Below are 72,089 nucleotides of genomic sequence, written 5' to 3'. Positions count from 1 at the left end.
CCCCACGGCATATCCTCCCTTCCTTCTTAATCCTCCTCTCCCCCCCTGGGGAGTGCTCCTCCAGCGCGCCGTGGCTCGCTCCTGCCTCGGGGTCCGGGACTGCTCAGGCTGGTGCGGGGGCAATGGATCAGGAGAGGCTTGCTTCGCCTCTCTGCACTTCCCCCCCGCTCCCCGGGCCTCCCTGGGCTTCCTCATCCCCCCGCGCGCGCTCAGCCCGGCCCTACCCTTAATCTGGCCCCCTTACTCTTCTTTCACACTTTTCCTGATTAATCACACTTCACTCCTCTCCTTTTTATTCTTAGTTAATTAAGCTTTGTTCCGTTTATTGCATATTATGCTTAACTTGTGCTCCAATGACACACCCCCCCCTCGTTCCAGCACCCTGTGGGCGCGTGAGCTTCTATTTAGCCGCGCGTGCACCGAGGGTGTGGGCACTGCAGGGGCATAGCAAGTGTAGCAAACAAAGAAATTTGTATTACCTCCCTCCCCGGAGCACAATGGAAATCGCAATTGTCTGTACTGGTTTTTTTTATTGCATCGTTTGTTGGTTGTGATAACAATAAAAATATATTAAAGAAAAAAAAAAGGAGCTACTGTTCCAAAAAGAAGAGAAAAAAAAAAAAATTAAGAGGAAGGTGTAATTAATAACCTATTACATATAAAAAATAAAGTTTGAATTGCATTAGCTGCTCTAGAGGATTTCCGTATTTTAATCCACACTCTATTCCAGAAAGAAGGTGAAAGTGAAATATCCAGATCCTTCTCCCACTGGGTTTCTATTGCTGACTTAGGTCTATCGTCAGGAAGAGCTGTAATAGTATGATAAAGACAAGAAGCTGATGCAGATAATAATAACAATTTCCTAATTGGAAGAGGACGGGCTGGGGGGGTTTGCTGAACTGGAAAACGTTGATATAAAGTATTTATAACATGTATTAGAGCATCATATTTTTTATGAAATGAGGATGGAAACGAAAAAATAAATTGTGCCTGTACAAAAGAAAGAGGGGAATCATTTTCAAATAATTGATGCATCCATCTTAACCCCTTCAAATGTCACGATTTTCAATAAATGGTTCTATTATTCAACCCAATGAGCTTATAGCACCAAATGGACACATTTAAAAACTGCACCTTATCATCATTGTATGAAGCAAAAACAGGCTGTAAAATTCTATAGAAATTGTTCAAAATCGGGAGAGAGATAGAAGTTGGTTTATTTGACAGAGTCAATACCTCCAGAAATGTAAAAGGAACAACAAAGGACTTTTCAACTTCAACCCATCAGGGTAAAAATGCAGAATCATCATCCTTCAACAAACAAGAAGCTTGCTTAAAAGAAAAAAGAGCCACATGAAAAGGGCAGAGATTCGGAAAATTAACCCCTCCGCTGCATTTAGGTCTCATTAACTTTTGAAGGGACATGCTGGGTTTCCTATTATCCCATAAGAATTTAATTAAAATGGAGTTCAGCTTCTTAAAATAAAAACACGGGATGTTAATTGGAATGTTTGATAAATAAAGAGGATTACAGGGAGTAACATAATTTTGAGAAAATCTAATCCACCCCAGCAGGATAAAAATAAAGTGTTCCATTTAGAAATAAGAGAATCAAGAACAGAAAATAATTGCAAAAAATTACAAGAAATTGCATCTTTAAAAGAGGGTTTAAACCACAGACCTAGATATTTAATTGTATCATTATTCCAATGAAAATTTAAGGATTTAAAAGCATCAGGAAAACATAATTTATCTAGTGGAAGTATTTCACACTTGTCTCTATTTAATTTACACCCTGAAATACAAGCAAAATTCTGTACTTCAGATAGAAAAGAAGGAACTGAAGATTTCGGATTTGATATAAAAAGTAAGATGTCATCAGCATAAGCTGAACATTTTATCTGTCTTTCCCTAGAGTGGAAACCTTACAAATTTGGATTAGCTCTAAGTTTCAATAAAAAATGTTCCAGGGCAAGAACAAACAAAAGCGGTGACAACGGACAACCCTGACAAACTCCTCTATGAAGTAAGAATGAGGGAGAAATAAGACCATTTAGAAAGATAGCGGCTTGAGGAGAGGAATACGATAACAAGATTAAATTTATCAATTTAGCTCCAAAGCCAGACCAGGAAAGTGTTGGAAAAATAAAAGACCAATTAACACGATCAAAAAAATGTTTAGCATCCAGAGCTATTGCAGATAGAGAATCTTTATACGTCACAGACTTACTTACAATATTAAAAAATAGGTGTGTGTTGTCCGATAGTAAGCGTCCCTTAATAATACTTGACTGCTCTTTACCAATTAACTTAGGTAGAATCAATTCCAAACGCATAGCAATAATTTTAGCAAAAGTTTTATAATCCAAATTTACTAGAGATATAGGTCTATAATTCTTACAAAACTTTAGATCTTTGTTATCTTTTGGTATGAGAACTATTAAGGCTTCTTGAAAAGACCCTCCAGAGGATTTTGCTTCAACAAAATGGGTAAAAAGCTTAAATAATCTTGGAACTACTAATATAGAAAATCGTAAATAGAATTCAGTAGTAAAGCCATCAGGGCCTGGGGCTTTACCTTTTTTAATAAGATTTAGTGCAATGAGAATGTCATCAACAGAAATATCATTATCAAGCTCAGAAAAATCAGAACAGTGAAGTACAGGTGGATAAGTATTGATCAATAAGATCATGTGTGGAAACATAATCAGGAGTATACAATTGTGTCAAGAAATGAACAAATTCATCCAAAATGCCTTCTTTCTTCTGTAAAAAAAAATTGGGGGAGTTATAAATAGATTTTATCTTTGTTCTATCTTTTTTGGTTTTAAGATAATTTGCTAGAAGTTTTCCTGATTTATTTTGGCCCCCATAATACTTAGCACTAGACTTAAGAAGATAAGAATCAGCAATATCAATCGAATTTTTATTGAAGGCAAATTTAACTTGAAGTAGGTCATTAAGACAACTTGTAGATTTGGAAAAGTAGTGAAGGTGTTCTAATTGTTTGATGCGATTCATTAAACTAAGTAATTATTTATTAGCTGTTTTCTTTTTGTTGGCAAAATAAAATATAATAAAAAAATCCCTAGAGGCCACTTTGAATATATCCCAGACAATTTGAACAGATATCTGAGGGGTATCATTTTCTACAAAGAACTCTGTGACAAACATCTCAAAAAGCTGAGTAAAATTATTACCGAGACGTAATGTATTATTAAATCTCCATCTATTACTTGGCTGATTATGTGTGATGAGATCAAGGTCCATGCTCTCAGGAGCATGGTCCGAGAATATATGGAACCAATCTCTGAACCTAAAACGTGTTGTACAAGAGGTTGTGAGACAAACAGATAATCAATCCTTGATTGGGAAGAATGTACCGGGGAAAAAAAGGAAAATTCCTGTAATGTGGGGTTACACAATCTCCAAACATCCGTTAATGCTCTTTGTTGAATAATGGAGGTAAACTGTGAAAATATGGTTGATGGAACAAATCTAGAATTGGATTTGCGATCAAAAAAGGGTCCATAACCATATTACAATCTCCTCCAAAATCAATTATTCATCTGAGAGAGTCATTAACTTAGCTAATATTTCATTCCAAAAGGATTAGCAGGTTGGGTGGGAGCATAAACATTAAATATAGTTAAAGGTACTTTATTAATATTCATTGAAACTATAACCCATCTACCCTGCTCATCAGAATCTTGAGAAAAATAAGAAATGTTCAAAGCCTATGACACAATATAGTAACCCCATTTCTTTTCCCCGTACCCGGAGATGCAAAAACATGATGAACCCGTTGTATTTTAAGTTTGGATACCTCATCACATGTTATATGAGTTTCTTGCAACAGAGCAATATCAGCTTTCAATGTTAAAATATGTGTTAAAGCTCTTTGACGCTTTATTGGGGATCCCAAAACCTTAACATTCCATGAAGGAAATCTAATTATCATTTAATATATATGTGTAATATGACTATGAAACTAATGTGCATAAACCATATGTTAATATTAAGAAATTGCACCGAAAAAACACATTTGGTGTACAGAAAAAGAAAAATAGAGCTATGAACATGAGAAAATAAAAAGAAGAAAAGAAAGGAGGGAAAAAAAGCAACAGCAGAAGAGATGATGTTAAAGAAAACAAACAGAACAAAATAGAGAAAAAATATGAAAACTACTGAAAAAACACAGAACAAGGAATAAAAACATACCTATAAGACAAAGGGAAGACGACGCAACCTTCACTCCACGACTGCAGACACGGAAGGGAAGAGGGACCCTGCCACATAGGTTGCCACCACAAAAGACGGGTACGTTAATGCATGAAGATCTAAAAAGAGAGGAACATAGGAAACATTGAAAACCATAGATAATTGAACACATTTAAGATTACATAAACCAATAATGGGCATATCCATTAGATAAGAGCAAAAGAGGAAAACCAAAAAAATACAATAGTCAAATTTATGATATTTTGGAAGTGTCCATTGTTTCACCTCTACAAGACTCAATAAATCACTGAAGTAATACTGGATCTTCATATGTTGTACATTAATTTTGTTTGTCCGCCGTTGACAGCATAATTCTGAGCAAAAAAGAGATTGGAACCTAACCACGTGATCTGACCTTTAGCTTTTTCTGCTCTGAGAACCTTTAGCAAGTCTACATACTCCAAAAAATAAAGCATTATTCCTCTTAGTTTCTTTGACCTCGAAGCCAAATGTGAGGGTTGACCAAATCTGTGCGCTCTTTGTATATTCCAAGCAGGAGAAGTAGGCAGGTCCAGAATCTTGGGCAGAAATGCTTGAAAGAAAGATAAAGAATCCGAAGGGGAAGGGCTGGAGCCTACCCCCACCACTGCCTGCACCGCCACCAGCACCACTGCCAGCAGCAGCAGCCCCAGGAGGCAGCCGCCCAAGGCTGCAGGGGAAGGGCTGGAGCCTCTCCGCACCACTGCCAGCACTGCCACCAGCACCACTGCCAGCAGCAGCAGCCCCAGTGGTCAGCCATTTGAGTCTGCAGGGGAAGGGCTGGAGCCCCCCCCCCCACAACTGCTAGCACTGCCACCAGCACCAGCAGTGCCACCACTGAGCAGCCGTCACTGCCGACAGACAGTGTGTATTCCTGCGTCCATGGGCTGTTGTGCTGCCTGGCCCCAGCAAATCCTGTGGGTCTGACACCCAGGTGAGAGACTGTGACCTTGCACTCCCCAAGATCTGCATCACAGGGCATGTTGCCCCCTCCAGAACCAGTGGAGAAGCCATCCACTCACCCCTTCCTCCCCAGGATGAAGCTCACTGGGCACAATGCCCCCTCCAGAACCAGTGGACAAGCCATCCAGTCACCCCATCCTTCCCAGGATCAAGATCACTGGGCACAATGCCCCCTCCAGAACCAGTATAAGAAGCCATCCACTCACCTCATCCTCCACAGGATGAAGCTCACTGGGCACAATGCCCCCTCCAGAACCAGTGGAAGTAGTCACCCACTTGAGTGACTGTGGCTGTTACGACTCGGTCGTCCCATCTCTAGGGGGTGCTGTACGGGGACTGTCAGAAGCCTGGGAATCACCTTGAACAGTTATCTAGAGTCCCTTGCTGACTCCGGTTTGTTTCTATTTTGGCCATGGTATACTTGTGTAGTACTACATTTGCTTCCTGGACTGCAAATCCCATAATGCACAGCCTGGTAGTCAGGAAAGCCTGGATTACGTTTGCCATTGTTTTCTATGGGAGAGGTCCAGTTGCTCCTTTTCACCAGATCCTCTCCTCCAGGACTTGCAAGTGTCTGAAACTACACACACCTGAGACCTCTCCTGTGCAGCCCAGCTTGGAACTGATTATAAGCAGCCATTTCCTCAAGATCCCCGTCGTGCATTGGAGTTCGATTCCTTTGTGTTACAGACTCCTTGGCAGATGGTGTTCAAGTTTTGTTCCTGTGCTGTTCCAGCTCGATCCTGTTTCCTGTTTCTCTGCCCTGCGCCAGATTGTTCCAGCCAGAGTCTGCCCCCTATCTCTTAGCCTTGTACCTGTTTGTTTCTTCCAGAGCCTGCTCCCTGTTTCTCTGCCCTGCTCCTGCCTTGTTTGAGCCTGAACCTGCTCTCTGTTTCCCAGTCCTGTTTTCTACTCATTCCTACTCACTGTATTCTAGCCCTGTCCTTGCCTGGTCCAGGCAGAGCCTGCTCTCAGTTTCCCAGTCCTATCTCTGTTTGTTCCAGCCAGAGGTTTGCACCCTGTTTTCAAGTCCCAGTCCTGCATTTGCTTCAGCCTGAGCCTGTTCCCAGTTCTTGCCTCTGCCTCTTAGTGTGTTCCCTTCTGTTTCCGTTTCTTCTTGGTTATTTGTGTCTGGTAAGTGTTCAATCAGTCTTCACCAGTGTATAAGTGTCCTCCTTTGTACTGGGGTTGGCTCCTGGTTTCCAGGAGGCAATTCCAGCCCCCATCCTTGTCTAGTGTTATACGTTGTCTTTCATCCCTAACAGTGACAGTGTGCTATTGCTGTTTTCTCAGGAATCGCCACTGTGTTTCCAGCTGGACCTCAAAAGAGCATGTCTTGTGTATGTATGTACTATCCTTGTTTGTGCCAAGAGACAGAATCACTTCTGCTGCCTCCTTATTATGGAGCTGGCAGGGTGACTATCTTTAAGAGCAAACTGCACAGAGGCATTGACATTCCCTGTCACTGTGGGAGGTTCTGTGCCCTACTCTGTGTACAACCCCAGTGTGTTTGTCCATTAATAATCCAATTCCTGTTTGTTCACTTTGTTCAGTGACCTCAAGGGGTGTTCCAACCAGAGTCCTGATCAGACCCACCTGAGCCCGTGACAGTGGCCTTGCACTCCCCAGGACAGAGTGATGGGCACGTTGCCCCCTCCAGGACCAGTGGCATTGTACCATCTTCCGGCTGAGGTGCTTCTCCTTTCATTCTCCCCCTGAGGTGCCTGTCTATTTTTGACCTGATGCCCCTGCAGTGTTCTCTCTGTGTTGTTGCAGGAGTGAGGATGGGCCTTGGACTTTGTGATGTGGTCCTGTGGCCCAAGGACATTGAGGACTGGGCAGTGTCCCTTGCATTGTACATATGTATATACTTTTTTATTTGGATGCACAGATTTCACCTATATTTATCTGGATACAGCCTTTTTACACTATAGTAGTTGTCCTAGCATTATTCCTGAGGAGTACAGGGTGTACATGTTATATTACTGCATCTGGTTGTGTGTGTAGTGATGGGGGTTGGGGTGTTTGTGTTGCGTGTGTGTGTGTGTGTGTCACTCTATTTTTTCTGTCCGCCCCTCCCCTGTGTGCTAGACGGCTGTACTCACCGTGGTCGTCTTCGCTGGCGTTGGTGTTCGTGATGGAGCAGAAGGTAGAAGAGCATGGGGAAGACATGCAACTCGTTCTCCATGGCGGCGTGGTCCTTCGTTGAGTCTCCAGAGGTGAGTTGTTTCCCTTCTGTGCAGTGTTTCCACCAGGCTTTTGATGTCGTTGGTACAACCCTGGAAAAGGTGACAGATAGGTGTGTCATATTACTGTAGGAAGTACATTGTCTTCCGCCTGGATGTTGGCGGTTACCGCCATGGTGGCTGTAGGTTTTGCCATGACGGTTGGTGTGTTAAAGTGGCTCTCTGAGCAGTTTCCACTGTGGTCTTAATTTCATATTTAACCGGCGGTCTATTGGCGGTATTACCCCCGCTTTATCACCAAGCGGCAGAGTTGTAATGAGGGCCTATATCTTTCAGGATTTTGGTTGTGGATTCCTCGTAGCTAGTGCTTGCCTCTCTTATATCCTGCAAAACCTCCCTTCCATCTATTTCTTTCACACTTGGGGGGTGGTGTGTTCTCTTACAATTATTACAATATCATGCTTTGTAGTGCCCCTTTCATAACATACATTAGAATAATATTTGGTACATTTCCAAAACACATTTTCTGTCAATGCATTTTTTAAGTTGTAGGTGTAACCCATGTGACTTAGGGCCTGATTACTACTATGGGATTGTGGGACCACCGTACGTGCCATGGCAGTCTGACTGTCACTTCCTTATTGGTCCAACCTTCAGATGACGCAGCTGGTGGTTGTACCACCACAAGACCGCCCCTTCTGCCAGGATGGTGGATCTTGCGGAAGCAGCAGTCGGGGAAGGTGTGAAAAAACACCATCCATGCTGATCACAACCTGCCTTTCCATTGACCTTTTCATGGCAGGTACACCGCCATAAAAAGGTCAGCAGAAAGACAGAGAAGAGGCCATGGGGGCTCCTGTACCACCCATGCCCATGCTGTGGGCAGTGCTGAGTCCCCCCTATGCAGACTGTCTGCCATGGCAACAGTGCGCATTACGACTGTGCTGGTGGCACAGTCAAGGCAGCTGACATTAGCATTGGCCAAAGCCAATGCTGCTGTACTGACTGCACCACCTGCCCAACAGAAACATCATATAATGATGGTCAGGAGGCCACTGGCTTGGCAGCATCATCCCGACCACGGTATTTGCTGTCCAACGATTGGACCGCCAAAGTCGTAATCACCACCGTAGTAATTATTTTCCATCATGGGAGGTTATGTAATTGGCTCTTTCGGTCACTGTATCTGAATGTAGTGTAATAGTATAAATAAATACAATTTTTTAAAGTTTATAGAATTTTTATTTGCTTATAAAATTACAACTATTTCTATTTCTTATACATACTTGTATGTTATTTTTAGATGTTTCACTCTATTGCAGCTTTTCGGTTGGGGGTGCTCTTTTATGGAAGAGGTGATTTCTTTTTTGTTTTAAATACAAAAAACTGTCAGGTTTATGTTAAATGTTTATTGGTGGGTCGTTTATAGAGACTGTGATTGTTAGTTTTATTTCTACTCACTGCTGGGGCGAGTTTATCATTTTTTAACAATTTATGTGTTATCATCTTACTGGTTTGTGATGGGTGTTTTTTCTGTTAGCTTATCACTTTTTAAATCGTAGTGATTTCTTTTAGGACGTACATGTAAGTTGAGTGATGTTTTGTTAATAATTTGCTATTTTCCTTTTTTATGTTTGTTTGAAATTAAGGCGCCCCATTCCGACTTTGGCAGACGGTCTGAGTACTCTGTAAGCCATCGGCCACCCTGTCGGCCATATTAGGAGATTCCTGCTGGGCTGGCGGTTTGGCAGTGATGGACTCATGACAATGGTATGTGTTGCCGCTCAGAAGGACCTGGAATCAGCGGTCCCAGTGCAGTTGAAAAGGTATGGGAACTGTGATGCTCCATGCTATGGATCGGTGAATGCAAGGCCGGTGTCAATGGTGTGGAACAAGAAACACAATATATTCCATATGTTTTTTTGGTCTCTCACCGTCAGGTAGCTATATTTAAAAAATTGCACAGCTGGCATGTTAAATAAATACTAAAAAGTAAGTAGTTAGTATTACAGTACTTCCTTCCCTCCAACTCGTGCATACTGGTGCCCCTGCCAGGAAAATGCTGGCAGTAAGGCAGATCATAATGACCCCAGTGGGAAACTTGGCACGAGCCCTTCCATGTGCCACCTGTTTTTTCAGCTGCGGCCTTGTGGCAGTGTCACCGCACTGCTCATAATAGGGCATTGGGACCACTGAGGAGGCGGCGGTCAGGCCGCAGAAAACTCAATGATGGGACACTTCCCCCCATCATCATCATCATAATCAGGCCCTACGTTTTAGTGAAATATATGCTTTATTTAGTTTGTTAGTTTTCGATAATTTCTTCTTCAAGTGTTATGTTAGAACGGTCAGCCTTATGGTGGCCTTCCTGTAAACTTTGTGTCTTCCTCCTCCATTTTTTGCTGATCTCATTTTTGCTGGACTTAGGACTTTGTGCAGTTTACTACTGCTGACCAGTGTTAAAGTGCATGTACTCACTCCTTCAAACATGGTAACATTAGCTTATTCATGTCAAATGATAGAAAATCAAGCTTACAAATCCTGAAAGGTAACTTGAAAGAAGACAAGCCTGCTGCAACAACTTTCTTAGGCAATCGGACTAGCTCAATTATAGAATATACTTTAATTAGCAATAAATCATTTCTCCCTGGTCAGGTCATTTCAAGTCAATCATCGCTCTGAAAGTGGTCTGAAAGTGGTCACCTCAGCCCAAATCCTTAAAATAGAATTTGCCCCCATCAACTGATGGCAACAGTTTGATTATTCTGTCTCCCCACTTTCAAAATCCAAAAAGACTCAAATGGCGTGACTCAGACACAAGTCAAATCATGGCCCAGGTATACATCTTAGCAGACACCATCAAGAGTAAAAACAACATGACTGAAGTAGAACATCATATATGGGAGGAGCTGATTAGGAATTTACTCATAGCACTCCCCATCCATTCAAAGGAGTTCTCAAATCAGCAAGAAAAATACACTCCTTCAATCCTCCAAAATCAGACATGGTATACAAACCATCTGTGTGAAATAAAAAAAACATATTAATGGAGAGGTAAGAAGGTACACTCAGATGGCAAAAATTGGCATGCATTCCGTAAATCATCACTCCGGCAGCTAAGAAAGACATACAAAAAAGAAAGATGGCAAGCAAAAACCTACCAGTAAGGAATATGGATCAAGCTCCTACAGTACAGTAAACAACCCAATAGTAAACAGTTCTGGGGTGGGATAAACAAGCTGGTCACAGGACAACATTTGCATCACAATGCAGGGATCTTTAAGTATGTATGTGCTGAAAGCTTGAACATAATTATTCTAGGGACACCAAATTCAGACACTAGTGAGGGAAAGTCCTAACACCACTTGAATCTAGCAGATACTTTCAAACATCAACAGTAAAAAGAGGGTGTTAATTTAAAGGTGGCAATATTATTGTTTCTGATATTTGTGTTTTCAATATCAGTAAAAAATAATATTTTAACAAGTGTTGGGAAGTGGATTATTGGTAAGGGCAGGTAAGTACCTACGATTAACAATAGGCCACAAACCCTCACTAGATCCAGTCAAGGTCTCAATAAATTAATCCTGACTTAACCCTCTGTAGTTTGGCAACAAGCAGTTAGGATTAATTTAGGAGACAGGTGTGCAAAGCATTTACTATCAACAAAACAGTAAATAACCCAAAATGCTATAAAAATCCTACTCCAATTCAGATAAATAAATGACATTTTTATATTTGAAATGACACCAAAATTAAACAAAATCCAATGTAGGGAACCAGAGATATGAATTTTAAAGATTGAGGCCCTCATTATGACAATGGTGGTAAAAACCGCCTACCAGCCATCTGCCGTATTATGATGACAGCCGGATTTCTGCAGAAAGAATGGCAGAAATCCGGCTGTGGCCATGCCGGCAGATGGCGGTAAGGTGGTGCTGCTGCCAATGGCAGAGCCATGCCTGTAGACTGCCGCCAGCCGTATTATGACCCATAATACAGCCTGGCGGTGTTCTGCTGGCGGGCGCTGCTGGTGGCAGAAGCGTCCGTACCGTCCCCTGACGGAGGACCCCCTGCACACAGGTAAGTCGGGTCTCCGACAGGGGAGGGGAGTGGAGGGTGTTGTGTGTGTTTGTGTGTGGGGGGGTGTGAATGTTTGTGTGTGCATGGATGCGGGTGTGTGTTGCGTGTTGAATGCATGTGTACATGTTTGGAGGCGTGAGTGCGTGTATGTTGTGTTATGTGAATGCGTGTCTGCATGTATATATGAAAGTGTGTGCGGATGTGTGTGTGAATGGATGTATGCATGCGTGGATGCATGCGGGAATGGATGTGTACATGTGCCTGTGTGTGTGTGAAGGTGGTGCGTGAATGTATGGGGGATGGGGGCTTTGGAGAGGTGGGGGGCAGGAGGGCTAACTGGAGGGGGAGACACCTATCAGTGACAGGGAAGGAATTCCCTGTCAACGATAGTGCCTACCCCCATGGTTTTCATGGCGTTAAGATAGCCACAAAAACCATGGCGGTAGGCGGGGTCATAATCCCGCAGGTGGAACAGTGACGGCCGCCGACCTAGAGATGGATATCTCCAGCCCAGCGGCTGTTACCGCCATGGCAGTCGGAGTGGTATATTGGCAGGTTAGCTTCAGCCAACCCGCCAATGTCATAATATCGCAGTAAGTATTGCCAGCCTGTTGACCGTACTTACCGCCATATTATCGCGGACTGCCGGGGTCATAATGACCCCTAAATGTTTTCTAGCACTTAGAAATCAAAAGAGCCACTCTGGACAGCTGGTCGCACTCAACTGGGGCAAAGTCAAGGGGTTGAGGCTGACTGCGATGGAGCCCTGCTCATCTACACTGAGCACGAGGCCTCAATTAAAGTTTCACCTTCATACTTAGTTGTTTTCTTGAAGGTTTTTCCTCCACAAGGACAAAGTCACAAGTTGAGCCTGACATCTCTGGTGCCCTCTTCTGATACACTGCATGGGAGACCTCGGTCAAGTTATCTCTGTTTGAACTTAGAAACTTTTTGGGGGTGGAAATCTTCGGCCGGACCAAGTCAAAAGTTGAAGTCGACCTCGCTGGAGCCCTCCTTGGACACATTGCACAAGAGGCCTCGTCAAACGTTTGCCTTCAGACTTAGGAACTTTTCTGGAGCTTTTCTTTCCCGATGTTGGACGACCCTCCTCTGCAAGTCACTTTGGGTGCAATGTCATTGGATTGCCTTTCCACCAGCACCCGGTCAAATCATGAATGTCTGAAGCACTGGAGCTTTTCAGAAGGAAGAACATGCAAGTCTGGCCGGGTCACAGTCGACGTTGGCTAGCTTGACTCATAATGTTGGTTCAGTTCACATATGGAGCTTTTTTTTAAAGTTGCTTCAAACTTCTCCATTCTTCTAGATCTTCATCCAGAAGTTTGAGGTCCTTTACTTATCCAAAACTCAACCCAAGTTTCCAGAAGCTCCGAGTTGCTCCCCAAATACATCTAGTTCAAATCCTTAAATGACCACTGGTCAACAGGTCAATTTTTGCAGGCCTTGATGCAAGGGACTCTCTAGTCAGCTCTTTTCTACCTGTAGCTTACAAGGAGTCCCTTCTTGGAGTAGTATAAGCTAGGCAAAGTCATTTTCATAGTGAAGCCCAAAGTGTGCAGTCCTTCTGAATGTAGTGTCGAGGTGCAGGCCAAGGGTCCAGCAGGGCAATCCTTCTTCTTTCTGTCATGTTCCAGTAGGGATTTGAAGTGTGGCGCAGCTCTGCAATTTTTATCCTTGCTCCTAGGTTGGAAAGCAGGGAAGGGGGGTGCTCCTGTCCAATCACGTGCAGGCCACCACCCTCTTGAGTGACCACTTCTGGGGAAATGTGTCAAAAATCAATCCCAGGGCCAACATTCCTCCAAAATCAAAGATGGCAAAAATTCAGTCTTAGAGTTTAGATCTAGCTGAATCCACCCACTGGTGAGTTTACATTTTCCTTACAAACCCATTTCCAGCCCTCTCTTAATCTAATCATGGGACACCTGGTTGTCTGGGGCTGTGGGAGGTCCAGCTGCTGTCCAAACATTCTTCCCTCCTTTGAAGTCCAGTGGCAGGTTGTTGGGTTTATTATAATGTTTAATTTGATACTAAACTTGCTATATTTAGCTCCTTCCTACAGAAAATAAGACTTCATTATTTTAAAATAAAGACTCTCCATGTTAGCCTACGGAACCCATTAACTACAATGGGGAGAAACACATTTGGCTATTTTTCCCTCACCAGGGATAGTAAAACATATTTTATAAAGGCCCTGCTTATAGATTACACTGCACCTAACACTGGGGACACTAAGGGCATACCTTAGTGGTAACTTATATGTAAAAAAAAGGTAGCTTAGGACTTTGGAAGTACTTTTAATTCCAAAGTTGAATTTGGGGTTAACTTTAACTTAAAAGCAGACAGTAAGGCAGGCCTGCTTTTAAGATGACCCTGGGCATCACAGCAGTGCACATATGGGTCTATGCTGGGGTCTCTAAACCTACTTGCCCTACCATAAACTAGGGGCTGGTACAGCCAACTATATTAAGCCTAATTTCCATATCCATTTTAATCAGAGCACAGGCCCTGGGACTGTTAAGCAGTGCCCAGGGCACCATGAGAGTCTGAAAAAAAGAGTATGATTGAAAAATGGGGGCAAAAAGTGAGGAGGCTTCTGCAGTCAGCCCAGTTTTCCCACTAACGGTATTTGTGTTCTAGATATTTGTGGTTTTACTAGTTAATTGTAGGGCAGCACTATTTTTAACAATATTTATTTTCCAATATTTTTTTGTTTCAATATGGTATGAATTAATATTATATCAGGGATCCCTATAAAACATATCAACATGTGTGTCAACTAACCCTATGAGTATGCATAAGCACTAGAGGAACCGTCAGATGAATGATCCAATCTAGGGAAACCCCAGAGGCTCTACATCACAAACCATCCACTAAAACCAGGAAAAAGACTTCAGACATTGGTAATTCTTTAGTAAAGGAATTTTGCCACTTCTTCAACGCTACATTTGATTGCAAAATGTGAAGCGTTCTGTTGTCAATTTGCCCAATTCAGCACTTACCATATCTTTAATACATAATTAGATAGTACTAACACTATATAGTGTTGCCATTCTATAACAGTGTATAAGGATCGTTGCAATTTATTGTATCTTTGCTCTATTCCTTTCAGAGTAGTGGACCCTAAAAAAAATCAGTGTAAATAGAATTAGAGTCCACTACAAGTTCAGAGATGTGCTTGGTTAGAAAAACAATACTATTTTTCTGAAACATAAAAAAGTCAGTGTCCTATACTGCACAAAAACTGTGACTCTAAAAAAGTTCAACTGCTAGCCAAATTCTTATACCCAAAATTGAAATGCCAATGTACACTACACACGTTCACCAACCACTCCCAGTCAATCTCCCACAACCTTCTTTGTCTCAGTAGTTCCAAGTGGGCCCCTTCTGTACATAAACACATACAGTAAATCTACACTGTATTCTCAAATCCAAAAGTACCAACGTGTGTTCCAGAGAAATGGGGAAAAGATGCAGGAATCTGGGTTTCCACATACAGTTCCATATATTATTCCTTTTTTCCAGGTGTTTTTTTTGAACTGACACAATGTATGTGTTTTGATCCTGTAATTATTGATAGGGATTGTATGTAATGTTACTGCCCACATCAAGAATTGTGGGTCACTCTAATAGGGCCCTAAAGCCAATACAAAAGGTATCAGGATCATATGGAAACCTGTGAATTCCAGTCTTTTCTGAATTTAATATGAAATCTCTCACATAACTCCACTCATCAGCACTACCAGCAACAACAAAATGTTATCCTATGCTGATGACACCCAGCTTATACTTTTCATCTCAAATGAGGAGCCAAACACCCAGACCAATTTCTCTGACAAATACAGGCAAGGAGGAAGTAGTGATCTTCTGCCCACACCCTCCCATCAACCCACCTAAAGAACCTTAGAATAATAATCAACAGCAAGCTCACCATGACCGGCCAAGTCCAGCTTCCATATACTCAAGAAGATTTTTAATTCGCTCCCCACCAACATTACCAGAGTCGTCCCCAAGTGCTTATCACCAGCAAGCTGGGCTATGGCAACACACCCTATGCTCCAATCAATGCTAACTCACTAGAAGACTCCATACAGAACTCACCATCCAGAGTCACCCTCATCGTCCCACCCCACACTCACATCACACCTCACAACGCTCCACTGGTTCCCAATTCACAAACAAGCACTCTTCAAACTTCTCACACACACATATGAAGCCTTAAACATTGGCCCCATGTACCTCAACGACATAAACTTCCACAACCCTACCAGATACGCTACCTCAGCCAGACTCCTACTTGCACACCTCCCCCCCACATATACAAAAGATATGCAGCAGTTGTAGCTTCTCTCACCTCGCATCTAAAGCCTGAGATGACCTTCCCTGCACATCAGAGCCTCCTCTTCAGTTCTTTATTTCTGCAGGAAACAGAGGACCTGGATCTTCACCTAACCGTGAATCTCCCCATACAGCTCCTGCCTCAGTGCCAGGATACTCTCTGGGGTGAGTTGTGTGCTATACAAATTCACATAACATAACAGATTTAGCCTTACAATGCTAAATATAGTCTCTACTCCTGCTAGTTTATTAAGTTTGTTTAATCTATCAATATGTACATTAAGGTTACCCAATCCTTTCTTTTTAATGTTTATCATATAGAAATATTTAAAATACTGGAAAACTAAACAAGGGTTCTTAATTCCAAATTGCATTGAAGAAATGGAAGAAAAGAACAGCAAATTCCATTGCACCAATGCAAATTAATCAAAAGACAAACAAATCGGAGACAGAAAAGAGAATGTAACAAGAGTTTACAAATAATTGTAAGTGGCATAGGCGGGGGAAAGCGCCATTTCCGGAAGAGACTAAAAGATTTAGATATATAAATTATTTTTCTATTGATACAAGAAATACATTGCATATTGTTTCTCTTATCCTCCTCGTAATTTAAGCAGGCCCTTCTTCAACATTATGTAGCACCAATCCACGTATCACAGTTGTTTGTGTTGACGAGGAGAACAACCATTCCATTCAGCATTAGCCTGTATCAAATAAAACTTCAGGAAGAACAACCTGCGTGAAGATGAATTATAAATGTGAGATAGTTTCGTCTAGAGACAATAACTGCACTTCAGAATAGATATCATTACTCATCCGTAAAACAAATGCGGGTATGTTGCTTCCCTTTGTGAGTTAACGTTGTAGATTTTAATGGAGAGGGGTATCAGGTTGGTATGAACTGTCATTTACTTTCATTTAGTTTGACATGTTATTGGCTAACTATGTTCTAACTTGCAGGGGAGTTAAAGTTCAGAGCCCCGCTACAGCACAGTCATATTGCCTTTTGATTTCTCACGATGTCCTTTTTTGCCTGAAGAGTTCTGTTTTTCTTTATATCTTTACTTTTTTGACATGTTATGTTTTTATATCAGTTTTTGTTCACTCTAAGAAATAAAGGAGTTTCGCTTAGAGGAATGAAATGTCTGAAATAAATCATTGCGGTCGGTCTGCTATTTACTGCATACATTAGCAGTTATGGTTAGAATATATCTGTATTATGCTCAGCCACTTATAATGTTTTTAAATAGTCAGTCCTTCCAAGAGAAGTATTAGTGTAATCTCTTCATAAGGCTATATGAATAAAATGTAAATACGTGGTCCGTTCAAAGTTATGAATGTAGATGGTTATGCAATTTAAAGCATAAACTACTCCGTGGACTCGATGTGGCATGAATAATGATTGCACTTTTGTGTGTGGTCCCAAAGTCCTTCTATGTGCTCATTGCCTGCACTAACAGAGTTTTGGCTATTTACATTTTGGGCAGCAGTCACTTTCAGAAAGAAAATACAAACATATATCGCTATTCAAAAGAAAGAAGAGGGGGGCCAAAGCATCACATCTCACCGTGAGATCATGTCGGGCCATTCCAATCAAAGGTTATACACAGGGATAATCAGGTGTATCACACAGGAACATTTATAGTGCACTTCCATCAATTAATTCGCTTCTAGGCACAGGAAGAGCAAATACGTGGCAACTGAGCAAAACATTTATATCCTGATTTCAGCTGCAGTACTGTCCTACTAATCCAGAGAGCCATGCTTGAACATACAGCGGCATATTTAAGAAAAGTGGTGCTGCACGCAGTGTAGGGCCACATTTCTTGCACCCCTTAGCACCCCATTAACGCCACCATGTGTGCACCATTTTTAACATACAGTGCACCATGGAGGTAGTTAGGGGACTAGCATCAGAAATTTTGACTCTAGGCCGGCGCTTTGCAGGATTACCGTAAAAAATTCTGACTCTAACACTGCAAAGCATCCAGATAACCATTATAAGATATGGAAGCCCCCTTTTAACGCCGGCTTCGCGCAGGCATTAAAAGTGCTCAAAAAAGTACACAAGGAAACCTAAAAGATTTCCTTGCGCCATTTTTTTGGCCTCCCTAATAGGAGAATGCCTCTTTTGCATACATTAAGCCTGGCGCAGGCATAATGTAGCACAAAGGGTTACAAAGTGGCGCATTGCATTGCAACTTATCTGTTTCCTCTGGAGACGGATTAGTCTCCTCTGTTCTCACCAGGAAAGTGCACAAGCTCCCAGACTCCCCTCAGCCAATCACGAAACTGCTTTCACCAGCATGACAGCAGCGTCGTGATTGGCTTGAGCAGCCTGCTTTGGCACTTGTCAGAGGCTATCCCTCTATGTAGTGTGCAAAACTAGGCACACCATGCATGGGGTCCAGACATCCGCACCTTGGTTTCCAGAGGTAAAAATTAGAACACCTAATGCTCCAATTTTTAAGGTAGCTGGTCAAACAGTTAGCCTAATCTAGGAGATGTGCTAAGTATTTGCTCTACTCACAAAGCCAATCATGCACCACACACACTCACTGAATAACTCAAGACCAGAATTTATAAAAATACTTCGGACTTTTATATACATTTTAAGACCAAGATCTTTAGAATTTGTTAAGTACTTTTTGATTTATGACTTTTTGAAGTTTTAATAAAGTTAGTCTTTCTGTGCGTACCTACACACCATTGGAATCAATTGGCAGTCACATTAAAAAATGCATTAAAAATCGTACATTTGAGTTACCAGTTTCTTCTATTGCAGGATAGTGGCAGCAGTTGGTGGGCACGGTGTACCAGCTGGAGAGCCTCGGGTGCCTCACGGTTTCAGCAGCAGCAGCTTTGGAAAGTCTCTCAGCACAGGCACAGGCACTGGACCACCATGATGGGCCACTTGGAAAAGGAGCTGGTTTGCTTATTTAAAGTTGGTGCCAGGGGAACCCCTTGGGCTGTTGAGGTCACAAGGGTTTGGAGACCTGTGGAGCACCACTGGTTCCTCATCGCAGGGCACAGGGCGGCCGGATGCAGGGCGATTTGGAGATCCAGGAGCTGTGCGCAACAGAGTCCTTTGGAGTTGGAGGTGAGTCTCTTAGAGGGCTGGTTACAGGACAACGGGAGAACTCTGGTCAGAGGTCCAAGGTGTTCCTGAAGTCCCTTGACTGGGGTGTCCTTCTGATCCTTTTTCAGCTCTGGGAGAGATTTTTTTCTGGTTATCCAATGTCAGCTGACCAGTACCCAGGGTATTGGCCTAACTCAGCCACTGGAGAGCGCAGTGCCACCAACTGTGGCACACCTGTAGGACACATCTGGGTGATCTCTGGTGTTTTGTCAGGTCTGGCTGCACTATCCGGTTGCAGAGATATTGGCTGTTCAGTGAAGTGACCCTTACCAGTTTGTTGGTTCTTGCTTGGTTTCTGAGTGGTGCCCCCACTTAGAAGGGAGATCTTGAAGCCTGGAGGTTTCCTGGGTTTCTTGGGGTTTGTCCAGATCCTCCTCAGTGGTGATTTTTGGGTCCTGGGTGCAGCAGGCAGGGTTTGGCACCTTTTCTTGTGCAGCAGGTCCACAGTTCTCCTGCTTTGGTACTTCTTTGGTGCTGGTCTTCTTTGTCTTTTCCAATCTGATTTCTTATTGTAGGAGACCCCACTAAATACTGAATTTAGTGGACGTTTTAGGGGTAATCTTGTAGTGTCCAATGGGACACTTACCCTTGGGTGGCTACACCCACTACAGTGATCACTTCCTGTGGGAAGGGTCACTTTTGTAACCTTATTGGCCACTTTTCTGCAATCCAACGTGGAAGAAAATGAAATGAAGGGTCCACCTTGCCTGCACGCCCCTAGGAATGGTGCATGCTCAGTGAGGGCACTCCTCCTACCTTTTGTGTGGATTTCCACATTTGGTCCCTCCCCAAGTGGGGGTTTGCAAAGGGGGAGGCCAACTGCTGCTAGCAGCAGGCCTATGGATCAAGTTTGAAGGGTGGTAGCCCTTTGAAGCTCACTGCCAGGGCAGTGCACATTCTGGCTGGAGGGGATGTTTGCTCCTCCACCCAGGAAGGGCATTGCTTTACAAACCAGAGATACAGCGATCTCCCTCAGGTTTGTAAATTGGCTGTCTGGATGTGGCAGGCTTGCTGGAACCAGTCACCAATAATGCCAGGATAGTTAGTTTTTTCAGGGGGCACCTCTAGGTGACCCCTGGCTACATTTTATAATAAATCCAGTTTTGGTACCAGTTTGGATTTATCATTCTGAGTTGTTTGATACCAAACAACCCAGGGTTCATAGTAGCCATTATGTAGCTGGGAAACTTGCATTGACCAGTATCCAGCACATATTTTAAAATGGCTGCTCTGCTCACTCACTCTGTCCCAGGTTTGGCAAGGACACTGTGGGGGCATATTGCTCATGCAATTATGCCCTCACATATAGTATAGTGCACCCTCCCTTAGGACTGGAAGTCCTGCTAGAGGGGTGACTTGCCCATAACATATACAGTGTAGGTTGGATAGGGCACACAGGGAGTGTGCCATGTCAAGTTTGTATTTTAGGTTTGCACCAGGACACTCAGCCTGCTATGGCAGTGCTGGGTGCATCTGGATGCATGGCCCTTGAGGGTGGCACAATCAGTGCTGCTGCCCTCAGGGGCTTACCCATAGCACCCCATGCCAAGGGTACTTAAGTACCTTTTACTAAGGACTTATAGTGGTAGCTAAAGGTGTGTCCAATTACTTTTGCAATGTTTTAGGGAAAGAACACTGGCACTGGGAACCTGGTTAGCAAGATCCCAGTGCACTTCAGTCCAAGTTGCATTCAGAAACCAGGCAAAAAGTGGGGGGTACTGCAACAAGATGCCAGTTTCCCACAGCTCTCACAGATGGAGTAAAGTCCTAAGCACTTTCTCCTCCTGGCTGTGCAATACAGCTGGGAGAAGAAGGCAAAGTGCGTATGTGTGTTTGGCTGGCCCAACACGGACGACTAAACACACATGCACACTTTTGGTGCAGGAACCACTCCTTCCTCCATCATTCCCCAGCCCAGCCTTGCCCTAACCTGGCTCAGTTGGTCTTCTTTGTCTTTTCCAATCTGATTTCTTGTTGTAGGACAACCTCTCACAAAGGTTAGGTGCAGAGCTTTGTACTTGGACACTAGCCTCCTAAAACGCAACTATGTAATTGAAAGACAGCCTTGAACTCCACTGTCTGCATGGAAAATGTCTCCATATAAAAGTGGAATACCCTGTATTTCAATCTGATGATTGCAGAGCTGTTGAAACACACTAGGTATTATAGAAGGGGGTGCAAGGCCTTCTCATTAGTACCAAAGAGTTTCTGTCCTGCTAAATAGAGCAGGATTCAGCCAACATACCACAAAAGAACCATTTGTGCAAAGCATCAATATGAGTAATAAGGCCCCAGTTGAAAACTTTGGACCTCATTTACAACATTTGATTGCAGGGCAGTGCCGCAAGGTTTCTTGCTGCATTGCCCTGCATCAAAAAGAAAGGACAGGAATGTGCCGTATTAATGACACACAGTACATTACTGTCTTTTCTGCCTGCGGGACACACAAATTGGTGCCTACTGCCAAACAGGCACCCTTGCACCAGGGTGTCTGCATTGTGGGCACAATTTGTTTTGGGAAGGGACGGACACCTTCCTGCACAAAAACAAACAATGGGGGTGTTTACCTCTTTGTAGGTGTGCTGCACAATCAATATAAAGAGGACAAACTGAGAAGAAATAAAGTTCCTCATCACAGTTTTGATACACTCCCAGGTTTACAGATTCTTGTAAATCTGGGAATGTGTCAAAACCTATGGGCGTTTCAAGGGAAAACCCACCTCAGCACCCATGGAACGCCTCCATGACGTAGAGTATGGCAATGTAGGCTTTGTGCTGCATTGCCTTACTCCATATCTATGAGGCAATGCAAAGCCACATAAGTGGCTCTGCATCACCTCATAGATATTATTGAGAGGCCTGCACCACCGGAGCATCAAAAAAGTGAAGATCTGGCAGCGCAGGCCTCTTGTAAATAGGGCCCAGGATGTACCAAAGTATATTTCCTTATTTGGTACTGACAAATTTCTCCCATCAATAACTTAACATTCTCCAGAGAATGAAATCTGAATCAGTCCCCATTTAAATGGGCAGCTTCCTAGAAAAAAAGTCTCTCACTTTGGACGTATGACTTACTAATGGGGAGTGAAAATAAAGTTCAGGAGAAAAAAAAGCTATCTGGTGAAAACTAAATATTCTAGTCAGATTACAAACAATCTACAAGTGCAGAACTGCAAATCTCTAAGGAAACATACAGGTATATGGACAAAGATGTTTCAAAATTTCCCAATATAAAAATGTGAAACAAGGAACTCACGTTTGTAAACTGTGAAGAAATAAATGTTGAGATCAATTGTTTTAGACGTATCAAGATTAGGAGCTTTTGCACAAGAAACTGACACAAATAAACAGGAAAAATGAAAGCATACATTGTGCCTAACACATGAAACAAAAGCAGTAGGATCCATCTGGAATAGCGTTTAAGGGCAAGGGAACAACACCAGCATATATGTAGGATGGGATTACATGGGGTATGCGGAGCCCAGCAATAGAAATGAAGATAATGAGAGATGTACACAGAAGACAAACATAAAGAAAGAGCACAGATTACCACTGGAGACAAAGAATCCAAAAGGGTAGGCTGAGGTACAGTTGATGGTTCTTGACATTTGATTGGAGGTAGAAATGCAGAATTTAAAAGTATTAGTGGCATAAACAAGTATTTCTTTAGATACTCTGATTCTAAGCTCCTTAGTCCACAATAGGCAACCCAAAACATAAAAGCAACAAGAATAATAAAAGGGACATTAATAAGAAACAATTATTCAATGGAGGGGCAATGTCTAAATAAATAGGTATACAGGGAAGGAATGCAGACCTATTCACTCTAGAGAACGAGTTTAAAAAACTGAAGGAAATAGATCACCAGTTGTAATGAATACGTAGTCAAAAGTATACTCTGTGAATGAAAATATTAAGATGCAGAAAACCGGAATTAACAAATAAGACTATTTAAATAAAGAACTGGAAGTCAAAATGTATATAGTGAAAGTGAGACTGATGCTCAAGAAACAAGGAAAAGGATGGATAGCAAATCGATAACTGGAGTGCTGCAAGATATGGAGGAAAAGTAGAAAATGCTACGAGAATTACTTCATTAGTAATTAAAAATTGAATCACTAATCAAAAGTGCTTATAGGATAAGCAGTTGAAAAAGTCCTCTCCAAAGAAATCCTCTCAAATAAAAGTTAGGCACAATATTTTTCAATACATCCTTAAATATTCATTTTGCGAATGGAAACAAAAAGAGGATTAATAAAATAAGAAGGCTCTGGAATCACAAGTGGTCCTTATCTTTGTTTAACCTTTTGGCCTTTGTTTAGCTTGTAATCAACCTTTGGAGAATTACATCTCAGTGAACCTTTTTGCATTATAAAATGGTCCATAAGGGCTAGCACACATTTAATCAACAGATCATTCAATCAGACAAGGATTTTGTGACTTTAATGTGTGAGTTTTCAGAGAGTTTCAAAAAAATTGTGGCCTTTAAGTTTTGGTATGTCTATAACAAAATTGCATATTTTTAAAGCATTGTTTAAAGTTTTGTTAACATAACGGGTCTCTACGGTTAATGTAGTCAAAATTAAGCTGCTAAACAGATATTTATAATGCATTGATAAACTGAAAACATTTCAGGGAATCAGATGTCAGATTCACTGGAACTGCAAAATATGAAAACAATAGGATAGACAAACTCCAGATAAGAGCTTCAAAAATAATTTGACAGGTATGTTTACAAGTTCAGATCAAGGAAGAAACATGATTGCAGAAAGTCAGAAACTTACAATGAAATCTCAACTTAAATGTGTTTTGAGAAAAAGAGCACCACTGGGCAAATGCGCTCATGGAAGAGAAAATGAATGTCTTTGAAAGAAGTTTAAATTAAAATCAACTTGACCAAGACCCAAATATCAAAATAGCTAGGACAACATACATATGTCAAAAAATAATGAAAAGGTAAGAGTGTGTAAAAATGATGAGAAAATTAAGCAAACAAGCATCATAAACTGTATAATTATGTAAATGAAATATACAGGATTTGAGATGTGCCTGGAAAGAAAGAGCCATGGACCACATGTACCAAGTGAAAGGTTTCAAAAAGTGACTGCAAACAATGCATTGAAAGTTTGTGACCTATCTGAATTTTAGAACCAAGGTGTGTGCCAGTAGAAACTAGATCACAAAATCTTCTGTTGAAGTGGTTGGAGAACAACCTTTCTAATGAATGTTATTTAGAGACGTTGCTATTTGCAACCTCTTGTGATTGACTTCAAACCCAGGGATGGTGGCCTGAAAAGAAAAGTAGGTCACTGTCCCCTTATTTGCATTCCCAAAGGGAAACATAAACTTTTTAAAGCATCCCATGTTCTTTACGAGAAAGGATGCTGCATTAAAAAAATTGAAATCTTTACTATTTAGGAAAACTTCAGGAGAAACAAAACTTGATCCTCTAATAGCCTGCTCTCCAAAAGATCCATTGACACCACTCACAAAGGGGAAGGTGCCCCAATGTGACACATGTTCCTTTGTGGATAAGGTATGGTGCAGTGGAGAATTGACTACCAATCTTGACTTCATAAACATGACCCATATGTACTCATGACATAGCAAATTGTGCGTTTTAACTGTTGTCTAATGTAAAAGTGGTGTACTTGAATTCAGTACTGAAGTGTATCCACTGTAGTGAAAGAAATGCATATAATGTCATCTTAACTTCACTGAGTGAAATGTAATCATTGAATGTAATATTTTAACCACCCCCCCTTTATTTGAAAGTAATTGCATTTAAACCAATAACAGTCTGTGTAATGTATGCACTAGTGGTGAAGTTTAATACTAAAATGTATGTCTACTTCATACTTATCCTTTTGCATTAGTAAAGTCTGCATATATATTAGGTGTATCATGTAATCCTTGTTAGAAATTGTAATTCACATTAATATTAATGTAGAATTAAATGTGTGCATAGTGCAACATGAAAGTAAGGGTCTCATTTACTAGAAACTGACACATCAACCCTGATGGGCCAGATTTCGTGTACTTCTAAAAGATTTCCTAACTTCGCAGTGAATGCACTGTATTTACTATACAGAGCTCCATAGCACGTTTCCAAGCGCTATGTGTCAGAAATTATGTGGCGCTAAACTGATGGATTACTGGACCAGCATAAAAAATATGCCACTCCAGCAATACGTGGAAAGCTCCCATAGACAAAAGTCCTGTGTCAGTTTGACGCCTGGTAGAGCAGGCATTAAAGTTTTGATGCAGTAAAGTCACAAAGTGACGCAGTGAAATTATATAAATTGTACTGTGTCAGTTCTCTGTGGCTTTTCACCCAGGACTACTAACCTTGCATACATTATTCCTAGCACAGGTATCATGTGATGCAAGGCTTTACAAACTGATGCATTTGGCCCAATGTGTCACTTTGTAGATCTAGAGCAGTGTAAATCACTGCTTAGCACCACAGCTGCATCACAAAATTATGCAATGGTGGTGTAAAGGCCTTGTAAGCCCTTAAGTGTGCATTTGCTTTACATTAGCTTGACTAGGCCTGAAAGTTCTTTACTGTGAGAAACTGTTTTCCATTTTCTGCTAACATGTCATTTCATTGCAGGCATTTTCCCATGAATTGTTATTTTTTAAATAGATGTCCTATTCTTTTACTAATAGAGAGGCTGAGACAACAACCTTGGAGGAGGTATACATGGAGAGACCAATGATGAGGACAACCCTATTACCAGGACTGTCTTGAGACATAAACCTGATATTGCAAGTTTCACCATGAGATGGGAGAGTAATGAAGCATGTGAGAGGTGATCTATGGACGTTACAAGGAGGACTTTGTGCAGTATTAACTAGAACTCACACTAATTTAATGTAAAGCTGATTGCCTTGGACATTCAGAAGTACAGACCTCTGACTTTCCCCCTTTGCTCTATACTTTCTTAGTCTGGCTTAAGTTTATACTTAACTCCCAAAAGAAGACTCTTGACCGAGCTTCTGAAATGCTTTCCAATTTCCTTTAATTCCTCCAAATTCTTTATATCCTATTTTTGATTCTCTTTTTTTGCCTTTACATCCTTTAGTTAGATTCCCATTTTTGATACTATAGGCTCTAGAGAACTATTCAAAATATCTGAGTCCAGTTTAGCTAGGTAATTTAATTTGCACTAATGTGAAAAAAAATATTTGATCTGTGTCTATTTTTGGAGCATCAGGTTTGATGGCTCATATTTTCGATTGCTGTCACTCAGTGTTTGGTTTGTCTCGTATTAACTCAACTAAATTTCTTCAGACAATTTGGCTGCTCTATTGTGATTTTCTGTCTTTACAGTTTGTTCTTGAAATGTGTTTGCAATAACCAGAGTGTTCATTTGTAATACGACCCTTTAACTGTGTTTTATTCCTGGCTAAATTGATTAATTAAATGTTGATTGACTGTTATCTTTATGTTTATCAGTCTTTAGTTAATCTCTTCACATGGACCAAAGGATCATCAACCTCGAATTAGAGCATACTAAATGCTCCATCAAAGGTGGTAGCAGAGGATGGTTTAGTCCTGAGTGAGAAAGGAAAATTATGGTCTGATCCTCAGGGAGATAGATGTAGGAAATTACACTATGGAATTGTCCAAATCCAGTCCAAAATTCTAAGCTCATGGCTCATTTTGAGGATTGATGGAGTTCCAGTGTTGTTTGAATATAGCGGATGTGTGAGTGTTAATAGGGTTGCACTTTTCATTGCTTATGCTTAGATTGCAGTGATTTGAGGTGCCTTGTAGTGACGTTTGAAGTTGTTGTGTTTATGTGGCACTTATTGCAGAGAAGTTGAGTTGGTTATCATGTCTGTCGTGGCCTAACATCCAACGATATAATGTAATGAGAAAAGTGTGCAGAAGACTGGTTGTTGTCTGCTATGCAAGCCGTGCTATTCATGAAACTTCATCAACAGTACCATCAGTAAGGGACTTTCCTTTGTGTGATTGTGAGAGATTGGTATAGTGACTCTCAAGTGCACAGAGAGAAACTGTACCAGTCTGAGTGAGACTAGATGTTGAGGTTTCATTCAAGAAATTAATGTGAGAGTAGGTCGGGAAGTGTAGTTCTAAACCGTTCTTGAAGTGATTGATTACACCGAACCTTTACAGGGGCAGACAACGTTGTTGTGGAAAAATATCTTGCATCTGTTTTTTAAATTAGGTTTGAGTGAGAGAAATTGTAAAGGACGGTCAGTTGCTGCAAGGAGTGAGATTAATGTCACACTGTGCCATGCTGGTATAGGCTGGTTGGTGTAAAGCCACACTGGTATTGGTTGACTATGTTACAGAGAGTCACTCTGGTACTGGTTGTGAATGCTGAACAGAGGATTGTGGGTGAAGAATTACTTCCTGATTGTAAATGAAAAGTTATTGTGAAAAATTATAATCTGGTTGAAAAATGATTTTTTTTATGGGATTGCAAAGTCCTATGAAGGGAGATGCATTTGAACCAGTCAGAGAGGGAGTGGAGACTTTACCCGAAGGTATGCCAGGTCACTGCGTAATGGCAAACATAGATCTTCACTCATGTCTTTGGTCTGAAAAATGGCATAGGATCACGGAAAAAGAAGGTGCACCAGCATTTCCACGTTATGGTGCACATAATTTGAGAGTTATTGAGAATTTGAGGTGAATTTTATAGGAGATGAAACAACCTACTAGACATTCCAAATGAAGCTGAAAGTTCAGGATACGGTGGGAGGACATTTCAAACCCCAGAGAGAGAAAGGGCATAAACTAAAATTGGAACTGAATAAAATGATATAAGGAACAATTGCCATGTTCCAATTGGACACATACCATGAGGATGAGTTATTATTTGTATGTAAAGACAACACCATATGTGCAGGACAAGCTCATGATAGACTAACTGAATTAACCAAGAAGTATTACGTTGATTTAGGCAAGACCAACATTTTAAAAGGAAACTATCACTTGAGCTACAGGGACGGAGATTTGGTAAATATGAGAATGCCAGGAAAGAAATTGTAGATTAGAGAATTATTTGGCTACATTCGGAAATGGAGTGAACTAGATGGAAGGAATGGAATATGGGTAAAGAAGAAGGCAACGTGAAAGGTGAGGACAGATCTGCCTTCTGATGGAGCAGATGGGAGTGAGGAAGATGTACATATGCTTCCTAAGAGGAAAGTTCCTGGTGGAGGATGTGTTTATGTACCCTGGAGTAGTGGTGACATTGTGTCATTCACAAATGATTTCCTAAAATGGACAGGGAAACCTGTGGAATAGTACAGGCAGGTTGAACAATTTGTGATGTTATATAAAGTTCTATGGGACGATCTGAACACATTGTTTGACACTGTTGTTCCAAGTGATTTTTGGACTGAATGCAAGTTGTCCATTAATTTGCCTAGCAAGGAACCCATGAGACATCCAGTGATTAAAGCTCAGTCTCCAATTGTGTTGAAAAAGTACCATCTTGTGATTTAGTTTTTGAAAATGTAATTGTTACAGAGACTAGTGAGGCATAAGACATGGGACATTTTGTCTTCAGATTTGTACAGGATTGAAACCAGAAGTGAATAACATGATTCAGCAGCATTTGATTTGGTGGCAGAATAAGTCAATTGACAAACCTGTAAGAAATGCCAAGAACTGTGCTGACGACGCGGAATTGAAACAAACAGTTGAAAGAGAAGCTGATGGTAGTGCAATGAAAGCTGCACAAAGGATTCAGAATCCACAGTTTGTAGAGAATGTTGGTGCTCTGCAGGGAGTGTATCAGCAGAGAGTTCCTATGATGCAAGGAGGTAATGGCTTTCATCAGCAAGGCAGAGGATGAGGTGTTCCAGTAGACTGAAGCACAGGAGTGGATGTGACAACCTTAAAAAAGGACTAATCTGAGTCATGCCTGCAGCAAATTGGAAGAGGGAATGGCATTTTAATTTAGATAGTATTGCAAATGAGAACCAGATGCAGAATGGTGAATTTTTGTAGACATAGGAAAACAATTAGGTTCACTCAATGCATGTACAGAAACAACGAATACCCAATTTTAATATGTTCTAAGTTGAGACTATGCAAGTTACACAAGCCTGATGCGTCAACAGAATGCAAATGCTCCTAGGTCTAATCAGAACCAGATCTGAAATGCAAACACTAACCCTTTTAATTAGTGAATCAAAGTACATCACAACAGTGTCCCACAATCCCAATGGAAGAGGATTTCAAATCTGATAAATTACAATGGCGGTGCCTGAGGGGTAGGAGGGATGCATACTTAGCACATCCTTAGAGGAAAACCAGAGTGGTCTATAGGTAGATGGTAAACTTAGGGGCATATTTATACTCCGTTTGCGCCAAATTTGCGTCGAAAAAAACTCGACGCAAAACTAACTCCATTTTTATACTTTGGCGTTAGACGCGTCTAGCACCAAAGTTCATGGAGTTAGCGTCATTTTTTTTGCGTGAACACCTTCCTTGCGTTAATGATATGCAAGGTAGGCGTTCCCGTCTTAAAAAATGACTCCGATGCATATGCGTCGTATTTATACTCCCGGGCAAAAATGACGCCCGGGAGTGGGCGGGTCTAAAAAACCTGCATTAGCGCCGGATTTTAACGCCTGGGTCAGGGCTGGCGTTAAGGGACCTGTGGGCTCAGAATGAGCCCAGAGGTGCCCTTCCCTGCCCCCAGGGACACCCCCTGCCACCCTTGCCCACCCCGGGAGGACACCCAAGGATGGAGGGACCCACCCCAGGGACATTAAGGTAAGTTCAGGTAAGTATTTTTTTTTTAAAAAAATTGTGGCATAGGGGACCTGATTTGTGCCCCCCTACATGCCACTATGCCCAATGACCATGCCCAGGGGACATAAGTCCCCTGGGCATGGCCATTGGGCAAGGGGGCATGACTCCTGTCTTTGCTAAGACAGGAGGCATTTCAATGGGGGTTGGGAGTGAAAAAAAAATGGCGCAAATCGGGTTGAGGCAATTTTTTTGCCTCAGCCTGACTTGCACCATTTTTGGACGCCCATACTCCATTTTCCCCCTACGCCGGCACTGCCTGGTGTACGTTGTTTTTTTTAACGCACACCAGACGGCGCCGGCGGCTAACGCCATTCAATAAATACGGCGCCCGCATGGCGCTTCAGAATGGCGTTAGCCAGCACTAATTTTTTTGACGCAAAACTGCGTTAGTGCAGTTTTGCGTCAAAAAGTATAAATATGGGCCTTAATGACCACCCATCTTGATTTTGTTGGACACAGGTGCTACACTCTCCAATGTGAGAACAGCAAGGCACCCAACCTACCCCCCTTGAGAAAAATATTCTAAGTTGTAGACGTTTCAAATTAACAATTGACTGGCCCCATCACAGAAGCTGTACCTGTAAAAATAGGGTCCTTTAAAGATATTCACCAATTTGTGGTGTGTGATTCTAGTCTTGTGTGTCTGATTGATTGTGACCTCTTGTGCAAACTTAATTGCTCCATCTGCAGCACTCCAAGAGACATAGAGATAAAGTCTCATGATGAAGATATTGAATTCACAATTGTGAATCAAACCCCAGGTATCACATTTTACCCAATGCTGATAAGTGATGATTTGCCAGCAGACTTGGGAGATACAGTGTTACCTGAAGTCTAGGACTTTTCAGGAAAAGAGAAAGGTTTCAACAAAGACATTGATCTTATACTGATAACTGTAAAGCCATATTCTGAGTATCCGAGAATCCCACAATACAACATGAGTTCCAAAACCATTGCAGGAATCACTCTAGTGATCAATTCAGTGATTGAGCTGGGAATATTGTAAGAGGTAATAGAAAACCCATGTAACTCACCAATTATGGGACAGAGGAAACCCAACAGAAAGTACTGTATTGTCCAGGATTTGCAAAAGGAAAATAAGATTGTAATTCCTTATCATCCAGTGATATCGAATCCAGCAGTGATTTTGTTTCAGATTACATGTGAAGCTAAGTGGTTCACTGTGATTGACTGTTGCATTTTTCCCCATACTGTTGCATGAGAAGAGTCAATTCCTTTTTGCTTTTCTGATTGATACTTGTGTTTTGGCAAGGTGATGAATCCCAGAAGGATATACTGAGAGCCCATCCATCGTCAGTCAGATCATAGAAAAGAATATGGAGTATCTAGAAGATGCCCCATCATTGAGTTCTGGTTCAATTTATAGACAACCTGTTGGTGGCCTCAAATACGCTTGCAGAAGAGACACAATTGCCCTGTTGAATCACTTAGTTGAGAATGGACATCAAGTATCCCCAACCAGTTTTGCAAGAAAGAAGTTTTATACCTTAGAAACCATATTGAGAAAGCTGCAAAACAAATGTCACAAGAGAGAATTTCAGCAATTTGAAAATAAATTCACCTACCACCCAAAAAGAAGTCAGGATGTTCTTCAATAATTCAATACTACAATCAGTGGTAACCCTACATTTTTCCCTTTTGGCCAAGCCTTTACAGATGCTGACACATAAAGATGTGTCCAATCCAGTAGAATAGAATGACACTTGCAAGCGTGCCTTCTCAGAGCTGAGAGAAAATCTCTGACATGCCTTGGGTCTGTGAATGCCTGGTTACAATAAATGTTTTACTTTGTATTGCAGTGAGAAGAAGGGATGTGCTCTCTTAGTGCTAACTCAGTTACACAGAAACACTCAAAGGCCAGTTGCCTATTTTTCTTTTACACATGACCCAGTAGCTTTAGCGTTGCCCGACTGTCTCAAAGTGATCACAACTACAGGTGTCAGCATGGAATAGTGTGAAAGCATTCTTATGGGTTATCCTTTGTTCCTCATTCTTTACAGAATTTGTTGACCTGTACCAATACACAGCACTTGACAAACAGTAGGTTGACCAGATGAAAGCAGACCATTTTGGCTGCTCCCAAACTGAATGTGAAAAGATGTACAACTTTAAATCCTGTAAATTTTTTATGGTTACCTGTAAATGATGCGAAGATTGATGATGAAATTGAGCATGACTGTCTAGATGTCACAGAACTGTGCAACAAGCCGAGACCTGACATACAAGAAATGCCACTTTCTGAGTCAGATCATGTAATATTTGTTAATGGCTCCTGTTTGAGAGACCATGAAGGTAACCTGAGAGTTGCCTACACAGTCTGTACAGTCTCAAATGTGATTGAAGATTCCTGGCTTCAAGGAGTTTTTTCTGCACAAGTGGTTGAATTGGTTGCCCTTACAAGAACAAGCTGAGTTTCAGACCACCGAAGGTGACCATTTCCACTGAGTCAGTATGGCTTTGGTGTCATCATGACTTTTCAACAGTAATAGTTGCAAAGGGGGTATATGACTTCCTCTGGCTCTCCCATTCATAATGGAGAGAGCTGATGATTTGTTTAAAGCATTACAGCTGCCTGCCCAAATTGCAGTTGTGAAGTGTTCTGCACACCGCAAGGAAATCGACTATGTAACTGTGGGAAATAAGGATGCAGATTGATTTGCCAGATAGTGTTCTCTAAATGCATGTGCATTTAATGATGACTATTTAAATGAGGGAACACATGAGACAAATGACGATCTTTTGTTAACGGCAGCAGATACATGGGAGCAAGTTAAGAGATTAACGGAAGAAGTACCAGCATCCGCCGTTTTCTTGCCACACTTCAGGCAGTTCTTCACCGCTCATCCTCCCAGAATCAGTAATTTTTTGGGGTGCAATATGCTCTATGTGCTGTAAACAAATGATTTTTTCCTGAAAGGTGCAGGTTTAGCTGACAACCAAAGAGTAGATGTAAATACTTTCCATAAGGTTTTGATATCCAATGGCAGCAGGTCCATTCCCGAGTTTTCTGATGGCAGGTTACAAACTTCTTCTCAGGCAGACACTAGCATCCAGTACCGCTTTCAAACATCTCTATGTTGGGACAATCTTCCCTGCAATTTCTCCTCCCAGACACTATTTCCTCTCTCATCTTTATCTAATCGTCTTACCCAGCTTGCTAGCTGATAGTACTTGAATTTAGATAGGGTACCCTCCGTAATTCCTCAAAGGGACTCTCAGGGTAGCAATGAGCTGCCCTCTAGGATTTGACTCCATTTATTTATTCCCCCTTCCATCAGCGGGGTTGACAGCTTATCTTGGAGACATTCTGAGGTTCCTGGAGAATTCCAGATTGGCATAGAACTGCTATAGTAGGGTATCCCAAATGCCTGTCTTATTTGATACAAAAACTTACAAGCTGCCTCCAGTGTCTTTAGTCTGACCTTTTTAAAGTACTATGGGTGTTCAAATATAAGGAGGAAATAGTCCCCTCACATGGGCAAGCATTTCATCATGGATTTGTGGAGAGGGGTAAAGGTGGAATTATCTAAGACCAAACCTCTTACGTTCTTAAACTGGAAAGCCCCACAATGTTTATAAAAATCAGGACATGCAACACTCATATTCTCTTTTTTCCTGTGTAATTTCCTCCCAATTCTCACTACTTTTGAGGACGATATGACACTACTCAGCCCCCCTGTAGCTTCTCAAACCACGTGGCAGTGTGATAAAAATAGAGGTGAATTTCAGGAGTATTGACATTTTCAGGATATTTAATCTTGCTATAAAAGAGAGTGGAAGGAATCCCCACACCTTTATTATTTTTCTGGCTGCTGTTGCTATTTTTTTTATATTGACCTGGGCTATTTTGTCTATTTCGTTCATCACCTGAACTCCTAAATACCTTATTTCCTGCTTTACACGCATACTATTACAACAAGGTTTCCATTGCATCATTTCTATATCTTGCTCATTAACGCAGTAGCCGGAGACCTTCCCAAAGTCTTTAAGAGTACTCAGAATCATTGGGAGTGAGCCACCTATATTGTTTGTGTACACCATTAAATCATCAGCCTACAATGCACTTTCTCTCCCAATCATTACATTCAAAGGGGATAATGCTTTGAGTTGCCCTGATAATATTTGCCAAAGGCTCAATGTATAAATTAAAAGGCAAAGGTGAGAGTGGACAACTCTGACAAGTCCTTGTCCTAATCTTGATCTGCATGGTAAGATTGCTGGACACCAAAATCTTTGCAATTGGATTTTTATATAGGGACCCAAAATCCCTTAAAAAGACATTGCCCAGGTCATGTTGGTTAATCCCACATTGCAAGAAGGGCAAGAAGGGCGAGCTTACTCTGTCAAAGGCTTTGGCCTTGTCAAAAGTAAAAACGCTCAACTGGAGTTTGTCTTTAATGGTTAAATCTACAGCTTCAATCAGGTCATATATCAATTCATAGAGTTGCTTCCCACTTTTGATCTTTATGTATTAATAATCCAATTGCCTTCTCCAATCGCTTCGCTAATATCTGGGTATAAATCTTATAGTCTGTTTTAAAAAAGGAGATCAGTCTTTGTGACTCACATAACTTAGGATCCTTGTTTGGCTAAGCTGATTATAGCCTCATCCCAGGTGCATCTTGTCCTCTTGCAAAGGATGCATTTAATACTTCTACCAAGACAGGAACCAACTCATCTTTCAATGTAATATACAGCTGATTTGGTAAGCTATCAGGACAGGCAGCCTCTCCTCTTTTTAATTTCCCAATTACTTTGGACACCTCTTTGATACTAATCTCTGCATTCATCTTTTCCCTTAATTCATCTTGTATAGCCAGGATAGAAATTCCACTAAAATAGTTGCTTATCCGTGCATCTGTCACAGCTGAATCTTCTCTATATAAATTTTGAAGGCTTGTTTTATTTCCAACATTTCTGTGCACATACTACCAGGGTCTTTCTGAATGGCTTTAATGATGCTTCTGGTCTGCTCAACCTTTGCTTTTCAAGCTATCATTTTGCCAACCCCCTTGTCATACTCATAATGGGACAGCTTACTTTTTTCCAATTTTTTTCTGATTTGTGTCTCTAGGTCATTCACAAAATCAGCCCCTTACCACCTTTATCGCTTTCTCTATCTCTTCCAGATCTTGAGCGCTATGAGTCAAGTCAGCGTCCCCCAATACACTCTGGAGTGCAGATTCCAGATTCCTCATCTTTTTTTTGATTCCTTACATTGGTGTGCGGCTAAGCTTATCAGTCTTCACATAATGAAAAGCCTTATATGTATCCCAAACAATATGCGCAGGAGCCGTACCACTATTTGACTGTAAGAAATATCTTCTCTCTTGCTTCAAATGATCTGTAACCTGATAGTCTAAAAAAAGTACTCAGTTTACAGTCCATCTTGGGGAGGCATGGGAATTATCCAAACTAAGCTCTAAACTAATTGCTGAATGATCAGACAGGTGTTCTAGAATATGTTAAACCTTTTTAATATTTCAGATTAAGTTGATGACTATTAAAAAGAAATCAATTCTAGAATAATTTTCATATTTTTTATTGTGGAAAGTAAACTTTGACCATTTCCCTCCTTCAACCTCCAGATATCGAAGAGGCCTAAATCTTTCATTACTTGCCATACTAAGGCTTTCATTTTAGGTGAATTAGCCATAGTTCTTATGTTAGATTTATCCAGGACTGGATCTGTTAATACACTAAGGCCCATATTTAAACTTTTTGACGCACAACTGCACCAACGCAGTTGTGCGTCAAACATTTTACCCCCGGCTAACGCCATTCCAACGCGCCATGCGGGCGCCTTATTAATGGAATGACGTTAGCCGGCGCTGCGGACTGGTGTGCGTAAAAAAAAGTGACTCACACCAGGCAGCGCCGGCGTATGGGAAAATGGGGGTTGTGCATCAAAAAATGGTGCAAGTCAGGTCTGAGGCAAAATTCAGGCCTCATACCGGATTTGCGCCATTTATTTTGACGCCCAACCTCCATTGACATGACTCCTGTCTTAGCAAAGACAGGAGTCATGCCCCCTTGCCCAATGGGCATGCCCAGGGGACTTATGTCCCCTGGGCATTGTCATTGGGCGTAGTGGCATGAAGGGGGGCCCAAATCTGGCCCCTCATTGCACAAAAAAATCGGCAAAAAATACTTACCCGAACTTACCTTTCCTTCCCTGGGATGGGTCCCTCCATCCTTGGGTGTCCTCCTGGGGTGGGCAAGGGTGGCAGGGGGTGTCCCTGGGGGCAGGGGTGCGCACCTCTGGGATCCTTCCGAGCCCACAGGTCCCTTAACGCCTGCCCTGACCCAGGCGTTAAAAAACGGCGCCCATCAGGCTGTGCGCCGTTTTTAAAGGCCTGCCCCCTCCTGTGCGTCAAAATGACGTCAGAGTATAAATAAGGGGCACAGGCCTTAAAGTCATTTTTTGGAAGGGAATGCCTACCTTGCATATAATTAACGCAAGGCTGGGTCCCCCTTCCAAAAAATTACGCACATGGTGGAATTTTGACGCCCGCGGGGTCGGACGTCAAAGTATAAATATGGGGCAGGGTTTGCGCTGATTGTGCGTCAAAAATTTTGACACACATTCGGCGCAAACAGAGTACAAATATGCCGCCAAAATCTACTCCTGATATTATCAGAAGTTTGATCTCCAGTAGTTGATTGTATAGGGCTTGCAGCGGGGTGGAATCTTCTCTATTTGGTCTGTATCAGCCCACAAATGCATGCCAGAAGCCAATAACTTTCACCTTAATAATCCGCCATCTTTATTTTATGGGATTGCTATCACCTTAACTCAACACGTCTGGTTAGTGCAGGCATACTGAGCTACCCATTTTTGTTTCTTTATTATATCCTTCCACTCTGCTCTTAATAGGCGAGTCTCCTGAACAATAAGCACTTCATCATCCACAAGTCTCAAATATTCAAAAATTCTTCAATTTTTAACTCTAAGCTCATTAACATTCCGAGATAACACATTTAATGGAGCCATGACTGACATCCCTGACATGTTAACCTGATGGTAGATACCTAGGTGGTCATTATGAACACGGCGGTTCGTACCGCGTCGCCGGTGGTGGCGGTAAAAACCGCCAACAGAGGAGTGGTCCAGGCCACGAAATAATGAACCACAGGCATTCAGAAAACCAACCACCGAGTGCCGATGACGACGGTAGAATCCGCCCACAGGCCGACGGGAAGGTCCAACCCGCCCATCAAAGTACGAACCACAAGTCTGCCGCCAGTCCTGGGCGGGAACAAACTGCCACGCAAAGCCAGGTGGAAATGAACCAAATCCAATGAATCACTCACCGGAGGCCCACACAACGCGCCGAAGCAGACATGGATAGAGAGCTGCAGATCATGCAGCCCTGCTCCTAGCCATATACCTCCATGACCGAGACCGCCGACCAAGATGACAACAGTAAGTACCGCAACCTACGAAACAAGGGAAGAAAGGGCACAGTTGCATATCCACCCACTCCACCCACCCTGCAACGTCCCCCAACCCTTTCCATCAGAACAACCCATACACCCCACAGCAAGAGGTACTTACCCGACACAAGGCAAATCCAACTTGACCATAGTACATACAAATGCCCTCACCCAAAAACAATGAAACAATAGACCAGGGTGCAACAGTGTGCTGCCAAAACATAGACCACACAGAAATATTTATTAAAGCTCATAGTGCCAACAACTCAAACAAGGCCAAAGGCCAGTCCGTAGCGCTACAAGTGCCATGGCCACAACGGACCCAACCTGACTCCCAAAAGTGCACGGTACTCCACCTAATGGGGCAACAAAGGGCCATCCAGGCACCTCACGTAACGGGGGCAGGGGGTGGGAGGGGTGGGGACTTGCGACAGGGTGGGGGCTTGGACTTGTGCTTGGAAGGTGGAGGGGGTGTGGGTTTGTCCTTTAAAGGATGGGGGGTTTTCTTCGAGCGTGTGGAGCCAGATGGACTTGGCTCTGCACTGGGCTTCTTCTCTGGGGAAGGGGCAAGGGAATGTGAGAGGTGGACAGGGGTGGGCTGTGAAGTGGAAGGAGTGGAAAGGGCAAGGAGGTGTGCATGCTTAGGGGAAAGTCGGGTTGGGCCAGTGGGTTGGAAGAGGTCAGCACAGGAGAGGAAAAGTTTATTCGGAGCAATTGGGGTGGTCCTGGATGAGGGTGTGGGAGTGGAGGCAGAGGGTGTGGACGTATGTGGTGTAGGGGTGCATGTAGTGGGTGCAGGTGACTGGACAGTATGCTGTGGTGGATGTGTGATGGGTGGGTGCCTTAGTGCGTTTGTGTGTTTTTGGAGGGGGGGTGGACACAGTGGGAGAAGACAGGCTGCCAGTGTGGACGTATGTTGTGTGGATGTCTGTAAGTCTGGTGAGTGTGCTGCATGTGTCAACTACAGTAGTTGTGGTGAGTGCAGGTGTGGTGTCTGGGGTGCATGTATGGTTGTCTGCTACTGTGGTGAGTGCAGTAAGAGGAGCAGCACCAGTAAAGGTGCAGTGCATGAGAGTGTGGACGTAGAGGGGACAGACAGGGAGGGCGAAGAGGTGAGCACACTGGGGAAGTGGTTGTTGTTGTGTGTGCATGTGTATGTTGGCTATGTGAATGCTTGTGGTGGGAGGTGTGGTGCTTGTGTTTTGAAGTGTGCTTCTTGTGTGTTGATGTGCTTGACTGCATGTCAGATTGTGTGCTTTGGACGGGTGAAGGGAGTGTGGTGCTGGAAGGGGTAGGGGAGGTTGGAGGTGGGACGGAATGGCCAGGGAAACAGGCTGCCATTGAAGAGGAGGCCAGAGCCTGAAAAGATTTCTGTAGGGCAGATACGGCACTGTGAATGCCATCCAGATAGGCATTTGTCTGCTGCACTTCTGATGCTAGCCCCTGGATTGCATTGACAATGGTTGTCTGCCCCACAGAGATGGTTCTCAGGAGGTCAATAGCCTCCTCTGTGAGGGCAGCAGGGCTGACTGGGGGAGGGGAGGAGGTGCCTGGGGCGAAGGAGACACCCACCTTTCTGGGTGACCGGGCATGGGCAACTCGGTTGGGAGAAGAAGGGAGGGCGGTGATGGAATGGGGGGTGGTGGAAGATGTCACTGTAGTGGTGTGGCCACTAGGGTCCGCCTCTGCCAGGTAGCCCCCATCGGAGGAGGTATCAGAGTCACTACCTCCAGTGGTAGTTGCCTCCCCCATGGTACTCCCCTCACCCTCCCACCCACTGGTCCCCTTGGCGTCGGATGTCTCTGCCTCCGAGGATCCATGGGCTGCTGCTTCCCCACTTGCCAGTGCCTAAGCTCCCTCGCCTGATGTTGCTGCTGTACAAAACCAGCACAAGAGAACAGGGATAGGAAGACAAAACAGGAGAGACACTTGTAAATAGCTGAATGGAGGTATGTAGTAGCCAGACATACACCCACCCAGAAGACACCCCCAACAGACAGCACCGTTCGCTATGTCCATGGCCATGCCCCTGACTACTGACCAGAGCCCTGCTCTACACCATCCCCTGAACTACCTAAGGACCCGACGTGTGGGAGACCTGACAAAGACACCCCTACACCCTTTGGGGACCATCATGTAGATGGACAACGGTCAGAGTCCCTGCCTCTAAGCAGCATGAACCGTAATGCACACACAGACACAGTCCTCCAGACTTAAGTTTGTGACATGAGTACTCACCCCTTTGTGACTGCTGTGCAGCCTTGAAGCACCCATGCAAGTCTTGGTACGTCACCGCCAGGATATGTTGCATGAGGGGGGTCAGTGCCTGATGGGCACCCCTTCCACGTTAGGAGGACTTCCCCAGCTGGGCCTCACAGATTTTACGCGCCCAGCCCAGCAGGTTCTCCCACCTCTTCCTGCAGTGGGTGCTCCACTGGTTGTAGACCCCCAGGGTCTGCACTTCCTTGGCGATGGCATGCCAAAGTGCCCTCTTCTGGTGGGTGCTGACCTAAAAGGGTGACACAGAAATGGAACACAGAGATCAGGTACTTGCAAGATAGGTACAGCTGGGTTTTTGTCTACTATGGGACGGACAGTACTGTCAGACTTACAAGACATACGCACTCAGCATGCCATGCACCATGGCCCATGCAGGCTCAGAGGTGCACACAACACCATCCATTACACCCAAACAGTGCACCCCAAACCCATACTCACCTGTACCTCTGGCCGTCCGTAGAGTTTTGCTTACAGGGGCAGGACCCCATCCACTAGTCTCTCCAGTTCTTCCTGGGTGAAGGCCGGGGCCCTTTCCTCTGCAACACGAGCCACATCCATGACCAGAGGCAGGCCACAGCAGTACACACAGTGAAGTACCTGTCCGCACGAGATCAGGGAGTCAAGTGAAGAATAGATGATGAATTTGCGTACGTATGGTGGCAGTGTGCACCGTCACCGCCGGTGGCGATCATCATACGCCAGGATTCACCATTGGCATCCATGTTAACCAACGACTGTGCGAACGGCGGTAAACAGCGCCTTACGCTGTTACATCAACCACTAGCAGTATGAGGTAACATCCACAACAACAGGCCTGGATTAAAGTGGGCAGACAATTTGGCAGTAACTACGCATCTATAAATAAAATAGTGCACAATGCAGGCCCTACTTGCCACATGAAGCACCTATGCATGTGACCATTTTGTAATATAACACACATGAAAAACACTGTTACCTCATTGAGGTGTAAAAGTAGTTCTGTGAAGAACTTGTTACTGTTGAGTCACTACAATGAAGTATGCAGTGCACAATTGATGACAATGTGTGCCTATGTATGTGTGCTCATCACTTCTTTTTGATATCCCTCGTAGGTACCGACCCTTGTGGCGAGGAAGGGAACCATTGGTGTACAGACCACTTGTGGATATGAGGACCATGGTAGAGCGTCACATCATAATCAATTACAGACTCACCCGTGCAACAATTCAGGAGCTTTGTGCATTACTGGATCCTGCACTAACTCTGGGAAATCGTAATCAGCATGTCATCCCTACTGAAGTGCAGGTGCTCTCCGCACTCCATTTCCTGGCCACAGGATCATTTCAAGTGACTGTGGGCATGGGTGCTGGATTTTCGCAGCCAATGTTCAGCATGGTACTGATCACATTTCTAAATGCATTTGTTCTACACCTGCAGTCCTATGTGAGATTTCCCCAAAGTACTGACCTCCCTGCCATCAAGTCTGATTTCTATGCCTTTGCCAACATACCCCATGTGATAGGTGGCATCGATGGCACCCACATACCGATCATACCCCTAAGAGTCAGTGAACAGGTGTATGAAACAGAAAGAATTTTCATTCCATGAACATCCAATTGGTATGTACTGCAGGTGCCATGTTCCTAGGTTCAGTCCATGATTCCTTTGTGCTGAGGAACAGTAGTGTGCCACAGAAGATGGAACAATTACAAGAGGACAGAGGGTGGATCATAGGTAAGTGTTTCTGTCACTAACTGACACATAGCAGACAGCCAGGCTGTCTTACTAAGGGGCTTAACAATGACTACTCTGTATTGCATCTTTTTCTAGGTGATTCTGGCTATCCCAACTTGCGTTGGCTCCTGACACCAGTGAGGAATCCTAGGACGGATGCAGAGAGGAATTACAACGAGGCCATGGACGTACTAGGAGGGTGATAGAGCGCACAATAGGTCGGCTGAAGGCTAGATTTTGTTGTCTAATTATCTCTGGGGGTTCCCTGGCCTATGGGCATGAAAAGGTGTGTAGAATAGTAGTGGCCTGCTGCATGCTGCACAACTTGGCAGTGAGACATTCTATCCCTCTCTTGGAGGTGGAGGGTGCTGTATGTCCTGACCAGCTACCTCAGAGAGGGGGCGAGAGTGATGGTGATGATGACTAAGGGGAAGATGTCAATTCCAGGACCCAACTGATACAACTCTACTTCCAGTAACTGTGTGGGACTTAGGGCTGACATTCAGGTTTGTGACACATACTGTCAGTGTGCCTAGTCATATAGGGGGGGTTTGAATCTGATATGTGAAACAGGGTCTAGTTCTGCATGGTACAGATTTGCATTTATTGCATTTTCTTTGGGCCCAAATTTAGGCACACAGGAGTCCTTTCATGCAACAATTTGACAATAAAGTGGTTATCAGCCAGTTGTATTCATACTTCACTGCTGTTGTGGCTGATTGAGTGGGATGGTTGCTGTGCAGATTGTTACTCAGTTACTTCTTGAAGGGGGCCTTGTTCTTTTCTGGGGTTCCAGTGCCATAACTTGGCCTGAGGGTCCGTTTGGGTGCCTGCTGTTGATCTTGAGGGGATGACATGGTTGGCCCTTGGGTTCCCTGTGAGGGTAGTTTATGGGATGTTTCTGATGATGGTGTAATTGCCAGGTCGGTGTCTGGTGCTGTGTTGGGGGCCTCCTGTCCTGTGTGGGCCTCAGACTGGGTTTGTACCAGCTGCAGCAGTGCTCCTACTATGCTGGCCATAGTGCTGTTGTGCTGTTTCCACTGCTCCTTGGCCTGTTGGTGGTGTTCCTGCTGCATCCTCTGACTGTGCTCCAGGGTGGATACTATCTGTGCCAACCTGTCATGGGTATGCTGGTAGGCCCTCAATACCTCAGATATCAGGTCCTTAGCTGCTGCATCCATCCTGTGACCGCCCCTGTGGCCCACTGAGGCCCTAGCAATTGCCTAGCCCCCTGTGCCTGTGTCCGCTGCACAGGTCTGGCAGTACCACTTTTACTGGGGCCCTCCCCTTCTTGCATGGTTGGGAGTAGGAGACTGTGGCGTCTGTACCTGTGTTCCACCAGTCTGTGGCCTGGATACACTGGTGTGGGGACGCTTGCACCGGGTTGCTGTTCTTGACTGGGTGGTAGGGGTGTCAGTGGTATCCTGGGTGGGGCTGCTGCATGCTGACAATCTAGGACTGTGTGAGGGGCCTACCTGCTCATCAGTGTCCAGGGATCCTTCACCAGGGTCCTGTGAGGTGCCGCTGTCTCCATGGGGGGCACTGTCACTCCTTGTCCTGGCCGTGATGGTGGCATGGGTGGGGGTGCCTGTTGGGGGACATAGACATGTCTTTTACAAATGCATGAACGTTTGGGGTGCACAGGACTGGGCTATTGTGTGCTGGTATTACTTTCTGTGGCCATCCAGGGTCCCTTTCTCAGGTTTACACAGCATTTTGCTTTGGGTGTGAGGTTGCATGCGGGGGGTGTAGTTCCATTGTGAATTTTTGCAGGAGTAGGTGGCTGTGCACAGGGGGAGGGATGTGGGCCTGTTAGTGGGTTTGTGGGCATGCAGGGGGGTGGATTCAGTGGTGGGGTATTGGTCCTTGTGGGTGTGGGTGGGGTGGTGCATGCATTAAATGTATGGTGCATATGTGGTAAATGTGGATGACTTACCCAAGTCCATTCCTCCAGTGAGCCCAGTGAGTCCCTCAGGGTGCAGGATGGCCAGTTCCTTTTCCTCCCAGTCGGTGTATTCGGGTGGTGTTGGTAGTGGTCCTCCCCCAGTTTTCTGGACTGCAATGTGGTGCCTTGATGCCATGCCCCTGACCTTCCCCCGCAGGTCGTTTCATCTCTTCCGGATATCGTCCCTGGTGCCTGGATGGTGTCCCACTGTACTGACCCTGTTCACAATGGTCTGCCATAGCTCCATCTTCCTTGCCATGGGTGTGTGCTGCACCTCGGCCCGAATATTTGTGGCTCCACCTTCAGGATCTTGTCCACCATGGTCCTTAACTCCCTTTCTGTGAAGCGTAGATGTTTGGGGGGTGACATGGTGAGTGTGGTGAATGGTGTCGGGGCTGGAAACGTGGTGAGGGTGCTTTTCGGTGGGTCGGTGTGCGTCTCGTGTATGGTGCTCTCCGTGTTTTTTGGCCTGGTTTCATTGCAAAGGATTGTGGGGTCTGTCTAGGAGTGTTTTATGGGGTTATGACTGTGTGTCAGGTGTGTGGGTTTCACGCTTACCGAATGTGTGCACTTCTTGCTGTTAAGTCCACTTGCGGCCCGTGGCGGTCGGCACCGCCAATGGTCTATGACTGCCACTGACTGCCAAGGTGATTTGTGCATCATTATTTCGAGGGCGGGATGTGGGTGTGCTCGGCGGTGGCAGGGTGGGGAGGTCCTGCATTCCCGCTGACAAGATCGTGGCGGCGACTGGTGGTCTGGTGATTTTTGGCAGGGTGAGAATTTTCGATCATTATATGGTGGGTTTCCATTCACCGCCAACGGCGGCCTTCTGTTCACCGCCGCCACGGCAGTCAGCGGTGTTTACCGATGTGTTCATAATGACCGCCCTAGTTCGTAATTGCCTGAGCTCCATGATAAACCTACAAGTTTTGAAGTTACAAATGAGGCTTCATTATTTTTTATCTCACAAGCGCCCCACCCAGTGTTTAAAAATCATGAGAAAAACCTGAGATGTCAGTGACCCTACCTCCCTTCCCTGGGGAACCCTCCTTCTAACTTTTGGCTAAATCTGGATGATTTATCACTACTTGAGCTCTCTTTCCGCTGCCAACTTTCAAGATTGTTTCTAGTGTGCCTTTCTCTACTTCACTAAAAGACCAACTTCTTTTGGGTCGCTTATGTTATGCATTTTATTATTCCACAAAATTCTTAATGTGACAAGAGACAAATGTGGGCTGTGGCTCCTAAAGGTCTGAGCTCCTAAATAAATTTTCCTAGTTCCCACTATATGTCCTGTGTGATCCTAGAAATATCTTATCTAATGTGAAAAGACCACCCCCCCCCTTTTCAGAAACTACTGCCTTTAAGGGCCTAGGTCAGTATTGTTTCTTTAATCGAGTAGGTCTTGAAGTTAATCAAAATTTTCCTTCGGTTTTTCATGGGTCCACATTTTTCAATGTATCACAATGAACTCTCTGTATATCTTTCTCCAGACAGTACGACCTACACAAGGGATAAACTTATTCATTATGTCTATCACAGAACATTTGATGTTACCCCCCAATAGTCCTTCCAGGATATTCAGAGGTTTGATATTGTTTCTTCTTGCATTGTTCCCTAATGTTTCAATTTTATCATGTAAACCTTTTTCACCCATTTTTAAGTTCTGTATTTCCGCCATCTCTCTGTTTAGCTCCTCTAGTGAGGCTTCCTTCCCTGCCACTCTGTCCAAAAACTATTGCTTTTTACTTTCAAGGCCTCATATCTCTTGTATGTCTATTTAATCTTTTCCTGTTATTCAGTGTCTGATTTGTCATATTTAGAAAATTTGGCTAGCCTATGGCGATTTTGTATCTTTACAGTATACTCTTGAGATTGCTTTACATTGACCTGAGTGTTACTTTGTAATAACACCCTTTAACCTTAGTTCCAATTTGGGTTTTCACTGTGTGGCCAGTTTGGTTACACTGTAAATTCACACAGATCCAAAGGTTCATCAGCCTCGAATTAGAGCATACAAAATGCACCTTCACTCACCACCCCAACTTTGGAGTGGGTATCTGAACAATAATTTACATCTGTAATTGCAGTCACATTCATTTATGGGTCACTAAAGCCAATTTGCAAGTCAGAAATGTTTTTTCGACTCATAAAAGGGATTTAATACATTCTTAAAGCTTGTCTTGGGTTTCAAGCAAGGTGATATTTCGAATCATTGTGTTTCCAATCATAAAGCCGCTCTATACATTCTACACAACATCTCACATGTTGAATAAGAGCAAGACAAATATGTTTTTAATATGGAATTCATATATATCCTAGTTACCCAAAAAGACAGCTTAATAAACAATGGCTTTCAATGTTAATATATTCTACACACGCTGTAAAGATACAACTTGCAAATATATCATTTAGGGCCAGATGTAGCAACTTCCGCATTTGCGATTCGGAAATTGCAAGTCTGTGCCACTCGCAATTTCCGAATTGCAAATGCGGATGCAGAACGGTGTCTCAGACACCGTCTGCGACTCGCTATGGGGTCGCAAAGACCCACCTCATAAATATTAATGCGAGTCCCTGCACTCACAGGGATGGTGGCCTGCTGAAGTCAGCAGACCTCCATGTCTGTGACTGCTTTTTAAATAAAGCAGTTTTTTTATTTTTTATTTTTCAGCCCGTTTTTCTTAAAAGAGTTGCAAAATAAAATAAATAACGAAACCATTTGGTCAGAGCTCTGAAAAAACCTTTTGGGCAACATTCACAAAGGGAAAGGGGTCCCGCGGGGACCCCTTCCCTTTTGCGAATGAGTTACCACCAGTGTCACACTGGTGGTAACTGCGAATTGCTTTGCGACCGCATTCGCGGTCACAAAGCAATTCTGCATTGCGATGCGAGTCGCAAATAGGAAGGGAACACCCCTTCCTATTTGCGAGTCGCATTCACAATTTGCGAGTCGGTACCGACTCGCAAATTTTGAATGTGCATTGCAGAAGGCTTTTTGCATGGCGCAAACTGCGATTTTCGCAATTTGCACCATGCAAACAGCTTACTACATCTGGCCCTTAGTAAGTTAAATAATTTGCAATTCACATTTAAAAAGTAGACACAAATTTAAGTTGTGAAATGACCGCAATTAAATAGAAATAAAAAATTAATTTGACATAACTAAGAAAATAAGTACATTTACAACACTTTTCTTGAATATTTACCTGAATATGAAATGCTGTATAATACTGGTAGAGATCTAAATATTGTAAATACATGTATTTGAAATATCTCTTCTCAAACAGAATATGCAAAATGTGTACATGAAAAAACTAACCAAAAGCAAACTCCCCTAAAAATCTTGGCCTTAGAGGATATTGTTGAGTTGAAAAAAGTGAGAGAAATATAGAATCCGTTATTCTGAATTATGTTTTCTTAATATGCATTTAGTACAATTAAACCTTAATTAGTACAGACAAACTTTGTGATGCTGGAACATCAAGAACGTATATGCACAACAGGGACCTCTTAATATGCCCACCGGACGGGGGTGATTACAATTAATATATAACAAACATCACATGGGACTTATTTGCCAGAGCTATTATCCAACAGCTCTACGAGCCCTGCAACATTATTCAATTTATAACTTATAATTTGCAATCCAATCATCAATGGATTGTTATTTGCACATGGATAATTCAAATACAACCAACGTAATAATCATATATATAATAAAATGCAAGTGCAGGACACATAATTCAATTTTATCATATATGTATATTAGTTTTAAATGTCAAAATATAGGCGGTCATTCTGACCCTGGCGGGCGGCGGATGCCGGCCGCCAGGCGGGAACCGCCATTTGGCCGCTATGCGGTCAAAAGACCGCTGCCGGCATTTCAACCTTCCCGCTGGGCCGGCGGGCGCTAACCATGTTAGTGCCCGCCGGCCCAGCGGGAAGGAGGCCTGCAACACCGAAGCCGGCTCCGAATGGAGCCGGCGGTGTTGCGGGCGTGCGACGGGTGCAGTTGCACCCGTCGCGCTTTTCACTGTCTGCTAAGCAGACAGTGAAAAGCTTCATGGGGCCCTGTTAGGGGGCCCCTGCACTGCCCATGCCATTGGCATGGGCAGTGCAGGGGCCCCCAGGGGCCCCAGGACACCCGTTCCCACCAGCCTCTTCCTGGCGATGAAAACCGCCAGAAACAGGCTGGCGGGAAGGGGGTCAGAATCCCCAGTGCTGCCCTGGCGGATTCGCCCAGGCGGGGGAAAAACGGTGGGAAACCGCCGGCCCCGGTTTTCTGACCGCGGCTTTACCGCTGCAGTCAGAATGGGCTTGGAAGCACCGCCAGCCTGTTGGCGGTGCTTCCGTCATTCGCGACCCTGGCGGTCAAAGACCGCCAGGGTCAGAATGACCCCCATGGTAATAAAAAAATCACTACATATTACAATACACTAAACCGGCAAGTGAGAATTGTCATCACCTAGTGTGAATTTTTGCCAGTAGGAGGCCACCTGGTGAGAATTTCCAAGCGTGGGTGGTCGCAGGCGGTTGTGACCATTTGCAGTAAGAAAGCTGCCTGTTGAGTAGAAAATCCATTGGAGTATCAGTCAAATGAGCTTGAGAAGCAGTGTCTTCTGCCATGCCGTGTGGTACTGTTCATGTTGATTTTTCAGTGCAGAACGAGTTAACCTCTTAGCTGCTGACCACCCCCCCCCCCCCCCACAGTGCTGAGCCCTTTTTTGGCTATTTGGGGTGGTTCGCACTTAGGCCTTCATAACTTTTTGTCCACACAAGCTATCCACACCAAATGTGCGTCCTTTTTTTCCAACATCCTAGGGATTGTAATGGTACCCAGAGTTTGTGGTTTCCCCTGGAGGAGACCAAGAAATTAGCCAAAATACAGTGAAAAAAACGTTTTTTTTTAAAAAATGGGAAAAAAGGGCTTCCGTAGAAGGCTTGTGGTTTTTTCCCTGAAAATGGCACCAACAAAGGGTTTCTGGTGCTAAAATCACCATCTTCCCACCTTTCAGGAACGGGCAGACTTGAATCAGAAAACCACATTTTTCAACACAAATTTGGCATTTTACTGGGACATATCCCATTTTTACTATTTTTGGTGCATTCAGCCTCCTTTCAGTTAGTGACAGGAATGGGTGTGAAACCAATGCTGGATCCTGGAAAGCTAAACATTTCTGAAAAGTAGACAAAATTCTGAATTCAGCAAGGGGTCATTTGTGTAGATCCTACAAGGTTTTCCTACAGAAAATAACAGCTGAAATAAAAAAATATTGAAATTGAGCTGAAAACAAGAGCCATTTTTCTTTATGTTTTACTCTGTAACTTTTTCCTGCGATGTCAGATTTTTTAAAGCAATATACCGTTACGTCTGCTGGACTCTTTTGGTTGCGGGATATATAGGGCTTGTAGGTTCATCAAGAACCCTAGGTACCCAGAGCCAATAAATGAGCTGCACCCTGCAGTTGGTTTTCATTCTATACTGGGTATACAGCAATTCATTTGCTGAAATTTGAAGAGTGAAAAATAGGTATCAAGCAAACCTTTGCATTTCCAAAATGGGCTCAAGATAAGATTTTGAGGAGCAGTGGTTATTTGCACATCTCTGAATTCCAGGGTGCCCATACTAGCATGTGAATTGCAGGGCATTTCTCAATCAGATGTCTTTTTTACACACTCTCTTATATTTGGAAGGAAAAAATGTAGAGAAAGAGAAGGGGCAATAACACTTGTTTTGTCATTCTATGTTCCCCCAACTCTCCCGATAAAAATTATACCTCACTTGTGTGGGTAGGCCTAGTGCCCGCAACAGGAAATGCCCCAAAACACAACGTGGACACATCCCATTTTTTGACAGAAAACAGAGGTGTTTTTTGCAAAGTGCCTATCTGTAGATTTTGGCCTCTAGCTCAGCCAGCACCTAGAGAAACCTACCAAACCTGTGCATTTTTTAAAACTAGAGACCTAGGGGAATCCAAGATGGGGTGAGTTGTGGGGTTCTGACCAGGTTCTGTTACCCAGAATCCTTTGCAAACCTCAAAATGTGGCTAAAAAAACAATTTAACTCACATTTCGGTGACAGAAAGTTCTGGAATCTGAGAGGATCCACAAATTTCCTTCCACCCAGCATTTCCCAAAGTCTCCCGATAAAAATGATACCTCACTTGTGTGGGTAGGCCTAGTGCCCGCGACAGGAAATGCCCCAAAACACAACGTGGACACATCCCATTTTTTGACAGAAAACAGAGGTGTTTTTTGCAAAGTGCCTACCTGTAGATTTTGGCCTCTAGCTCAGCCGGCACCTAGAGAAACCTACCAAACCTGTGCATTTTTTAAAACTAGAGACCTAGCGGAATCCAAGATGGGGTGACTTGTGGGGCTCTGACCACGTTCTGTTACCCAGAATCCTTTGCAAACCTCAAAATGTGGCTAAAAAAACACGTTTCCCTCACATTTCGGTGACAGAAAGTTCTGGAATCTGAGAGGAGCCATAAATTTCCTTCCACCCAGCGTTTCCCCAAGTCTCCCGATAAAAATGGTACCTCACTTGTGTGGGTAGGGCTAGCGCCCGCGACAGGAAATGCCCCAAAACACAACGTGGACACATCCCATTTTTTGACAGAAAACAGCTGTTTTTTGCAAAGTGCCTACCTGTAGATTTTGGCCTCTAGCTCAGCCGGCACCTAGGGAAACCTACCAAACCTGTGCATTTTTGAAAACTAGAGACCTAGGGGAATCCAAGATGGGGTGACTTGTGGGGCTCTGACTAGGTTCTGTTACCCAGAATCCTTTGCAAACCTCAAAATGTGGCTAAAAAAACACGTTTTCCTCACATTTCGGTGACAGAAAGTTCTGGAATCTGAGAGGAGCCACTAATTTCCTTCCACCCAGCGTTTCCCAAAGTCTCCCGATAAAAATGATACCTCACTTGTGTGGGTAGGCCTAGCACCCGCGACAGGAAATGCCCCAAAACACAACGTGGACACATCCCATTTTTTGACAGAAAACAGAGCTGTTTTTAGCAAAGTGCCTACCTGTAGATTTTGGCCTCTAGCTCAGCCGGCACCTAGGGAAACCTACCAAACCTGTGAATTTTTTTAAACTAGAGACCTAGTGGAATCCAAGATGGGGTGACTTGTGGGGCTCTGACCAGGTTCTGTTACCCAGAATCCTTTGCAAACCTCAAAATGTGGCTAAAAAAACACGTTTTCCTCACATTTCGGTGACAGAAAGTTCTGGAATCTGAGAGGAGCCACAAATTTCCTTCCACCCAGCGTTTCCCCAAGTCTCCCAATAAAAATGATACCTCACTTGTGTGGGTAGGCCTAGCGCCCGCGACAGGAAATGCCCCAAAATACAACGTGGACACATCCCATTTTTTGACATAAAACATAGCTGTTTTTTGCAAAGTGCCTACATGTAGATTTTAGCCTCTAGCCCAGTCGGCACCTAGGGAAACCTACCAAACCTGTGCATTTTTGAAAACTAGAGACCTAAGGGAATCCAAGATGGGGTGACTTGTGGGGCTCTGACCAGGTTCTGTTACCCAGAATCCTTTGCAAACCTCAAAATGTGGCTAAAAAAACACGTTTTCCTCACATTTCGGTGACAAAAAGTTCTGGAATCTAAGAGGAGCCACAAATTTCCTTCCACCCAGCGTTCCCCCAAGTCTCCCGATAAAAATGGTACCTCACTTGTGTGGGTAGGCCTGGTGCCCGCGACAGGAATAGATCACACAACGGTCAATGTTGGTCCTTACATGAGGCAGCTGTTGACCCTGGGTTGATTCATTCCTGACGCAGGCACTAGGTGTTGTGATGCTATTAATTGTGTTTGACCAATGACTTTGTGTTTCACCGCTGCGCATATTAGTTGCTCAATGTTCACCAGTAGCACATTATGGCGGTCATTAAGACCAGCGGAGGCCATTCTGGCTTTCCCGCTGGGCCGGCGGGCGCCTGCCAAAGGAGCGCCCGCCGGCCCAGCGGGAAAGGCCCTGCAACACAGAGGCCGGCTCCGAATGGAGCCGGCGGTGTTGCAGGGGTGCGACGGGTGCAGTTGCACCCGTCGCGATTTTCACTGTCCGCTATGCAGACAGTGAAAATCGTGCTGGGGCCCTGTTAGGTGGCCCCTGCACTGCCCATGCCAGTGGCAGTGCAGGGGCCCCCAGGGGCCCCACCACACCCGTTCCCGCCATCCTGTTCCTGCCGGTAAAAACCGCCAGAAACAGGATGGCGGGAAGGGGGTCGGAATCCCCATGGCGGCGCTGCTTGCAGCGCCGCCATGGAGGTTCAGCCCTGCCAGGGGTATTCCGGCGGGAAACCGCCAGATCCCCTTTTCTGACCGCGGCTTTACCGCCGCGGTCAGAATGGGCACTGAAGCACCGCCAGCCTGTTGGCGGTGCTTCCGTTGCCCGCGGCCCTGGCGGTTTAGAACCGCCAGGGTCAGAATGAGGCCCTATATGTTTTGTTCAGTTTAGCTGCCTATTGGCTTTAACATGGAGTTAGCCATTACATTCTGTATTCTGCCTATTGGCTTTGACATGCTGTATTCAGTTTAGCTGCCTATTGGCTTTGACATGATATTAGACATTACATTTTGTATTCAGTTCAGCTGCCTATTGGCTTTAATGTGGAGTTAGACATTGTAGTTGAGACATGGCATAGATGTCTGTGTTTTTCCAAGCTATGTTTTTCCACAAGATGAACCAAGCTGTTTTCTTCACACCAGACTAGACTTGATAAGAGAGAGTACATTTGGTGTTTTCCTTTCTGCTCAGCCTTGGGAATAGGAGAAGTCTAGGAGATCTGCCAGTCTCCAAAGGCTTGCATAGTTTTCCCGAGTCCGAGAGGAGGGGGCACGCTTTTGTAAGGATGACTCTGGGCTCCAGTGAGTTAGATTGGAATCTGCTTGACTTCAGGCTGGAGCTAGACGTCAGTTGCCAGTCTTCCGTGTGGGTAGATAATCTCTTTCTCGCAGTTGACCGGAGTCATCAACTTGCAGACCCCCGAAAGATGAAGCTGAATATTTAGGCCCTGCCGCCTTGCCCATACAGTGATGAATTTGACTTTTATGCTTTACTTTGAATATATTATATATATTTGCTGTGTACATTGCAACTGAGAAGTACTGTGATATATTTTGCTTTCATTGCTGCGACTACTTTTACTCTTTTGAACTTGGTGCTTGAAATCTATTAATTCGTCTCTCAAGAACTTGTGGGTGGGGAGAATTAACAACAATAAAGGTTTTCTTTGAACTCAGAAGTGCATTCCAGAGAGGTTCTGTAAGCTCCGATATGTGATATGTGGGAAAGCAGAACAGGTGTAGGCACTCAAGTGGTGTAGTGTTTTTATCAGGACAGGTGAGGAATCACTGAGTGGTAGGAATTTTGTGGATCCCAGCATATTCATGTAGTTTGTGTGACAGAAATGCAAGAAAAATAGAGTTTTTATTCAACATTTCAGCTTTGCAGGGTATTCTGGGTAAGAAAACTTTGGGGAATCCACACAAGTCACACCTCTGTGGACTCCCCCGAATGTCTAGTTTCCAGAAATGTTTGGGTTTAGTGTGTTTCTCTATATGGCCGCCGAACCCAGGAACAAAAACACAGGTGCCTGCCTTACAAAACCAGTTTGTTTTGCGATAGATAATTTTGCTGTCTCCACAATACGATTTGTGCGGTGGAATTTATGGCTGAACTAAATTGGGGAGCTCCCAAGAGAGCACTCTCTCTCTCTGCTTGCCGCCGCATTCATCTGCTCTCTGGGTTGGGCTAACCCACTATTACCCAGTTGCACAGACTGCTTGCGAAGGGACAGCAGGACTGTCCACATCACCTCCCTCATAATTTACTGTAAGAGGAGTTATCGAATGGGACTCCTCCGACTGAAAAATCACTCCCAGAGTCTGCGCCATTGTCCTATTACCTCAGATGCTGTCTCAGTATCTGATGTCTCAGTCTCTGATCCTATGTCAGAGCTGTCCTCTATAACTCGAGTGACTGCAGCAGTCATCCATCAAGATGCCATCTCTGCTATTGGCTAAACTGTTGCTCTAAAACACTAGCCTACGTAGACAGTCACAAAATCGATGGTGTGTGTGAGATACGTGAAACAGTAGAGGCCACCTTACCTGCGCTTCTTCCCTCAATCAGCACGTTCTTTCAAGACACTCAAAAAATACCTTGTCACATACCATTTGTCACAGTCTTTAGCACATCCTGCGCCCAGTCCAACAATCATTATTGGTGCTCCCACTCCCTCCTCCGATTCCCTCATTACCACCCAGCAAAAGTGCCCTTCATCTCTCCATGGCCGCCCTCCACCCCGCACATACATTTCATTTGTATTATAGCGCAGGTAATGGCTGACTTTACTAATGTACTCAGCTATTTACATAAAATACAGATTTGCTCTTTGCAGTAGGCATATAAACCTCCTGCGCTTCTTTATGGCACTAAAACTGCCACTAGACAAGTCTGACCCTTTTGTAGCAGAAACATAATCACAATACTTACTTGACTTTTTTATAGCTGCCTAAAAGCTACAGATGAAAAGCGTTAGTTGAAGTATGTGCATTGCTTTGAAGACACAAGTTGCAACTGCAAGACAACTGGTGGCAAATATATATATATATATATATATATATATATATATATATATATATATATATATATATATATATATATATATCACTTTTATATGTGGGTTTGGTTTTCCTGGGGGACGATCGCAGCCCCCAGGGAAACCACACACATATTGACAAAAGTGATATATATATATATATATATATATATATATATAGATCTATCTCTATATATAGATCTATCTCTATATATATATATCTATCTACATAGATATATCTATAGATAGATCTAAATATATATATATATATGTATATATATATATATTTTAGTTGTTGTGTGGTTTCCTTGGGGGCCAAAATGGCCCCCAGGGAAACCCTACAACAACTAAAAAAAAATATTGCCCCCCACAGGGGGTCGCCCTGCCCACGGGCGACCCCCTGTCCATTTATGTTTCTGTTTGTTTAAAAAAAAAATATATATATGCCCCCGGGGGAGGTGGGGTCGGGGCGTTTTCCGAGGGGGCCGACCCCCCCAAGTGAAATCCCTAGTGTCTAGTGGTGTTTCCTGGCCCCCGATCGCAGCTGTGTTGCGATCGGGGGCCAGGAAACACTTTCAGAAGGCCTCGTAAGAAAGGGGAGAGTCTCCCCTTTCTTACGAGGCCTTCCTGAAACTGTTTCCTGGCCCCCGATTGTAGCTGTGCTGCGATTGGGGGCCAGGAAACACTTTCAGGAAGGCCTCGTAAGAAAGGGGAGACTCTCCCCTTTCTTACGAGGCCTTCCCAAACGTGGGGAAGGCCGTTTGTGGCCGTTTTCCCCATTGGAGCAGGAAGCGGCCACGAGGCCGCTTCCTGCTCCGATGGGGAAATCCACATAGTTACGACATCACAAAGGGGCGGGTGGGGACGGGGGGAGACACTGAAGAGCTGACACCCACCTTGAAAGGGTTAATGACACTAAAAATAAGCATCAGCAGTATGATGTGCCGATTTCCGCCCATTCACAGAACTCTGCAGAATCTTACAGTTTTCCTGTTACTCTGTAGATTTCCACAGAGTGAAACTCCATGAGTTCTACCCACCCCTAGGTAGGATGACCAGCTGGCACAAAACAGTTGTTTTTGTGCTGACAAATGTATTGAGGTCTTTTGCAGACATTACCGTAAGGTGGAATGTCATTTCTTAATTTGAACTAAGCTGCTTCTTGAGCTATTAAAGTATGCCAAGTTTTCATTGATTTCTGACGTCTACAGAACCAAACATAACATTTGTAAGTGGTGTCTTTTCAGTTTTTCTTAAGTTGCTTGTATGGAAGTGTTAAGTGGAGTTATAATTTGTAGATAGATACCTGCGACAAACTTGGGGATATTCCTTCCAAGGGTAGCACCTCAGTAATTCATAGACAGTGAAAAAATGTATAGGTGAATGTGCTTGCTCTCCTTTAGGGAGTAATCTATCACTCCTTATACATGTTGTTGTTCTCTTTGACTATGGCCTTACATCAACCCACCTGCTTTGTCAGCAGAAACATATCTTATAGTTTTTGCAATATCAGCATACCAGACTTTGCCTTGAGAGGATGGCTTTCACTGTTGTTCAAACCAATCAATAATCATCTGCTACTTATATTTGTGTGCTTTTTTTTTAAAGGATAAAAATAATAGTTATGATTTAATTATCCAGTGTGAGTACATGCATCTCAGAGGCATTGTAAAATGTCCTCTCTTATGGCAGGTTTATGTTAATATCAGTGTCATCATTTTGCTGCCAGTACATTATTGCTGGCTGAGCAAAACATATTTCTTGGTATGAAGTATCCAGTGCTGTTCCTAAAGTTTGTAAATCTTTCGAGCATACATTTATATGAACCAATGCAAGATATTACTCTTAGAATCGAAAATATGAATTTGAAGCTGTTTTTGGGAAAGGAAGGCTGTTTTCATGTACCACGACTTGCTATTTCCTAACTATTTTTTTCAACATTGTTATATTTTCTCTAACTAAGTTCTGAGTGACATAATTTTCACAAGTATTATTGAGGTGAGTATGGAATGTTACTAAGGTAGGTTATTTTGAGAATACCCTGTAAGAAAGGTAATCGAATCTGAAAGTTCATTCAGGCTTGAAAGGCAAAAATACAGCATTAATAATTCATATTCGATTAGAATCAATTTTAACTTGAATGGGATTTTTTTCTGAATGAGTCAAACGTTGTTAATAAGTTGAATTGCCTGACAAGGTTAATGATAGGCTAGTGGATCGTTGACAATTGTGCACATTTCCAATTAGATATCTTTTGCAAGGTACAGCACAGCTTTTTTAGCTACCAGCTGATTCTGAACAGTTAGCGACTAGCTTTATTTTAGAGACCTGAATAGTTACAGTGTGTGCAAGGAATAAAAGGTGTCAATATCACAAACGTTTTATGCATTATGTCGGGACAAAGGTGCTGAATTAGGAAATTAAGCTTCCTTTGTACTGCACAGGACTTTCCTTTCGACAGCTGGGAAGTCTGAATATTCTTCACTAGGCTCTTTCACGTGCATTGCAACTCCACTTACGATTGTAAACTTCTTTTATTTGTTTTCTTTCTCCCTTTCTATTTACATGCTTTTTCTTTTTTTCTCTTCCTTTCCCTTTCCCTCGTCTTCTCCGTTCTGTTCCCAATTTCTCTAAAACTTTATTCCTGTTTTCACTTTCATCCGATATTAGTTTTCTCCTAAGTCAAGGAGGAGAAAATTATAAGGGGCAAATCCTAACCATCTCTGCATTGTGTCCCTACCCACCTTTCGTACTTGTACTTGTTTTGTACTTGTGTCCTGTGTTTTCCCTTTTTGTCATAGTTTGTGGAGCACTGGCGAGCACGCTATAGCAAATATATGACTCAATGATGCGCCTAAATATCAGATAGATCTGAGACAGTGTTACTCTCAAACCGTGAAGGTTTATTACAAAAATGTAAGAGTACAATACAGAAATAGTAAAGTGCAGATGCAGCAACAGTCTAATTTAAATCAGTAAAGCCATTGACATGAGGCTTCTCAGTTATATGAACAATGCAGAAAAATAGGCAAAATCTGAAGTTTCAAATGTGTAGCAAAATCAGTAAGAAATAGAGCGGCATCCCTAATAGCAAGCAAAACGTGTCTAGCTCACCCTCAAATTCAAGGGTTTATTCAGCCATTTTCTCCATAAGAAAGCATTAAAACTCCAAAGTATGCATAGTGGGAGCAACAAATTACATTTTCAGCAAATCATATTACAGTAGTATGAATCATCATAAAAATCTGTCAACTTAGTACTAACCCATTATGCCCTAATGTCGTCTGGAGGTGCTGTAGCATTTCTCCTTTGCAGAATTATGCTTTAAATTGAGTCAATTAATCTTTTTGCCTAGAATAAGACTGCAGATAAAAAAGGCATCAAACTACACAACAATTCACATCTTATATTACAGCATAACCAATGTGGCCACACAAGAAAAACTCCAGTCTGAAATAAAATTAAGGGGTTCAATTACAAGCTCAAACTCAAAGTCATGTTGACAATTCTCAAGATAAAATTATTAAGATACAAAATCACCAATGATTGACCAAGGTGATGGAAAAGATTCACGTGAATCAACATTAGGAGAGCTAGACATTAAACAAAAACAATACAGAACATCAGAAGAATCACCGATGTACCAAAAACAAACCCTGTTTAGTTCTTATAAGCATTAAGGCAATCTGAAGTCATCTAACGTTAGCTAGTTAAGACAAGGGAAACCCTTCAGATTAGCCTATAAATAGCCATCATGTGCTAGGCTAAACATGTGTGGGTAAAAAGGCAAAAAGCACAAAAAGGATAAAAGGATTTGGAATCTGGGGTAACAAATTACTAACTAAAGTGGGCAAAACTAAGTAAAAAGGGAACGTGTCACCATTTCAGAAGCTTGGGCCAAGAGTCTCCTTCTTTGGGTCAAGGAAAAATCTCTATGTCTCAAAAAGGCAATTAAAAGGAGCAAGGATAGAGAGGACTGTACCTCTTGGTATCTGAGAGGTTCCGAGCGGTCCAGCAAGCGAACGAAGAGTGGGAAAAATCTCTTCATAACTAAAGGGCAAGTAGGCTGCTGCAGTGGGATCTGAAGAGGGACTGCTTCAAATCCATCTGAGAAACTGAATATCAAAGTTCATAGTGCAAGATGATTCATCAGTCCATCACTCCACATGAAGCAGAAGATGTAAATGTTCAATGGCAGGCAGCTAAATGACACATATTGCAACATATGTGAAAGTTCCCATGTTCTTCATGTGAAACGACTTTCATTGTAGCTAATACATGCAAATTGAAACAAGTGTATATATTCTCAGCTCTACAGTTCCTGATTGTACTGTGTTCAAGGTTAAGTTCTCAAACTCTATGTGTGTAAGACAATAGAACATCTATTTCCAAGCTAGCTTTCGCATGAGAATTAAGGGTCTGATTTAGATATTGGCAGCAATGATCACGGATATCCCGTCTTTCGAAATCTAAATTCCATAGGAAATAATGGAATTCAGATTTCGGTGGACAGAATATCTGTCACAATTGTGACGGAGTAACCTGTCCACCAATAACTAAATCGGGCCCTAAGTCTAAAAGAAAAGTTCACATTAGCAAAGATTGACTAAACATTTTCTGCACCGTCAGGAAGCAGGGCCTTGCAGGCTGTACTTAGGCTAAGCAAAGTAAATTAAAACAGCACATCCTTTTTCATGCAATTAGTACACATTTAACATTCTAAACAATAAATTCAATATTAATACTGTAAACTTTGCCAGTGGTCATTTTACAATAGATTTAAAACAACCTAATTCTAATAAAACATTTCTATGGAAATGATGTAGAGATACAACTTCAACTTTTACATCTCATATTTTAAACCTTTATATTCAAAAAATCATTATCCTTTTAGTGCATACTACTAATTAACTCCATAAATTACTGCATAAATACAAATTAATTCATTATACATGAACTCTAAAGGCTATACCACATGCCTTTTGAGGACTAGCCTATAGTGAATGCATGACAAGCTGGCTTTCAGTACTCCACTTTACATTAAAACTATTAGTACTTTGTTAACATAATGCATAAACTGTCACGTACAGGGGATCACTGTGACATGAAGGACAAAACTAAAATTTCTGCTACATCAGAGGTGTCAACATAAACTAGTTACACAAACAACAGTTAACTATTGTGAATGAATACAACAGTGCGAGCAACAAGGTAGGCCTTGGAAATGTTACAAAAGATTTGTTTAAGCAGGCTGTCTTTGAGAAGAGTATTATTCAGAAATCAACAGATTGGCATCTTACTGCACTTAGTATCAGGCAACAGAAATAAACATAATGATATGATGTCCATCTTGAACAAAATGGCGCTGATGCCTAATTGAGGCCTGATAAGCTTAAGCCAGATAAACACAATTTAACATGTTTTAACAGTTTTGTTTTCATTGCAATGTCTCCATGTTAGTAGACACGTTAATTCAAGTGAAGATTATTAATTCTGCATATTTTGATTTAAATGAACAAAATCTTCAACACCTCTAATTTAAAAAAAAACCACATGGTGCAGACTGAATGTCTCTTATAGGATAAACCCACACAATATTGTTGGTAACACATTGATGTCTCACTATGTCGCTGCCTGTAGATGAAAATTAACATCACAGGGAATAGCAATACATTGATTGGGCTAAGTAAAATAGCATCTAATTACATTTCAAAAAGTGTCCAGGCAATTTGATTTAATTAAAGGGTTAAAGAAATTTTATTTTAATTTAGATAACCTTATACATGGTATTGCACTTGGGTTCCGCCCATTCAGTATGCCTGGATTTTTTTGCTTTTTGGACCAACTGGTTATGGACGTTTTTTACTGTGGGTGAGTCTCATTACATGCGTCTTACCCACAGAAATCACATGGCAAAATGCCTGCTCATGTTTACCACCAGTGTCTGCTTTTTAAGATAAGGCAGCTGTGAAGCAGCAAGGGTAAGGGCTTTGGACAGGTTGCACATGAGCACTTGTAGATACGTGTGTGCACATGCATGATGGCTGTACGTGTCAGACTACTGTTATGTGCAGCCCGGTAGCTGCTCACTGGTGGCCTAGTGAAGAGGGGACTCTGCAGGATTAGATATTGACCTCGGGTAGGCCTTATAATGTGAGTTTACATTCTTAGGGAAAGTCGGTATAGATCACTGTGTTGTCTGCAGTGACAGGTTATTATACACATGGGGGAAAACTGTCTTAGAGTACAGTTTTGTTTCTCTTTGGTCCACAAAGTCCTGTGACATATCGAAATGGAGGGTAACATATATGCAAACATGTGAGTTCCAAGACGTTATCTGTAGATTTTATGGATGATCTAGAATCACCATATTTGTCTAGCCAGCTAAGGATCAGAGCCCAGGTCTTTTTTCGTCATGTTGTGCCAAAGTTAATTACAGTTCTGTCCTGGAGCAGGAACAAAGAGTGGCCACACCAAATAAAAGGAGTGATTGACAGTGTGCACAACTCCTAATATAGACCATTTTTGTTCTTTCGATCCCACTGACAAGAAAATGAAGAGTTCCTCGAAGAGAGTTTTTCAGCAAAAAATCTGTCCTTGAAATCCACCACTAATGCTGCATAGTCTGATCAGACTTTTGATCCACACTTTGATGGGGTGGCTACAGCTATTCAGAATAGAACTGACTCTTGCTATCCTGGTGGTGATAGAGCTACAGGACAAGTACACAGCCGACATCTCCTCAGATAGCCTTAGAGCATCCTCAGTGGCAGTGGGTGCCTTGGTGGCGATGAGGCATAGTCTTTAGATGTGGGATTGGAAGATGGCTACAAAAGGTAAGGATTCTTTGTTGAAGATTCCAATGGATAGCAACAAATTGTTAAAGGAGAAGCTTATGGAAATTGCTTGCAAAAACTTTGAAAAATAGAAAGCATACTCTTCCTTATGAAGGAAGACCTTCATCTTACTCATTTTCTCAAAAGCCTTGGGGTTGGTCTTTTCAATCTTCTCTATCCAAGTGGGACTACAAGCCCTCTTTCAGCAACAGAATATTTCAGCCAATGAAGCAGTATATAAAGGATGATTTTTCCGATCAGCCTTTTTCTTCCAAAAATAAGTCTGACTAGTCTGATGTTCAGTGTTTTCAAGTCCACTGGAGGTCAACTTCATCTCTTTCCAATCTTTGGCATGAGGATGTCAAAGGCAAGTTGGTCTTAGAATTTGTTCAAAGTGGCTACCACAATGATTTCATAGACATACCACTTCAGGCAAGTTTTCATCTAATGTCAGTTCCAAGCTATGTAGTCAAATGGAATGCTCTTTTCTCTGGCATTGTCAAGGTCCTCTAAAAAAATACAATGTCAAAGTACAACGCAAGTTAGGAACATATTCCATTCTTGTCTTGGTTCCAAAGCCATCAGGGGCATATCACCCAGTGTAAGATTTAAAGAGACTCAACAAATGAGTATAAACTATGCATTTCTGAAGGGTTACTTTGCAGGAGAATTTCTTATGACTACTGATTTGGAGAATGCATTTTGCTAAATCAGACCAAATACATTTGTATGTTTGAGATAGGAAATCATAAATTCCAATTCCCAGTCCTTCCCTTTAACCTCAAGTCCCCCCAAAGGCTTTTCATGAAGAACCTGGCTCCCCTGTTGGTTGGAACTTGTATTGACTGTAGGGGTTTGAACAAGGTCACCATCAAGAATAAATACCCCTTGCCCCTGATTCCGGTCTTGCTGGAACAAGTAAAGAAAGCTAAAATCTACACTAAGCTTGATTTACGAGGTGCTTATCATTTAGTCAGAATGAGAGAGGGCGATGAATGGAAAACAGCGTTCAAGACAAGATATGGCCTCTTTGAAGACACCGTCATGCCTTTTGGTCTGTGTAATGCTCCAGCAGCAGTTACATTTTTCCTGAATGAAATTCTTAGAGAGTATCTCAACATATTTGCAATAGTCTACATCAATGACATTTTGATCTACTCTGACAATAAAAATGAACATGTGCAACATGTCAAGAAAATTCTCGCAGCCCTTCAAAAGCACCATTTATATTGCAAACTAACCAAGTGTGAGTTTAATGTTACCACAGTTGAGTTTTTAGGGGTTATCCTTACCCCTCAAGGTATGGTCATGGCAGAAAAGAAAGTACAAGCCATATCTGATTGGCCCACTCCAAAGAATGTTCGAGATGTACAATGTTTCCTGGGGTTTGCAAACTTTTACCGTAGGTTTATAAACCATTTCTCTCAAATATTGGCCCCAATCACTAAGTAATTGAGAAAGAAAGAAAAATGTGTATGGTCCCCAGAAGCTGACCAAGCCTTTTCAACTTTGAAAGAAGCCTTTTCCACTACCCCAGTCTTGACTCACTCTGATGTGGATCATCCATTCATAGTGGAAGCTGATGCCTCAGATGTGGCAATTGGTGCAGTCTTGTCACAACGAAACAAAGACACTGGCCAACTTCATCCTGTAGCTTACATGTCTTGAAAACTGAACAAGGCCGAACAGAACTATGTCATTGCTGAAAAAGAGCTTCTGGCAATTCGTGACGCCTTTAAAGAATGGAGACATCATTTGTTGGGTGCCAAGTACACTGTTACAGTATATACTGATCATCGCAATCTCCAGTTCATGAGTTCAGCCAGACTTTTGACTCCACAGCAATTACGCTGGATGTTGTTTTTTGCCGAATTTGATTTTGTGGTAACTTTCCGTCCTGGTAAAGACAATCACAAAGCTGATGCCTTGTTCCGCCAAGAGTCTACCACGTTGCCTGCAGTCCAACCCTCCAGAGCTATCATTGCTCCAGACAAAGTCCTATGCATCATAAAAGCTGAAGATTTCTTTGAAGACATCCATAATTCCTTCACCATTGAGAAATGGCAGACATGGGCTCAAGCAGATCCCAAAAGGTCAATCAAGCAAGCACTACCTTTCCATGACGCTCGCTTGTTCATGCCTACTACCAAGCTTCACAAGTTAGTATTTCAATGGTTGCATGTTATACCTACGGCAGGTCATCCAGGTACTCCTAAAACTCTTGAATTGATCCAACACTACTTTTGGTGGCATACTCTGACAAAAGACGTCAAAACAATGGTAAATGACTGCAAAGTCTGTGCTCGCATCAAGACAAGTCATTCAAAACCGAAAGGGTTGTTGCATCCACTCCCAACTCCATGTCGACCTTGGGAACACATCTCTTTAGACTTCCTTACAGGACTACCAGTGATTCAACAACATTCAGTAATCCTTGTGTAGTAGATAGTCTCATGAAATATGGACATTTCATTGCCTGTAAGAAATTGCCCACCTCCAGCGAACTGGTAACCATCTTACTGAATAGAGTGGTCCGTTATCACGGGCTGCCGAAAATGATTCTCTCCGATCGAGGGTCGCAATTTGCCTCCAATTTCTGGAACACATAGTGCAGCAAACTTCAAGTCACGTCCACACAATCTACTAGCCATCATCCTCAAACAGATGGTCAAACTGAGAGACTAAATCAGACATTGAAGCAATACCTGCATGCTTACGCTGAGAAAGCACTTCATTCTTGGACATCAATGCTCTGGTTAGTTGAGTTAGCCTACAATAACTCATTTCACACCTACACTGGTGTTACACCCTTTTTTGGCTTGTTTGGCTATCATCTCGACACCTTGCCCATCAAGATCCCTCAAGAAAGTTTGCTTACACCAGCTGTGTTGAAAACCATTCAACACCTTCACCAAACCCAGAAATTGATTCAACAGCATTTAGAAAAGGCCAAACAAAAATACAAAAAGCATTACGACAAGAAACATTGTGAGGGAACTCAGTATCAACCAGGTGATACAGTGTGGCTTTCTACAAGACATTTAGGCACTTATTACAACATTGGTGGTAAAAGCCGCTTACCGCCGTGCAGAAGACCGCCAACACACCGCCGCAGCCATGGAATTCCGCCACAGCAATTACGACCCACTGCTCGGAATCCGCCAAAATTGAGACACCCACAGAAGTCCGCCACACCAAAGGTCAGTGATAAACTGGTGAAAACAAAACCTCCACCATCACGCCAACAGAAATACGCCCACACTATCACGAACCACGAATCCACGTGGCGGTCTTTCAACCGCGGTATTCCATTGGCGGTACACACTGCTGCGCTCAAAATACACACACATATACAAAACACTGCCACATTGGACAAATCAAATTACACACACCTGATACACATACACCCACCACTCCCACACACCCAATACAATATAAAACACATACCCACATCACTCACAAACCCCTACGACCAAAATACTGAAAGAAGGCCAGAGAGAGACACTACAAACTACTACCAAGCATCCACAGGCACACAATACCATCACCCACATAATTTCCACGCACTTCACACAACACACCACTAAATATCACCCCACTTATCTCAACGCACACCACCCCACACATCACCCACACCACCCCATGGCACAGCAAAGACACCCCAGGTTCTCTGAGGAGGAGCTCAGGGTCATGGTGGAGAAAATCATTCGGGTAGAGCCACAGCTATTCGGATCACAGGTGCAGCACACCTCCATAGCTAGGAAGATGGAGCTATGGCGAACAATAGTGGAAAGGGTCAACGCAGTGGGAAAACACCCAAGAAATAGGGATGACATCAGGAAGAGGTAGAATGACCTACGGGGGAAGGTGCATTCCGTGGTATCAAGACACCACCTTCCGGTTCACCGGACTGGCGGCGGACCTCCTCCTCCTCCCCCACAACTAACAACATGGGAGGAGCAAGTCTTGGCGATTCTGCATCCTGAGGGCCTCGCAGGAGTAGATGGAGGAATGGACTCTGGTAAGTCAAATCTTAACTATTACATCCCCCACCCTACCTGCATGCTATCACATACCCCCACCTTCGCCCTCACCCCCATCACTCCAACTCCTCACAAGTGTCCCAATATCACAAACCACCCACCCCAACACCAAGCCCTGCATGCAACAACAAAGCATGGACACTCATCACCAATGCATGGCCACTGCACATACCCATACACACCCCTAAACCACCATCACACAAGGTCCCACACAGGAATGCAAGCACTGGGGTATACGGCCACCCACCCATTTCACACCATGGCACACACATCCAATAAACATCCTTTTATACCCCTGCAGGACCCCTACCCAATGTCACCGGACAGGAGTGTCCACACATGTCCACACCACCAACAGAAGAGGCCAACAGTGATGACAGCAGCTCTGCCCAACTGGATCTAGATGACCAGCCCGGCCCATCTGGGACCTCGGGATAGTTGGTTCCACACCCACTGGCACAGGCCACCACAGAGCTTCCCCCCTCTGGAAACACCAGCACAGCACCCACCCAGCGGGCCCATACCTCTGTCCCCAGGACACGTCAATCAGCAGTGTGTCCACCACTACAGGGAACCCAGGCTAACCCACCACCCCAACAACAACAGGGACCTGGGGGCAGTGGCAGTGGGCTCACGGTCTAGGGGACAGAGGCCCAGGAACACAGGGGAACTGGGAAGGCTGCTGTGCGACAGGGGGAAGACAGGCCCAGGGAACCCACTCTCCACGAGGCCCTCTCCAACATCATGGGAGCGTAACATCATTCCCAGGAGACGATGGCAACGGTACTGGCCAAGTTTCAGGAGACCCAGCAGCTGCAGGAGGAACAATATTTGGGCTTCAGGGAGGAACACAGAGCCATCAATTCCACCCTGGGCAACATCGTAGGGGTGCTGAAGGAAGTCCTCAACACCAGGAGGGATACTGTGGCACAACAAGGGGCCCCTGACGATGAACTGCCCACCACCTCCACCGGCGCTAGTGGACAGGAGGCACCGCCACAGGACCAACACACCAGCACCCCACCCCCTGCAGAGGGAGAACCACCCTGCAAACGGTCCCTGAGATCCAGGACAAAAACAGAGAATGATGCCAAGACCCCCGCCAAGAAATGAGACCGTCCTGGTTGTCATCCTTTTGTCCCACCTTGTCACCCTGTCCATCCTTAAACTGCCCCAGCTCCACTTCCTATGCCCCTTTGGACAATGCACCTGTGAGACTAATAGACTGGACTCTGCCATGGACATTCCTCCACCATCACCCCTCACCATTTTACAACCCCCTCCACTATTTAGCACTTAAATAAACACCCTTAAAGCACAAAACAATCTGGAGAATGTCTGTGATTTCTAATTAGTGTATTAGCAATTAGAGTGTCAAAATGCTCTTTCAATTGTAATGTCAACATACCTATGTCACACAGCTCTAGTCCATGAGGAAACAAAGCAGATGTCACACAGTGGGACCCACATCTGAGAAATCGTAAGGGAAAGTGACAACTCAGTGACCATACACTGGGTGAAAACGACAGACAGTAGAGAGGTAGTAGTGTTAAAGTACATGTAGTAGGCAGGTTTGTATTCTTACCTGTGTCTCACTGGAAGTATTGCAGGATCACCGAGTTCCTGTTGTCGATGTCCTCTTCTTCTGCTTCCTCGTCTTCACTGTCCACAGGCTCCAAAGCTGCCACAACACCTCCATCTGGACCATCCTCCTGCAGAAAAGTCACCTGTCGTCGCAAAGCTAAGTTGTGAAGCATACAGCAGGCCACAATGATCTGGCACACCTTCTTTGGTGAGTAAAATAGGGATCCACCTGTCATATGGAGGCACCTGAACCTGGCCTTCAGGAGACCGAAGGTCGCTCTATAATCCTCTGAGTTCGCCCATCGGCCTCATTGTAGCATTCCTCAGCCATTGTCCTGGGATTCCTCACTGGGGTCAGTAGCCATGACAGGTCGGGGTAACCAGAGTCACCTGCAAATATGGAGAGACAACTGTTAGACACACACTAACATGTAGGGATATCCCCAGACAACCATTTCCACTGACTTGCTTCCAGGTGCTCACCTAATAGCCACACACGGTGCCTCTGGAGCTGCCCCATCACATAAGGGATGCTGCTATTCCTCAGGATGTAAGTGTCATGCACTGAGCCAGGGAATTCGGCATTAACATGGGAGATGTACTGGTCGGCCAAACACACCATCTGCACATTCATGGAATGATAACTCTTCCGGTTTCTGTACACCTGTTCACTCCTGCGGGGTACCAAAGCCACATGTGTCCCATCAATGGCACCTATGATGTTGGGGATATGTCCCAGGGCATAGAAATCACCTTTCACTGTAGGCAAATCCTCCACCTGAGGGAAAGTGATGTAGCTCCGCATGTGTTTCAGCCGGGCAGACAACACTCTGGACAACAGGTTGGAAAACATAGGCTGGGACATCCCTGATGCTATGGCCACCGTTTTTTGAAATTACCCACTTGCAAGGAAATGAAGTACTGACAGCACCTGCACTAGAGGGGGGATTCCTGTGGGATGGTGGATAGCTGAAATCAGGTCTGGCTCCAACTGGCCACACAGTTCCAGGATTGTGGCACGATCAAGCCTGTAGGTGATGATCACATGTCTTTCCTCCACTGTCGACAGGTCCACCAGTGGTCTGTACACCGGAGGATGCCGCCATCTCCTCAAATGTCCCAGTGGACGGTGCCTATGAAGGACAACAGCGAACACAGAGTCAACCAACTCAGAGGTACGTACACACAGCTTACACAGAACATGATTCTTAATCCGAAATTTGCATGTATGAGTGTTGAGGCAAGGCCTAGGTATGTGTGACGCAGTTAAAAATTAAGCTATGTGGGACCCTGAAATGGCGGCTTCCTGACCTGTGAAGTGGGACAATGGGAATGTTAGGTCACTGCGTTGTACACCATCGCAGTAGGCGGTCGAAGACCGTGGCGCAATTCTGCATTGGTTAACATTGGACCCTATGGGTCCCAGGAGCCAATGACGATGTACGCCGGCGGTGACGGTACGCACTGCCTCGGACGTGACCGCCATTTTCTATCTGTTCAATCACTCGATAACTGATCTTCGACAGGAGAGGACCTACACTGAAAGTGCTGCTGTGACCTCAGTTGTGCGCCTGGGGAAAGGGCTCCTGCCTTCACATCGGAGGAGTTGGAGAAACTTGTGGATGAGGTCCTCCCCCAGTACACGCTACTCTACGGTCCTCCAGACAAACAGGTTAGTATACTGGGAGCATGCCGTATGGGCTATGCCTGTGTGGAGTGGGGTGGATGAAAGATGCGGGAGGAGATTGAGGCGTGCATGAAATGACGGGGAGTGCATGTGCCACATGGCAAGGGTAGGGATGGGGGCCAATGACTGTGACGGTGCAGTTGGTAATAACTTTTCTTTTTCCCCTGTACAATTCCTGTCAGTCATCGCCCACCAGAGGAAGGATGTTTGGCTTGCCATCGCCAAGGAAGTCCGGACCCTGGGGGTCTATCACAGACGGAGCACCCACTGCCGTAAGAGATGGGAGGACATTTGCCGCTGGAGCAAGAAGATGGTGAAGGCCCAGCTGGGGATGGCTTCCCAACGTGGGAGGGGAGCCCATCGCACCATGACCCCCCTGATGTTCAGGATCCTGGCGGTGGCGTACCCGGAATTGGATGGGCGCTTGAGGGCATCACAGCAGCACCAAGGGGGTGAGTACACTCTCATTCAGCTGATTCAGCGTGCAGTGGAGGTGTCTGGGTGGGGGAGGTGGGCTGTGGGTTTCCCCGGAATTCACCAGTGCGACGGAGGGCAAGGGGAGCTCCACAGCGGGGACCGGAGCTGAGACCAGTGATTCAGACTCGTCCTCTGATGGGAGCTCCCTTGTGGTGGCGGCCACATCTGTGCCCCCCGCATCTACAGGTACAGCTGCCACCCCCTACCAGCACCGCCCTCCCAGCAGCCCCTCAGCCTTTGCCCTGTGCCCGCTCACCCAGGAGGATGGACTCAATTTTCAGAAGTTTGGCAGGTTTCTTCTTGCAATATGGAATTTCATCTCCGTGAATCTGTCTCATAGAATCACCTTATCCCAGAACATCCATCACCAGTTGCAGAGGTGGCTGCTACCTGTAATTCTCCTGAAGGGAATTTGTCTTTCTCTATCCCCTCCCACTATTATGAAGAGGGATGCCAGTCTTCTAGATTGGGGCAATGGTCAGTCCCCACCAAGTGCAAGGGAGTAGGGCAGTGAATAGAGTCTGAAGTACTTGAATGCGAGTTGGAGTCAGTACATTTATCTCTGGAAGCTTTTTCTTCCAGAACATCAGATCAGATGGTGTTGGTACATGCAGACAATGATAGGTCAAAGCCTACCTCAACACTGAACAAGCAGGGAGTTATAAGGTCTCCCTCTCTGGTTTAAATTTCAGAAAGGTTGTTACAATGGGCAGAGAAAAGGCCTATTTCAACATCAGCAATTCATATACCAGGGGCATTGAAAGTTGTGGCAGATTATCTGACCAGAATTCTTCCTTCTTCAATTGAGTTCTGTCTTCATTCATATATCTTCTCTCTGACTGTCCAGAGATGCAGGGGTTGCAGTCACTGATCTTTTTGTCACACATTTGAATCCCCTAGTGAATAGGTAATACTCCAGATTAAAGGAAGACAAGGCTTGACATAGAATGCTCTCATCTGCAGGGAGCTGTCACATCTTCGTTTTGCTTTCCACCTTTTGCTCTTTTTCAGAGATTTCTACTCAGTGTCATGAGAGAGAAAGTGAAAGTATTTCTGACTGCTCCGGCATGTGCCTGCTCTTGTTGGTTTCCTCTCCTGACATTGTTAGCAACAGAGGAGTGGAAACTCATGGGCAGGACATCTCTAATAGCTGTTCTTGTTCTTCAGCAGGAGGTTATCATCAGGCTCAAACGAGTGGTTTTGAAACTGAGAAGCTGGGTTTAAAGGAGTAGAGAATTCCGGAATATTTTGTGGGGTGAATTCCTGATTTACTCTGTAGGTTTCTGGTTGTTCTTTCACTAAAAATGCATAGTCTAGGCACTGGAGTTTATTCATTAAGTGGTGTTGATATAGGGACTTGGATCCATCTAGGGCTAATCTAGTTAAGATCAGGATTTTTTTGCATGATGGGGTGGTATTAGGGCACCACATTCCCACTCTCATGCTGCAATGGGCTGCGTTAAAGGCTTTGAGGACCTCTAAGGGTAAGCTTCTAGACCCTTTCAATTTAATTCCTAGATTTTTTAAGAGCCTGCTTAAACTCCATCCTGACCCACCACATCAATATCTGACATGAAATTTGCTGTTGTTATTTATCTATAGATCTATAGAAGACGGGTCAGATAAGATTACATCATCCACGTACATATGAGTGTACATTAGATTGGCTCATAGTTTTTGTGGAAAGGTGTTTACAGAAAACATTGGTATTGAAAATCAGATAAATACATTGAAAATAATAAAGAAGGTATCAGGTAATACTGTTTTAAAACATTATCTGTAGCAATTGGAGGAGAGCGACCTTTAGTGCCACCCAACAAATATTACAACAAGTTAAGGAGTGCAAAGAAACAGCTAACCAAAATAAATTGCTCAGAATAGCCATTAGCAACAGTTTTCGTCATTAAGTAGGTCTATCTACCCAATTGAAGTCAGTAGACAAAACAATTAAAACATTATTCACAATTTGTTTACCTTTTACTACATAATTATTTAAAATTGTCAGTAATATTGCAATAGGGTTCAAGACTGAGTGGACATCTTTGATTTGTGTATGAATACACATTTTGAAGGTTATTATTTACTAAGGCTTGCCCTGGCTCTCATGGTGCAACACATAGCAACTCAAAGCATTGTGTCAATTGACTTACCACTATATAAGCCAAAATGGCACAGTGCAACACATGCACTCATAGAGCTCTTATTTAATCATTCTCCCCTTTGTTATGAAAATATCATCTTCTGTGCATTTTGGAGCTAAAGTCAAGGACTGAAGATATTTAAACAGGCCCGACTTCTTTTGTCTCCTTATATCATCGTTCTCTTTCCATCCATCAATCTTATCTCCTTATGGCCTTTCTGTTTATTCTCTCTGTGGTTGTTTTTTCTCTATCCCCCCTTACTTATATTTTCTCCTGAAGTCCCCTGTGCTTGCTGCACTTAGTATCAGAGGAAAGTGACAGGGGCACCAGGAGCAGCCCTGGGCTTCCAAAAGTGGCCTTCAAGGACTCGAGCCTACCAGCAAGATGCCCCATGGAAAAGTAAGGTCTGTCTGGCCCTGGCCAATGGAATCCAAAGCTCCAAAGTTCATTCTGAGTTCCTTTTGAGTGATTGGTCTTCAGTTATTGAAGGTAAATCTCTTGACCAACTAAAGTCCTAACATCTTTCTGACTGAGCACTTACTTTCCTTCCCTCACATAAGAGGTCTTGCATTTTTTTCTAGATTTGACCTTCTTATTTCTCATTGACTTACACAAATCATTAAATTCTGCTATTCCTTTTTCCTAAATTAATATGTAATTCATTAATATTACCTCCACCCCTGAATTATTTTCAGCAACAAACTCCACCTTATGTGGTCTAGAACACATTGCAGGAGTATATGGTAAAGTGTTTGGGAAGAGCTAGAAATTTCTTGGCTGCTGGAGGGACACGTCATGTTGTGATCTGTGCTGGAATATTGTTCACTAATCCCTGTCTATGACTACTACATGGTTTATTACCACTGGAAGTTGATGTCACAGTTAAAATGTTGGATGCAACATTTTTGTTTATTCTAGAATTGGGCTGAATTCTGTGCTGTGTGCAATCTGCAACTATCAATATTTGGCACATTTGGCACAACTGCCATCACTATTTTCACTTTTTTCCTCCTGGTTAGGAAGTCCCCTATTGGCACTACTCCTATATAATTAGTGAAATTGCACCAGTTCTGACAATCCTGCTGAACGTTGCCATTACAACAGCTGTCTTCCCAGATACCTGGAAAAAGCTTTCTATGTTCCCTTTGTTAAAAAAATCCTTGCTGGATCTCAGTGAGGTGAATAATTATCATCCTAGCTTACAACTTTCTTTCCTGGCAAAACTTCTTGAAAAACATCTTAATGCCTGTCTATCTAGATACCTAGAAGAGAACAATCTGCTGGAGAAAGCACAATTTAGTTTTAGACTGCAGTTCAGTCTGTAGTACAAAAACAGCATTGTTAGCCATCTCGAAAGAGATTAGAGAGATTAGAGATAAAAGCGGAAATGCAGTCTTGGTCCTTTTGGATCTTTCAGCCGCTTTTTGATCTTTCGAGTTAGTCATACCTTGCTGTTACAAAGATTGACTGGAATTGGGGTTACTGGTTTGGGTCACAATCTCATTT

Source organism: Pleurodeles waltl, chromosome 11, assembly GCF_031143425.1.
Source record: "Pleurodeles waltl isolate 20211129_DDA chromosome 11, aPleWal1.hap1.20221129, whole genome shotgun sequence".
Lineage (NCBI taxonomy): Eukaryota > Metazoa > Chordata > Amphibia > Caudata > Salamandridae > Pleurodeles > Pleurodeles waltl.
This window is presented reverse-complemented; position numbering follows the sequence as displayed.